The sequence below is a fragment of the Olea europaea genome, chromosome 10, assembly GCF_002742605.1.
Source record: "Olea europaea var. sylvestris chromosome 10, O_europaea_v1, whole genome shotgun sequence".
Classification (NCBI taxonomy): domain Eukaryota; kingdom Viridiplantae; phylum Streptophyta; class Magnoliopsida; order Lamiales; family Oleaceae; genus Olea; species Olea europaea.
Genome location: NC_036246.1, coordinates 20657033 through 20729121, shown reverse-complemented (window position 1 = coordinate 20729121; position 72089 = coordinate 20657033). Strand labels below are relative to the sequence as shown.

Sequence of the window (72089 nt, the reverse complement as noted above, 5' to 3'; positions counted from 1 at the left end):
GAAGAATTCATTTCCTCAAATTTTAAGTAACATCAATAAAGTGTGCCATCAAATGTTCGCTAAAATACTACACCGCAAGTGCATGGGTCACGCACAAGCAATAGAATAGACTTTTTGAGTCTGAGTCGATTCCTCGAAGAGTGTTTATTCCAATTACACGAGAGTTGATTCAAATAACGGTTTGCTCACTCATGACCTCAAATAGATCATATGTTTCCCGAATACTCTTCTTCTTGATTGAGCCATTAGATGATGAATCTACATTTGAACGACAAGAAGGAGTCAACCCGACATAAAAATAATTCACTTGTTGCCCCATTGTGATTCCATGATTTGGACATTTTTGAAGCATATCCTTGAACCTCTCCCAAGCCTCATGAAAGTTTTCAAATTCGAATTGTTGGAATGTGGTATTGTTGAGCGTGGAAGTTTCGATACCACTTGTTGATCCCAAACTAGATTGTAAAGAATGAAATTTAATGACAATATTGAAGTAAACAAGATCACACCACAAAAATAAGAGTTAAAGTAACGAAGAACAAAAAGGATTAACGCAGAGGAATGATGTTTATTGAACTGAATAATATGAAAAATACAACACAATCTAGCAATTGGCTTCTATTTGTCACTCACTCCAAACTGACTATAGGAACCTCGTATTTATAAGTCAACCCTATAAGAGTTCTAAAATGCAAGAAAATATATTATAATTAGGCGAATCAATTTCAACAGAATTTTGTTTCTTTATTCAACTTAGTTTTCTTGAAGCCCTATGTTAATATTCTCCTAGTCCAAGTCGAATACGCCTCTTCAAAAGACTCCTATTTGAGTCATACTCCCAACAATCTCCATCTTAACTCAAATTCTAGTGTAACGAACGAAACTCCTAGATTTCAAATCTGTTTGCAACGAAATAAATTGGCCGAATCTCCTCAACACAATAACCACTCCATATAAACCAAACACTCGTCCTCTGCCCGACGTCCACAACCGACACCCGAACCTAAACCCAGGGTTCCCAATTCCACCAAGGAATTAATGTTGATCACACAGGGTCGAAGCACACCCTGTAACAAGAACCAAACCAGATGCTTGATTAGAAAGCCCCTTGCTGGAATTGTTGCCTTCAACATCCCCAAAAGCATCACAGACATTATTGACCCCACCGTACCTACGCTCGATGAATCCAACCTCAGCAACTAAACATAGTGTACCCGCTGAAATTGATGGCAAAGTGGAATCGCCAACGCTCTTCCTAGTAGTGTTCTGAACTGACTTAGAGCCCAAAACAAAAGGTATTGTACCAAACTGAACTTCCACCACAGTATTAAACTTGTTCAAATGTCTCATCTTAACTATATCTGCAATCCCCTGCAAAATGTACAACTGAGATCTTCTCCGTCCCTCCAGTACAACTCGGACTCCACTTTCTCCAGAGAATTTATACCCTTTTAAATCTTGGGCACTCAACGGATGAGATTCCTTTTTAGATCTGGAACATGTCAAACCAGATCAAGTGTCCTGACCGTCCCATCTTGCAACCGCAATCTGACTCGACCAATTCCAACAATACGACAAGACTAGTTATTTCTCATTACAACTCCACCTTGCTGAGCAGCCTTATATGTTTGAAATAAATTTCTATCGAAACACATATGACACGAACATGCTGAATCCACTCTTTGTTAGGCCTAGATTCCACATCAGATACCATGATCAATATCACATCTTCGTCATCTGAAAAATCCTCAACTACATTGATTTCGTCTGAAATCAAAGGTTGCGCTCCACGATTTGCAGCTAAATCACCTCTGGCCTACAACATATCGTAATCCTTCCGAATATGTCCCTTTCTTTTGCAGTAGTAACAATACACATTGCTAAAGTTGACTTTCAATCTGCCTCTTCGTCGACCACCTTGAGATACAAGAACTTCCTCATCCCTTGAGGTAGCTCCAACCAAATGCTTCATCTTCTCCTTTGAGTGCAAAGCATCATAGACATCGTCTACAGTTAAAATATCTCGACTATACAAGATGGTATCACAAAATGACGCATAAGACCCACGCAGCGAACACAACAGGATCAAGGCAAGATCCTTTTCATTGTACTTAACCTCCAACGTCTCCAAAGCTGCAACTATTTCATTGAACACGGTAATATGGTCTTCCAATGACTCTCCTTCCGCCATATGATGGGAATACAGCTTCTGCTTAAAAGCCAGTTTACTTGTAAGACTCTTAGTCATATACAACTGCTCCAACCTCAACCACAAAGTAGTCGTCGTTTTCTTCTTCAAGATATCCTGTAGAATGTTGTTGGACAAATGAAGATGAATCAATGACGTAGCCTTCCGATCCTTCGATTGTTTCTCCTTTGTTGTCCATCTAGCTGACATCCACTCTAAACTCAAAAACGCATCTTCCAAATCCAACTGCGCCAAAATAGCCCTCATCTTTACTTGTCATAAAGAAAACCTTGTACTACGATCTAATTACGGAATATTGAACTTCAATCCAGCCATCCCAAAAGAATCTCAACCAATCTATAGAAAATCAGTAGTCTAGCTTTGATACCACTTGTTGGGCGCAGAAGCTTCGATACCACTTGTTGATCCCAAATCGAATTGTAAAGAATGAGATTTAATAGCAATATTGAAGTAAACAAGATCACACAACGAAAACAAGATTTAAAGTAAAGACGAACAAAAAGGATTAACGCAGAGGAATGATGTTTATTGAATTGAACAATATGGAGAATACAAGACAATCTAGCAATTGACTTCTATTTGTTACTCACTTCAGACTGACCAGAGAAGCCTCGTATTTATAGGCCAACCCTAGAAGAATCCTAAAAGGCAAGAAAACATATTACAATTAGGAGACTCAATTTCAATAAAATTTTATTTTTATTCAACTTAGTTTCCTTGAAGCTCTAGGTTAATATTCTCCTAGTCCAAGTCGAATACGTCTCTTCAAAAGACTCCTATTTGAGTCATACTCCTAACAATTATGTCGTGCCTGAGTTTGGCTACTCGGGCGGATGGAAAGAATTTGGTTGTGAATTTTTGAACAAGTTCCAGCCAACTATTTATACTTCCAGGCGGTAGAGTCTCAAGTCATTCCCTTGCCTTATCCTTCAAAGTGTGAACAAATAACCTCATCTGGATCGCCTCCACATTCACGCCTTCATATTTAAAATTTCCAACATTCTCAATTAATCGTGCAACACGTGAGTGAGGGCTCTCATCAATTCTTACATAGAATGGAATGGTGTTGGACGAAGTTGAAAGTTTGAATGTCCATATGGAGGGTAGACAATACATGATTCATTCTCTACTATGGGTGGGTTCATGAAGTCCCCAAATAACATATCTTCCTCATTTACAATGGGCTCTCAAGCCCTACCTACTTGATTACCAAAATTCGATGGAATGCCACGTCGTTAGATTCCAAATTACCCCCTTGGTGTGCCATCTCAATCAGTTGTTGCCTTTTTAATTCTCTTTGTTCCCATCGCCTCCTTCAAAAAGTTCTTTCAATATCCGAATCAAGTTTGAAAAGACCAAAACTTCTCTAACGAAGCATGCACTACCGAAGACGTAGAGAAACCAAAATTAAGAAGTCAATTTCGCGATAAAAATTTAAAAACTACACAAAAGAACAAAAATAAAATTGTGAAAATTTTAATTAACAAAAGATTGTAATTGAATTAAAACACTCCTCGACAATGGCACCAAAAATTTGTTTGCTAAAAATTGCACTGCAAGTACACGGGTCGTGCACAAGTAATAGAGTGGACTTTTTAAGTTCGAGTCGATCCCTCAAAGAGTGTTTATTCTAATTACACAGGATTTGATACAAGTAACAGTCACGACACACGCAATTAATATCTTTGAATTTAAAGATTAAAAGAAAATGATTCTAAGCATTCAAGTAAAATACCCAATTGCAATTATGATAAGAGTTGGATTTTGGTTAGGTTGGGATTCATGATTTCACTTGCCTATCGCTAAATTAATTTCTCGCAACAATTCAATAGAACATTGCTCACTTTTCTTATTAAACCCGATTTTCCTATTTTAGTTAATTACATTTCTCAAGTGAAACTAACCATAATCAATTGGTTTAACCTATTATATTTCTATGTTGATTAAACACAATCAAAAGCATTAAATATCAATGAAAATAACTCAAAGGTTACCTAAGAGTAGGAGTTTATATCTATTTCCACAAGAACCTAGGATTTCTACCACCTTAGTCTAAAATGCTAATCAATTAGTTTAACCTACTATAATTCTATGTCGATTAAACACAATCGAAAGCGGTAAATATCAATGAAAATAACTTAAAGGGTTACCTAAGGTTAGAAGTATATCTCTATCTCCATAAGAACTTAGGTTTCTACCACTTCAGTCTAAAGTGTACAAGAATTTCTCAATAATCACACAAATCACTTAACTTTATTACCTAGTGGCCACAATAATGATAGCGCACTCAAAACAATGATAAAAACACAAGAACATAAGCATTAAATAGTGAATAAATTTTTTTATATAGTTTAGCCAAGTTTCCTCATTCATTCTAACACTAAAATGTTTAGTCCACTGTATTTAAAAGACACAAAATGGAGAGATTAAAGAAATACATCACAAAGTTAAGAAAAGATAATGAGAAATGCAAGACAAATGCAATAAACCTGTCCCTTGACCGAATCCTTGAAGCTTGCTTAGTGTTGGTCTTGATTCCTTCAAGATTTTTCTCTTTTTGTGTAGTATCTCCTCTCTTTTTTTCTTGCCCTCCTTTTCTCTTTATGCTAGGGTTTCAAGTGAGTGAAGAATGGGAGAAAAATGGTTTAATTTTGCATTTTAAATGGCCTAAAAATTGTGTTTTGTAATTGCAAAATGACCATAACTACAAAAACATAGCTAAACACTTTGAAAGTGGCGCTGTAGCGCCACAGTGGACAGAGTCGGCGTCGCGGCGCTGCTACAGTGGCATTGCGATGCCACTTCTCTTTTTTTCATAATCTGCAACTCAGGCCCTCCCATATTTGCACGCTAGGTCCCTCAACTTTGAACTTGTACATTTTAGTCCTCAAAGTTTGAATTTTCTTTCAATCCACCCTCCAAAATTTGCAACATTCAGTCCCTAAACTTTCGACACTTGTACACTTTGGTCCTTGGATTCATTTTTTGTGCACTTTTGATCATCTTTTCCTTCCTTTAGCCATTTCTCCCCTAATTTGAAATTTTGGCCTACACTTACCACAATTACACATTTATGAATAGGAATTCGCTCAATTTCATCGATAAATAGTCCATTAAAGTGCTTAATAAGTGATATGACCCAGGAGTCGAGCCCGACGAAGGCAAGTGCGAGACAAGACTCGAGCTCAACGAAGACAAGTGCGAGACGAGACCCGTTGATAGTCGATGGTGGACCGATGACGCGATCAAGGGCAAAGCAGGTGAAACAAGCGATGGGATTACTCGTTCAAGAAACTATTGATGGAACCATGTTCGAAACTCAAAATGGAGCAACTTTCATATTCGAGTCGAAGGCGAATCAACTTGGATCAATTTAATAATGAAAGCCGAAATCGGAGAGAAGTTCCAAGCCTATGAGGTCGCATAGGCCAAAGTGGCTCGCGGTCGCATGGAGGCTTACCGAAACTCAAAGGAGGTAACTTGCTTGAAATATGCGACAGCATAGAAATGAGCGTCGCGGTTGCATAGGCCAAATTTTTGGCGAATTTTCTATTTTTGGTATTTTTCCATATTTTGTTAGTTTTTGATTCTTTTCCATATTTTGGGGATTATGCTCAACTTTTGCACGATTTTTACCTAGTTTTTAGGTTTAGTATAAATAGGAGTTTTCATTCAATTGTAAAAAAACCTTTGACATATTTGTATTGAATTAAAGTGAGGCGTATTGTCTTCTATTCATCGTTCTTCATTGAACAATTTCAAACTTATCAAGTGTTAACTTGTGACGTTCAAACAATCGGATTTAATTCTTGGATTGCGTGATCAAGGGGTCTTTCAAGCGTCGTTCTTGTTGGGTTTTTTGGTTCGACTTTCTTTTGGATTAATCCTAAACTCTTGGATTAATTTGGCTTTCTTGGGTTCGTCAATTTCGTTGTGGGTTTCGTAGTCAACGTTGTTACAGGGTTCGCATCAGAGCAAGGTTCCAAATTAATTGAAGGTTATATCTTTTCGTTACTTGTTAAGTCTTTTCTTGTTTTCTTCATTCTTTCCAATTTCTATTGTCATTCTTGTGTCGTTAAATTATCGTTAATTTCAATTCATTGAGTTGTTGGTAGTTTTATTGTATTTCTTTACAAGAGTAGTCCAAAAAAAATTTGATATTATTATTTCTTGTTTTTTTTACTACCAACACAAAAACAACTCTTGAATTGTGTGATTTGGCTATTCCATTGTGTCAATTCTTCACTTTACTATTGAGTCTATTCACATATTCTTGTAAAAAAAAAAATCTTTTATTCCACCTAAGTTCAATTCCTTGAGTCTCGTGGTTCTCGGTTATTATTCGGTTTGTTGAATTCCCAGTAAAATATTTGATTTAGTTCACTTGGTTCTTTGAAATGCTTGGAGGGAGACTTTGAGTGAAAAAAGGTCAAGTGTTGAGTTTAGTATTCGGAAAAAGCCATATTGAGTGTTTCCGAGTGATATATTTGTGAGGTATATAAATTTGTGTGACATGATGTCGGAAAGAGAAGATTCTAACTCAAGCCAAAATGGTAATGACAACAGTGCATCGGAGGACATGAAACAGAGGTTTGAACGGGTACTTGGTGATGTTAGGGAGAAGGTGGATATGCAAGGGGAATGGATGACGCAAACAGGTACCACAATCGCTAATCTTAGCCAGGGACAAGTGGAGATGTCTAATGCTAGGGGGCCGGGTAGGCGTGAATCTAGGAGAGGAATGCGAAATGAGTATCATACTGATGATGATGATTTTTATGAAAATGACATTGATATGGGTCGAGCGAGGCATAGGGGCGATAGGATGGAAAGACGGGGTAGAGATAACTTGGGAAATGAAGTAGATGGTAAGTTGGGGAGTATTAAAATGACTATTCTGCAATTTAAGAGGAGAAGCGATTCGAAAGCATATTTAGAGGGGAAAGGAAGGTTGTGATGATTTTTGAGTGCTATAATTATTCGAAGGAGAAAAAGGTAAAATTGGCAGTGCTTGAATTTGCGGATTACGCGATATCTTGGTAGGATCAAGTACTTACATCACGGCGTAGGGGTCGGGAAAGGCCAATTAGTACTTGGGATGAGTTGAAGACGTTGATGAGGAGGAGATTTGTTCCGAGTCACTATTATAGAGAAATCCATCAAAAATTGCAAGGTTTGTATCAAGGGTCGAAAAGCGTAGAGAATTATCACAAGGAGATGAAAATTCTTATGATTCGGGCTAATGTGGAGGAAGATCAGGAAGCTACCATGACATGGTTCTTGAATGGGTTAAATCGGGATATTGCAAACGTTGTAGAGTTGCAACACTATGTAGAAATCGAGGACATGTTAAATGTAGCAATGAAGGTCAAGAGGCAATTGAAGAGGAAGGGGACGTCTAGGCAATCGTTGGGCACATCGAATTCTAATTCAACATGGAAATCGAAGTGGGATGACAACAACAAAAATAGGGCTGCACCTAGAGGTAAAAATGATTGGCAAAAGGGTAAGGATGAAAACGCTAGCAAACCAATATCAAAACTGGAGCACAACCGTCGTGCAATCGGGACATCAAATGTTTTAGGTGTTTGGGAACGGGGCATATTGCTTCTCAATGCCCAAACAAACGAGCAATGGTGTTGCAGGATAATGGGGAGATAGTGAGCGATAGCGATGATGAGTTTGATAACATGTCAGCGTTGGAAGATGTTAATGAAGAAGAAAAAGTTGAAGGGCCAGTTGGGGATCTACTAGTCACGAGACGAGCTCTTACTACTTACGTCAAAGCAGATAACTTGGAGTTGCAACGGGAGAACATTTTCCACACTCGATGCTACGTCAACAATACGGTATGTAATGTTATAATTGATGGTGGTAGTTGCACTAATGTAGCTAGTGTAACTCTTGTAGAAAAGTTGGGTTTAACACTGTTGAGACACCCGAGACCTTATAAATTGCAATGGTTGAATGAGAGTGGCGAGGTGAGGGTGAATCGAAGAGTGTTAATTAATTTGTCAATTGGGAGTTATAAGGATGAGTTAGTGTGTGATATGGGGTCAATGCAAGCGGGACATATTTTATTGGGGCGACCATGACAATACGATAGAAAGGCTATGCATGATGGGTACAAAAATCGATATAGTTTCATTAAAGATGGAAGGACCATTACTCTTGTGCCATTAGCATCGGCGCAAGTCTATAAGGACCAATTAAAATTGAGAAGTGAGGAAGAGAGAAGAGCCAAGGAGTCAGAAAAAATGAGAGAAAGTGGTGAGTTAGAGAAAAAGAGAGAAAATGTTGAGATAGCCACTAGAGAGAAAAAGAGAGAGCAATCACACAAGAGAAAAGAAAGAAAGTGTTTCGAGAGAAGAGAGAAAACACGAGCGAGTTTCTTTGCAAAAGAGAGTGATTTGAGGAGGGTGGTAGTTGAGAGAAAAGAGATGATCTTGTTCGTTTATAAGGAATTACTCTTCAATTTTGAGGAAACTAACCCACCCTCCCTAGTTTGGCTAAGTCTTTGTTGCAGGAATTCGACGATGTATTTTCGAAGGATGCACAAAGTGGATTGCCGCCTATTCTAGGCATTGAACATCAAATTGACTTCATACCCGGAGCTGTCATTCCAAATCGACCAGCTTATTGAAGCAATCCCGAGGAAACTAAAGAGCTTCAAAAACAAGTGGAGGAGTTGATGAGCAAAGGATACGTGAGAGAAAACATGAGTCCTTGTGCGGTACCGACTTTGCTTGTGCCAAAAAAGGATGGAATATGGCGAATGTGCGTGGATTGTAGGACTATCAACAATATAACGGTAAAGTATCGTCACCCTATACCTAGATTAGATGACATGCTTGATGAATTACATGATACTTGCATATTTTCTAAAATTGAATTAAAAAGCGGGCATCATCAAATTCGTATGTGAGAGGGTGGTGAATGGAAAACGGCTTTTAAAACTAAATATGATTTATATGAATGGTTGGTTATGTCGTTTGGACTCACAAATGCACCTAGCACTTTTATGCGCTTAATGAATCATGTTTTACGTGCCTTTATAGGAAAATTTGTTGTAGTTTATTTTGACGACATCTTAATCTATAGCAGAGACCTAGGAGAGCATTTGGAACATTTAAAATGTGTGCTAATTGTTTTAAGGAAAGAACAACTCTATGCTAATCTTAAGAAATGCACGTTTTGTATAGATAGAGTTATATTTTTTGGATTCGTGGTTAGTGCTAATAAGATAGAAGTAGACGATGAAAAGATAAAAGCTATTAGAAATTGGCCGACACCTAAAAGCATCACGGAAGTTAGGAGTTTTCATGGTTTGGCTAGTTTTTATAGGCATTTTGTGAAAGATTTTAGCACTATCACCACACCACTCACGGAAGTAGTTAAAAAACAGTGTAGGTTTTCATTGGGGTGATAAATAGAAACTTACATTTAATACTATTAAAGGTAGATTGTGTGAAGCACCTGTTTTGACATTACCTAACTTTGACAAAACATTCGAGATTGAGTGTGATGCATCAAGAATAGGGATTGGAGCAGTTTTAATGCAGGATTGGAGGTATATTGCATATTTCAGCGAGAAATTGAGTGGAGTTGCTTTAAATTATCCTACATATGACAAAGAACTTTATGCACTTGTTCGAGCTTTGAAGACTTGGCAACATTATCTATGGTCGAAGGAGTTCGTAATACACACCGATCATGAGTCACTAAAACACTTGCGAGAACAAGGTAAATTAAACAAGAGGCATGCGCGGTGGATGGAATTCATTGAGACGTTTCCATACATCATTCGGTATAAGCTAGGTAAGGAAAATGTGGTGGCGGATGCGTTCGCGCGAAGGTATGCATTGCTAACAACTCTTGATTATAAGTTACTTGTGTTTGAACATATTAAGGAATTGTATGAAAAAGATGTTGATTTTTCGAATATTTATTTGTCATGCATTAAAGGGGCGGTTGATAGGTTCTTTAGGCATGAGGGGTATTTATTTCGAGAAAATAGGTTATGTATTCTTAATTGTTCTATTCGGGAGTTGTTAGTAAGGAAGGCACATAGTGGTGGATTGATGGGACACTTTGCGGTTCAAAAGACTTTAGATGTATTGAAAGAGTATTTTTATTGGCTTAAGATGAAAAGTGATGTCGAGCGAATTTGTAGTCGATGCATAGGTTGTAAAAGGGCTAAGTTTAAGGTTTTACCTCAAGGCTTGTACACACCTTTACCTACACCTAGTGAGCCTTGGGTTGATATCTTGATGGAATTTGTTTTGGGTTTACCTAGGACTAACAGAGGTCGGGATTCTATTTTTGTGGTTGTAGATAGGTTCAGCAAAATGACACATTTTAACCATGTCACAAAACGGACGATGCCACGAACATTGCTGACTTATTTTTTAAAGAGATTGTGCGTTTACATGGGGTTCCTAGAAGCATTGTGTCGGATCGGGATGTCAAATTTTTATGTCACTTTTGGAGAGTTTTGTCGGGGTAAGTTAGGCACTAAGTTACTATTTTCCACAACTTGTCACCCACAAACAGATGGGCAAACCGAGGTAGTGAATAGGACCATGACACAATTGTTGCGCACAGTAATCAATAAAAATTTGAAAAGTTGAGAGGAGTGCCTACCATTTGTTGAATTTGCATACAATCGAGCTGTTCACTCTACTACGTCATATTCTCCATTTGAAATTGTATATGATTTTAATACCCTAACTCCTTTGGATTTAATTCCTTTACCTGTCAATGAACGTGGTAGTTTAGATGGCAAAAAGGAGGCGGAATTGGTTAAGTCACTCCATGAAAAGGTAAAAGCGCAAATTAAAAACAAAAGTAAGTTGGTTACGTCGCAAGCGAACAAAGGTAGGAAGCGCGTGACATTCGAGCCAAGAGATTGGGTTTGGGTGCACTTTAGGAAGGATCGGTTTTCGGAGCAAAGGAAGTCCAAGTTGCAACCGAGGGGCGATGGTCCATTTCAAATTATTGAAAAGATAAATGATAATGCATACAAGTTGGACCTTCTAGGTGAGTATAATGTTTCAGCTACTTTTAATGTATCTGATCTCTTTCTATTTGATGTAGGTTCAAATACGAGGACGAATCCTTTTGAGGGAGGGGATGATATGACCCAGGAGTCGAGCCTGACGAAATCAAGCGCGAGACGAGACTTGAGCCTAGGGCTGGACATGGTCCGATTCAGTTCGGTTCTAACGAGAATCGAACCAATCCGAAATTTTCGGGTATTTAGTAAGTGGAACCATTGTGTTCAAATTTAATTACAGAACCGTTTGGGTTCGGTTCCATTCGGTTCGGTTTGGTTCCGTATTATAATTAAATTTTTTAATATATATAAGGTTACGTTAATTTAATTAATGATATGTTCAATATTAGCTCTTACAAAATAACGTAGTTCAATCTTATGTGTTGAACTCTCTTTGCTAAATTATTTATAAATTTGATTATTAAAATTACAGAAAGAAAAAAGTAGCGAGCTCAAAATAATTAAGAGAGATGTTGCAGAGCTTTAATTCGATTTTCTTTGGTAGAAACGACACTACAGTAGAATAACAGATTTGGATAAAATTGAGGTCAATTTGATTGAGTTGATTTTGAACTGAAAATTAGAAATAGGAAAATCATATTTTGTGGTTTGAACTAAATTAAGTAATGAACAAATTTATTTGGAAAAAATAAAATAACTTTACTTATTTAAAATAAATTAATTAAAAAAATTACGGAGATTCGGTTCTTCGGGCTTGGCATAGAACTAAGAATCGAACCATACCTGTCGGTTCTTAATTCAAATACCCGTTCGAGTATTTAACTTGAGAAGAACAGTCGGGTTTGGTTATGTTCGGGAGTTTTGTCCAGCCCTACTCGAGCTCGATAAAGGCAAGTGCGAGACGAGACTCGTTGATAGACAATGACAGACCGATGACGCGATCAAGGGCAAAGTAAGTGAAACAAGTGATGTGATTACTCATTCAAGAAACCATTGACGGAACCATGTTCGGAACTCAAAATGGAGCAACTTTCATGTTCGGGTCGAAGGCCGAATCAATTTGGATCAATTTAATAACGAAGGTCGAAATCAGAGAGAAGTTCCAAGCCTATGCGGTCGCATAGGCCAAAGTGGCTCGCGGTCGCATGGAGGCTTACCGAAACTCAAAAGAGGCAACTTGCTTGAACTATGCGACCGTATAGAAATGAGCGTCGCGGTCGCATAGGCCAAAATTTTGGCGAATTTTCCATTTTTGGTATTTTTCATATTTTGTTAGTTTTTTATTCTTTTCCATATTTTGGGGATTATGCTCGACTTTTGGACGATTTTTACCTATTTTTTAGGTTTAGTATAAATAGGAGTTTTCATTCAATTGTAAATTTTTTTTTTTACATATTTGATATTGAATTAAAGTGAGGTGTATTGTCTTCTCTTCATCGTTCTTCATTGAACAATTTCGAATTTATCAAGTGTTAACTTGTGGCGTTCAAACAACCGGATTTAATTCTTGGATTGCGTGATCAAGGGGTCTTTCAAGCGTCGTTCTTGTTGGATTTTTTGGTTCGACTTTCTTTTGGATTAATCCTAAACTCTTGGATTAATTTGATTTTCTTGGGTTCGTCAATCTCGTTGTGGATTTCGCAGTCAACGTTGCTACGGGTTTCGTATCAATAAGTGTGTAAAAACACACTTATCATCAAACACATGAAGTGTTTGACCAATGCTTTATTTACGATACCTGGAAAAACATAAATGGTCAAAATAAATTCTTTTTTTTTTAATCAAGCATTCAAAAATGAAAATTCTATTTTCTTAAGTTCCAATCCAGGTATCGTCAACGAAGTGTGTTTGGCAGCATGCTTCATTGTTGATACTTGGATTGAAACTTGAGAATGGATTCTTCATTTTCGAATTCTTGATTTGAAAAAAGTACACCTAATAAGTTGTTTTGTGTACAATATCAACTCTACATACTCGAAAGTAGCTGATCTCAATCCCAGATAAAAAGATGAGGGTTTTAAATAAAAACATTTCAAATGAATTAACCCTTATTTATTAGTGTTTACATGAAAATCTAATTTAAACAAACTAAAATTGAAAAGAATTCAAAATCTATTAAAACTTTAAACGTAGTTTTCGAGTCCTAACTCCTAAACGAACTCGAATGGTCAAAATTTATCGTACATCAGAGCAAAGCAGTAAGTTCTATTCGTCTCTTCATTCCTTTTATGAAATGGTATTACAGGCCCAAAGGCGAGCCCAACTGCCACACTTGTGCTATTTCCTTTTCAATTCAAGGGAAAATTGTAGTAGTGGTTCCTAATATTTTCGATTTTTGCAAACTTTACTCTAATCCTCATTTTGTGCCACTCACAATTCTGAATCTTTCAAAAATATGCATCTGAAGTCCATATAGATGGAATCCATCCATTGACCGTTAGTTGACCAAGAAGAGTGGGCTTTGACCAATTTCGACTAAATTGAAGGGGGTGAAATGGTACTTTACATTTTCTCCCATTAAATAAGTTAAAAAATAAAAAAAATAAACCATAAATAAAAAAATAAAAGAAAGATAATGGGGCATCATCATCTTTCCCCACCCCCACCACTCCAAATTGCAGCAGGGTCAGTGGTGCTGACCGTCGTCCGCCGTCCACTGGCCACCACCACCCCCACTACCACCTTCTTCCTTCGACTCCATCCCACCACACCCCCACTCTCGCCTCCACCTTCACCTCCACCTCCACCCTATTAAAATTCACGACCACCAACACCGATCTCCTCACCAATGTCGGTATTTTCAAAAAAATAAATAAATTCGTGCCCTACCTCATGAACATCTAATCGTGGCACTGTGGAGATGGAACATATTAACAGTGGCCCATCGGGATAGCACCAAATTTATGCCCTCGTGTAGCTAAGTAGCAGCCTCTGTCGTCAGCTCCAAATTCTTATTGTTGTCCACTATAACTCTGTGATCTGATTTTCCACTTCTCTGCTTTGCCAATAAGCCCAAAACCCTACTCCTATCTCAGATCTAGAAAATTTTGTATTGGGTTAATTATTTCAGTGGCTTTGGTTAACGTTGTTGATGATGTGTGGGTGACCTAAACTTTTGGGTGACGTAGTGATGGTGGCCGGCCTTCGGGTGGCAATGTCGACTGTCGGTGTGGGTGGGAATGGGGAAGAGTAGAGTGGGCGGAAGAAGGATTAATTTTCATTTTTTTTGGTTTTTTCAATTTTATTTTTAACTTTTTTAATGTGAGATAATTACAAAATTGTCATTTTATCCTTTTGAATTTGGTCAAAATTGATCATGTTTTGACTTCCTTGGTCAACTAACGGTCAAATAGATGGATTCTATCTATCTAGACTTTAGATGCATATTTTTGAAAGGTTTGGGATTTTGAGTGGCACAAAATGAATGTTGTAGTAAAGTCTGTAAAAATTGAAAAGGTTAGTGACCGTTGCTGTAATTTTCCTATTTTTTCAATGCAATTCTTCTTTTATCTATTCAATCATCTATTCTACATCGTGATGTATAACAATTAACCCTTTATTTATTAAACTACTTGTACGAGGGTCTTTCCATTTTATGTTCAAAAATTGTTGCAATTAAAATAAATATGACTATTGAGTTGATCGCGATCGAAGAAAAACCCGTTTATACAAAATCTTTTTACATTGAACTGAGAATATTTGTTTTTACAATTTTCCAAACAGAAACTCTGCGAGCAGTCAATTTTCCCATAAATCGGGATATGCAAGTAGATTATAAATATCAGATGGCCTAAATAATCTGATTTCAGACCCAACCAGTCAAGTCCCTTTTAACATTAAAAATTTATTAGCAATTTCTCTTAATTCTCTCTTTCTCTGTTCTCACTGCTTGTCATCTACGAGATCAAGGCAATACTTAAACGGTCTCCCAAGTTTTCCGTACTTTGTGTTCATTAGCAATTGATCGACAGAAAATGCTAGGAATACGTAATTTTTTTATACATAGCGGTATCCACCCTCTCACATACGTGACGCCCGCTCAAATAAAATATTCAACTGGGCACACCATGCCATGTGAAAGGATGGATACCATTGTACATAAAAAATTATGTACAAGAATCTTTATCCTCAATTGGCATAGATATAATCCATAAAATTGTAAAATCTTCAGTTCGGTTCACAGATTTACTGGTTATCGACATTTGTGGCTGTAGGTTGTCCATCTTGTCGACAAATTTCCATATTATGGGATGTTTGAGCCACATTATTTTGATAATAATGCATTCTTGAATAGTGCATTGATGGAAAATGTGTTGTTCAAAAATAAGGAAAATTTTTTGATTTGTGTAATATTATTTTATTGAATAATGTGTAGTTAAAATGATGTCAAATCACTGTTTAAGAATACATTTTTTTGGAATAATGTGGCTCAAACACCCCCCTAAAGTTTGAGCACATCAATGAAATTAATTATCTTCATGCATCTAAGGAAAAATGTCAAGTAGAGACCAGTGACACCTCTAACTATCGATCCGGAATTTATGTGTTAAACATTTCTATATATATAGGTATACCCCATACTTTTGTACCATAATAATCCCATATTTTCTGCGACATCATAGTAGGGAAAAATGAAGACTATAAAGACATCAATTTATTATAAAAGATACAACACTAATCACAAGAAAACATAAATGATAAATGTACCACAGTTTTACAGTCTTCACACAATCGACATACATATTATACATTACAATCTATGCTACGAACTGTTGTGGTGTATTTAACCAATGTCCGCTGCCTGCTGTAGGAATTACAGATATGCCGTCCTAAAACCAAAACCGAGGAAACCTCCATCAGTTTTGAACAATGTAAGGAATTAAAGCGGCACAAAAATAACAGTGACCTTTCTTCTACATGTCACTAGTGTTCACAGATACGACCGGACAGTATAATATGAAGGAATTTAGCTTATTCTTATGTCATATACAATACTATCACCACAAGTAAGACGAAGCAGATAGACCCATTGTCTTTTTCCAAGTGGAGCTCCGATAAATTTTATAATATTAACATTACCAAGCAACAAGCAGCTCCATGGTATACGTATCAACAGTAAAACTTTAACGTCTTCTGGGTATATATTAGATTTAAATCTCGTTTACGAGATATTAGCTATGTGGCATACAAAACATAACATTTTTTGGAAAGAAGATGCATATAAGCAAATATTAGGACTTTCTTAAGCCAACGACAAAAATCACTAATTATTCCAACTTTCATATATAAAAAATGAAGCAAAAAAAAATGTAAACTAAACGTTGTAGGTGAGACATTTTCAAACATGTTTGTAAATTAATAGATGGGTGATAATTCATAAGTAGATGAAAAGATAAGCAATAAATATGAAACATATCTAAATTTTATGGCATGACGCGAGAAAGAAATATATCTACACCCCCCAGGGCCCAACTAAATGGAAGTATAACATCAAGGCTACATGCGTCACTAGAGAATATAAACAATTTAGGTATTTTTGTTATTAATTTGGGTATTTTTATAAATAACAAAAATACCTCAGCTTTCAGCAGGTGCCTCAACATGAGAGCTCCCTTCCTCACCAAATTGCAAATCTTCAATCTGGTCTGGAGCAATCCAAGATATCGGAATGGCAGCAACTATCATGAAAATTGTTCCAATCAAGCCTAACTATAATCTGACTATCTAAGAAATGTAATATGGCAGAGAATATATAAAGAAATACATTAACATGAAGAACTAATACAAAAGAAATATGGATCTATTTGGAAATCTTATCCAGTCAGCATCAAAGATTAAACCTGGCATTGCAGCTTCGCCCGTGTCGGGTGAAGCAGAAGAACGGGCAAGACGTTTTCGAACATAATTTTTCTCCGATGGTACAGGAGTCCGAAAGGAGAACTGTGACATTGTTACGCCTATGTATTCGGGATGCTCACTTAGGTACCTTGAAAGAACGTAGGAAAACACTCAAAATAAGTAAAAGCAAAAGATTGTGAAGTCTAAAATATAGAACCTTCCGAATAAAAAACCTAAGCAGCTTCTAATAACAATCAACAGATGAATTGTACCTCTCAACTTCCCTCGTTGTTCGCAACCACTTGCCTGATGATGGAGGAACATAATACCTGTTAGGAAAAATGACACCACCCAATTGAAGTCAAAATGACATTTCCGTAGCTCAAAGCTTTGTCTAAATGCGCTAGAAAAAATATGGATTGCCAAACATACACGTCGGAAAATTTTGTGCCTCCTTCAGCTCTGAGTCGTAAAATTCGTTGCCAGCCTGGAGGAGGTTTAGGAATACTGGGCTTGTCTATTGCCCAACGCCAACTGCCATCATCTTTCACGAGATCTGGTTCAACATCACATGTTATCTCAGGACGCCATTCATGAGCCATTTTACAAACAAAAGGTTGTTCCACTATTGTTTCTCGTATCTGCTCATACTTCTCCTTTGTGGGGATGAACCTCCATTTTAAGCAATTGGCACACTGAACGGTAAAATTTGTTATTGAATCCGAAAGCCTTTTAGATGCCTTCGGAGAAGATGTGGGACGGGTGACAGATTTGGTTTCAGGAGCAACATTTGATAAGCTTCCTTCCATTTTTAAAAGAACTGTCAATATGAGAAGAGACGAAATCATTGGAAAAATAGAACACAATAATAACAAAAGAAGAAATATTGATTGCAACACAGTTAATGGAATTTATATTTCAAACAAGATGAAAATCTTTAGGTTATATTTAGAGAATGCTTTCTCTTTTCTAGAGCAAGTTTGAATACAAAACCACAGAAATAAAGTCGAGTCAAAACCGGTATCCATCTCAACAAAAATATGACAAAATAGGAACACAGAATACCATATCTCAAAAAACAAAAGACACAAAACTGCTAGATCATGTCAATTAATATAACAAAAATACATATTTGATAGACCTCAAGCAACAATTAACTATAGAAATCTAGAAAAAGCATATTTATTTTTCTTTATTGAGAACGAATAACTAATAGTTCCCAGCGTTATAGATGTAATCCATATCTTCTAAACGGCATTATCAATATAATAATTCAACATATGAGGGCGTAACTATTAAATTAAATATAAATAAATAAATAAATAAATTCACAACATTAGTCATCTTTCATTAATGTTGGAATGTTATATTGCATAAAATACTTCACATGAATGATCTCTGATCCTTGTATACACGTGCACTGCGCTTAAAGGCCTGAGACATTTATTTATTATTTTTTTTCTTTTTAATTATTTGTTGGGGCCTGGGGGTGTTTTAAACTGGTGTGTATGCATGCATTCATAGAGTGTTAAAAATGTCAGTCATGTATAAATGTTAGACATGGAAAGGGTATGTTTCCTGTAAGGGCAGCCTGGGTTGGGAGTTCTGGGCGAATATTTTTTAAAGTGCTCATTTTTGGTGATTTTTAAAAAAGTCTAACCCATACTTGGGAGTTTATTATTCAGCTGTTCTAGAAGTTTTTTAAAAGAATAAAATTACATATATGCCTATATGTAAAAAATGTTGGTATATGAAAAAACAATATGAAGAAAATGTGTCACCCCTCGCAATTCACTGTAGCTTATATAATTTACTCAATCATTTCAGTTTTGATGGACTCACCTTGGAATAATTATTGTTACTTTTATAAGCTATTACGTGCCAATTATTTTCTATTGGATTATAAGATGAAGAAAAAGGAATATAATTGTGAAGCTAATTATTACGAGTAGGTTCGTTTAAGCTCTTTCTACTAAATACTTCTTAAGAGCTGACATCCATCAGCTTTGAACAAAATGCAATTTGCAAGATAACTATTTGAACACATTTCTCTGCCTTTTGACCCGTATTCATAGCATGCTTCCGAAATGGTGCCACGAAAATTAATAAAATATCCATAACTTTGTAGGATTCTCAAGAAGAAAAGTCCAAACATTAAGCAACTCATCATCATCTTCAACCCCAATCTCAACTAAATGCATCAACAATTCATTGTCATTCGAAGATTGCTTTGCGCACTACAATATCATTTTATCTATATGATGTGTTGCCCTGAAATCCAAAGAAATTTAGCAACTTGCTCTTCAATTGTGGCTCTTCAAATTGCACGAAGTCTGCCATTCCTTACTAAAATACTACAAAAGTTAATAAATGATGTGAGACTCAATTGAACCAAATGTGGACAACTTGATCCCACAACAAGTTGCATTACTTCATCTCGTACTCACTCACAATAATACGCATTGCGCAAATGATTCAATTCAAACTTGAACTAGTTCGTGCAGTAGGCTGCTGTGTTAATTTAAGTCCAAGTAGTAGAAGAAACATCATATGGATATGATGTACACACATGGAAATATACATGATAAGATCATCATCATGAAAACGGTGACGGTCAGCCTTCTAACATTACAAAATTGTAGACATAAAAGACAAAACAAAAAATCTAAACAATTAGCAACAAAAATCACATACAATTATAGCCATTAATAAATCACATTAATTAGTCTAGAAAGCAATGAGGCTTTTATAGTAACAATGAATATACCTCTAGTGAGTACAAAGATGCTCATTTAATTAGCTCGGATTGGTGTGCTTTAAATTGAACTTTTAAAATGTATTCATAAAGATAAAAAGGGAAAAAAAAAATGCATTCATAAGGATAAAAAGGGGAAAAAAAAAAGATGACATTCATGGAACCCACCAAACAATCTTAAAATTCTAATAAGGATCTAGAGATAATCAAACAAGTATAAGAGGAGAGAATACCTGATGGAAGATCTGAAGAGTGGATGCGTTCTGAAGCGTTTGAGAGAGAGTTATTTGAAGAGGATTTCTTTTCTTCTTGTCCAAGCGTAATTCCTTTTTAGGGTAGATTTGGAAATAGTTGTTTTTTGACTGTAAAATTGGAAGAAAATTTGAAAAGCCCAAAAATCACCAATTTGTTGAGTCGAGAATCACAACCCAAATCACACTACACTGATCCAGAGCCCCAATAAACTAACAATCAATGGTTTTCTCAACATCTCGTAAACAGTTTCACCAAGATGCAATCAAAATCAGTGGAGAAAATCTGGCAAGCAGGCCCTAAGTGTTTATTCTTCGCTGGTTCATAATATTTAAAGGGGAAAAGCCCTCAAAAAATGTTGATTTCTTAAAAAAAGAATAAAAAAAAAACGTGACTACTAATTTCTGATCTTAGATTACAAATCAGTTGCGACAAAACCAAAGAATAAACGAGAATGCTATGTAGCTTGAAAGAAATGCAAAAAATTACAGAAAGCCCAGACTCCTTACAGGATCAGAAAGCAAAAACTCAATATAAAAGAAAATAATTTTTTTATTTTAAAGAAAAATCATTCGCCTGAAAAAAATGAATCACCAGTTAAGAATCTAACAGTAACGCAGAAAGACGATATCAAAATAAGCGATGAATGAGAACAAAACATTTACCTTGGTACGCAGCGGTGGCGCGGCCACGGCACGGCTGCGGCGGAGGCAGACTGGGAGTGAGAGCTAGATGTAAGACTTCTGATTTTAGGGAAAATTGATGTATATGACTCGATTATACAAAAGGTACGAATTTTGACTTTAGTTAAATTGCAGGTATAGTCCTTAACCTTTTCTATTTGGTGCAGAATCATTCCTGACCTTATTTCGTAGCAAAATCATCCTCCCCCGCCATTAAACTAGGGAGTAGGGATGGAATACTTTACCACGGCCCTAGCATCAAGGAATTAGGATGGAAATGGGGAACATGGTTTTCACCCAAAATTCGTCTCGACTCTTACATTTTATTTTTATGATACTAAATATTAATCGTATTTAAAAATATAAAAAATTGATAACTAAATAAGGATACGAGATAATAAATACGGATATATTATTCAATGCCCACCTTTTAAAAATCCCTAGTGAGTTGAGAAATAGGGATGACTAAATATATTTACACTGTATTTTCTTACAAATGCATCACATTTTAATTGTATGAAATGTTCATAACATTTATAGTTATTGTCACACCAAGAGGAAATAAAAAGACTAATTTACCCTCGCGTATTTAGTAAGCAAAAAAAATCATAATTATAGTAAAATACTTCTTCATTGTTTTAAAGCACGATAACAAGATATTGTCTGAATATCAACATTAAGGACAAGATTTGTGAATTGATGAAAGGCTAATGATAAGAATGTGACCCAAAAAAAAAAAGTTCAAAACATAAATATAACAATCAATAAAGAGTAGGGGCAACAATACAATTAAAATGTGTTGTATTTATTAAAAAATGTTGTGCGAATATAGCTAGCCAATAGCAATAATTGTCTTAGCTCGTTAAATTTCCATTAAGTTTATATGTGCAAACTATGTCAATAGTCATTGTTGACCTCAAAATGATGATCAGCAAATTTTCCTCATCTAACTAGATTTTCCTTTTCTGTAACCCTCTTCTAAATGACTCTTTGGGAGTTTTATATCAACTTGTTTTTATTTATCCAAACATGTCTATTTATAGATTTTATTCAGACTTTGGCGGTAAATGAGTGTTTTTTAGTAATGACATAAGGCGATTGATCACTTCCTAACTAATACTATTATTAGTTCACCTTTCGTTTACCAGTTTATATGTCCTTTATGAAATCATGCTTTATTCCTTTGTTCAGATGCAAAATAACGTGATGGAATCAGTTCGTCACTTTTAGTTGCGGTTCTTGCACTTATGAATGTTCATTTCAGCTTCTTAAGTTTGTCTACGATTACATGGTTCGCATAGTCAGGACATGAGTTCAACAATATTTCTTTATCAATTTTCTATTATTCAACAACTATTGTAAAGACCACAATGGACAAAACATGAATAATGTTAAAAGAGAATAAATAACTAAAGAAATAAAAAGGAAAGAAATGGACAAAGAGACTTCTACAGTATGTAAATATTGTTGGATCAACTCTAAAAATTAGTGTGTAAATTATTTCTCCTTAGTATAATAGGTTAAAGTGAATGTGATGGAACAAAATATAAAATATTAAAGCCCAGTTCGATTCACACTCTTTGATCACGAAAATGAAAAATATGATCGTTGTCCATTATATCAAGTTATTATATTTGACTTTTTTATCTCTTGTGTAGGTCCCGTAACAACTATATTTTTCATTCTCATTCTTACAAAAATGAATACCAAACGGGACCTAGATATATAAATTATTTGTAAAGTGTGTTAAAGTTGGAATACCCAACATGTAGTGAATTGCCGTAAAAAGGGTTGATCTAGTCTACCTATGAATTTGTACTTGCACCATAAACTAAGTCCATTCATATTTAACTTTTGTTTGAAAAGGAAACTGATGTTTACAACAATAAAAAGAGGAGAACAATTATCCCTTTTTTACCCGAGCGAGATCAAGCACCTCTATGACTCGTTCTTGTGATCTCGATCCCATCAAAACCAACGATTGAAAATAAATACTAAAAGTCGAGAAAATTTGAAAACATAAATATATTAACTCAACACTCAATTAAGAACAAATACACGAGGTTGAATAAAGATCATAACTTGAAGACAATAGCATTCGACCTCTAGTTAGAAGTACATACTATTAGACAAGATAAAAAAAAAATTTCAAACCACTATTCCGCTAATGAACAAACTATCTCATCTGAAACAATTCTCGGACAATCTCAACAGTTGGTACAAAGCCTTCGGGTTTAACCTCACGTCAAAACCAAGAAGGAAAAACAAAACTGAGAATCTCTTTGCAATTGAAATCTCTCCAGGTTTCAAAAAAATGTCAAAGATGGCAACTGCCCTTCTTCGCCTTCCTATTCTTTATTTGAGGGATAGATTCTTGATTTGCATCAATTATTGGCCTCTCTAAAGAACTTGACTCCAGCGAGTTTTGATGACCATAGAAATGAAACAACTCTATACGTAAGCGTCGAAGTTCTGTGGCTTGCAACTAAACTGATTATGAATTGGGACAATTTTTCCATTGCACAAAAAACTTGTAGTATCCCCTTGCCGGGATTGTAACAAATTGATGATCAACTATAGATGCTAATAAACTTGTAGCAATCTTTGAAGCATCATAAGTCTTGTTACGTGGAATGAAATGATATACGACCACTATATTTAAATCATGCTGTCGAAGAGTCTTGGGCAACCCAAGAACAAAGTCCTATGTTGCCAAGGTTTGTCTGGAATGGACACAGGAATATAAAGTCCTGCTGGTTGTTTGGTTCCTTCGTTTATCTCACAAGTCCGACAACGGTTCACCACCTCATGTAAATCTCTTCACATCTAAGGCCAATAGAATCGATCATCAACAACGTCATAAGTTTGATCATATCCAAAATGTCTTGCTAAGCCCTGCTGAGAAGTTCTGTGATTACAAACTCGTGAAAAGATCCACTAGAGATTAACCACTGATACTCAAATAGTTATTCATATAAAATCTCCCCAACATGCCTCCAATGTTTTATTTTATAACAAGGCATCCGCATGTTCATTTAAGTATCACTACACTTTAACTTGTAAGATCAGTTACCTACTTCAAATAAGAAAATGTCACACATGATGGTCTATTCGTAATGACGATATTCATATATCATTATTACTTGCGATTATGGATGATTTAAGATTCAGTCATATGTAATTTGTATCTCATAATCACAACTTTTTTTAATTAAAAAATTATTAGAATTTGAATCTATGAATTCTACTATTTAATTTAATTGAGTATTAATTAAATAATAGATATGCCATAAAATTATATCAATTATATACTAAAAGTGTTTATTTTCAAATTTTATTGAATCTAGGACATAATATTTACAAACTCTCACTTGCACCAGATCCAATCACTTATGTATTTAATATCATAAGAATTTACATGATAATCATATCTATATTGTGACAACTCTTTGTCAATGGATCTGCAATATTTTCAACTATGGGAATTTGTTTTTCTTTACGTCATTTCTTTGTATTATCTTTCTAATGAGATGATACCACCTTAACACATGTTTGGACCATTGATGACACATTAATTCCTTCATTTGCACAATAAATCCATTGTTATCACAATGCAGAAGTTTTTGATCAACAAATTTAGGAGTTACTCCAAGTTCATTAATGAGCTTTTTGATCCAGTCCACAACCTTTGTTACTTCTAAAGCAATAGTGTAAAAGGCTTCCCTTATTAAATCAAGGATTGTTTTCTATTTGGAATCTTTTCAACATGCCGTTTAAGAGTAAATCAATATCTTCATCAAGATTTCTATCATTCTAGTCTGACTAAAAGTTAGCATCAATGTATCTATGAACTCTCAATTCATTTTCTCCATATAATACTTTTCAATATTTTACCCATGTAGATTGGGATAAATTAAGCAATCTTCTAAATCTATCTCTATAGATCAAGTTACTTCTCTCGTATCTTTCATGGATATATTATTTGACGATAATGATTTCAATGATTGAAACTTAGTGATGTCATTTCCTATTAATATATTATCTACATATATATTAAGAAAATGACAACGTTTCCACTATTTTCTTGTAAGCAAACAATTTTTTTTCATTTTTGATAAAATCAGACATTTTGAGTTTTTTATCAGATCGAAGATTTCAGCTCCAAGAGGTTAGCTTCAATCCATATAAGAACCGATCAAGCTTGCATACCTTGCAAGCATATTTGGATTCATAACTTTCGAGTTGTGTCATGTACACTTTCTCTTGCAAATTCCTGTTAAGAAATATAGTTTTGACATCATTTTGTCATAACTCATAGTCATGGTATGTAGCTATTGTAAGCAAAATTTGAATTGACTTTAGCATGGCTATGTGCTAGAATGTTTCATCAAATTTAAATCCTTGTCTTTGTTTATAACATTTTGCTATTATCCTTGCTTTGTATGTATGTATATTTTCATCTATGTCAACCTTTTTAATGTAAACACATTTACAACCTATGGTTCCATCCAATCAGGTTGAATTTGATGGCTTCTTACCATCTGTTTAAGTCAACGCTTGACTTTGTTTCTGCATAACTAGTGCGTTAATCATCTTTTATTGGTAATCATAGATTCATACCTTCTAGGAGGTCGAACGATCCTACAAGATTTACACGAAGCTAATGTGTCTTCAAAATTCTCTACTTTCTGATCATTAAATATGTCTTTTAACATATGCGGGGTCAGACTCATGCTTATCTAATTGGTCAACTTATCTGTGGATTTTTGAACTCCTTCAAGATCTATTCTGTTCATTGTCCTATCCTAGAATAAACAATTTTTTCTAGAAATATGACATGTCTTGAGATGAACACCTTTTTCTCAAGGGGATTATAGAATTAGTATTCAAATATCTATTTTGGACATCATACAAATATGTATTTATCAGATTTAGACTCAAATTTATTCGATTTAATGCGATTCACATAAGCGTCACAATCCCAAGTTTTAATATGACATAAGTTTGACCTTCTGCCTTTCCATAACTTATATGGAGTTTTGTCAATCAACTTAGATGGGACACGATTTAGTGTATAGCAGGTTGGAATTAGTACATGACCCTAAAACAATTTTTTGAGGTTTGCATGGTTGATCATTAATCGCAATCTATCTAATAGTGTACTATTCTTTGATATGATCTTAATGTGAGAATCTCTTCACTTATTTGTTTTTATTGCAAAAGGAAATGACATGTTAAGAGAGATTGTGAGAAGTTGCAGAGCAAAGGTAATGTGAGAATATCTTTACTTATTTATTTTTATTGCAAGAAGAAATGACACATTAAGAGATATTACGAGAAGTTGCAGAGCAAAGGTAATTCAACTATAAATTATGGAAAGCAATCAGACACTTTAGACGAGACAAACATAGCTGAAAACTATTTGACTGATAGAGATCTTTTGGTGATTTTTGACGTGGAATCCAAACCTCACTAGTGATTTTGGATACACCTTGTGCTTTCCATATGTATCTTAATCGGGATATGTTTGAAACATATGAAATGCGGATGCAAGATATCGTTGTCATGTGTAACAATGAATCTTGTATGGTAAATGATATTGGGAGAGTCAAATTGAAGCTGGTAGATGGAACATGTAGAACACTTGATCACGTTCAACACATTCCAATTTTAAAGAAGAATCTCATTTCATTGAGTACTCTTGATTTCACGTGGTACACATTCTCTGGAGCAGGTGAAGTCATGAAGGTCCGAAAGAGTGTCTGTATTGTATTGGAAGGGCGAAAAATGTCCATGTTATAAACCTTATAACGTCAAACATAATTGGTGAAGAAAAGTCAGCACAAGTTTAGTACCGTGGTGAATATTTAGCTTGGTACAGTACCTTTGGAATTTCGCCTTAGGTCCATATTGAAAAATACTACTCAATCGAATTTGGAGAATATGGGTAATTTTGCTTTGCCACCATTGTTTTTTGGTTTCATCATATTCAACTGCTAGGGATAGATTCATTGGAGATAGGTATGAAGGTGCTGATTTAGTTACGCATGCTTTTGGGGATACTGAAGGTGTCGAGACTAACAAGGGGCATTCGGTGAAAGCATTGAGAGTTGATTATGCTACGGGATGTGCTTCGACCCTATTTGGTAAAAATTTTTGGGAATCCTATATTTGGATTCATGTATCCATGTTGGATACCGTGGAAGAGAAAGTATTTTGTATGATTGGAGAAGTTTGGTTCGAGTTGAAGGGTTCAATTGTGTCGTTACAGTCAAACTTATTTTTCCAGGTGATGTTGTACCAAAATTTGATTCACGATGCAGATTTGTTGTAGTTTGATCAAAATTCTCGTGGGTATTAGGGTTTTAGTTGAAACGGTCTTGAAGAAATCAAAGTTATGAATCGGGAAGAAAAATCGCTGCTCGAGCAGTAGACAACTTTTGGAGCAAGGAGTTGTCATCCACCAGTTGCTAAACTCTAGCTCGAGTAACAAGATGGTCTCTCGCCTGGCGCTAGATGCCATTCAAGCAACAGTACCATCTGAGATTCTCCTTTTGTTGGTTTCAGGCATATTTTAACATAATTTCCATTTTTTAGGTTATTTTTAAAGTTTTGACATGTCTCCTATAAATAGTAAATTCTTCATTTAATTTACTAGAATTGTTGAGATTGCCATAGCAATATTACTTTCTCCATTAGTTGTTGAATAAAATACTTGATTCCTTTGCTAATCTATTTCTTGCTTTTAGTATTGTTTTTTGTGTGTGATCATATATTTCATATTGTATCATATTGCCTGCCCATTTCTTAACATAATCAATGGGAAAATATTTTCCTTGATCCGTTCCTTCATCTCCTTCCAGGTGAAAACTAATGAACGTCGAATATGGCATAATTGTTCCTCCACACTTCCCTACCAAGCTTGTGCATGCCTCTTTAATTTCGTTTGGACATAACGAACGTTTAGATCTTCGAATACAGTAAACCATTAGAAGTAATTCTTTATGATTGTTAACCAATCTTTAAATAGCATTGGGCTCTAGCTTTCCATAAAAATATGGCACATCCACCTTCATCCTATTAATTAGCTCATCAAGAGATAGATAATCAATCCCTACCATGGTATTGGGGAAAATCTTCTCTGTTTCATTATATTAATGCCCATGATTATCAAACTCCCTAGATTCTCGATCCTCCAATTCCTCTTCTTCATCCCTTATAATGTTGTCCAACACCTCCTCATATACTGAACCACCCCTAGAAGTGGTAAAAGTGCCGAGTAGCTCGTCGGCTCATCAGAATTCAACCCATGGATGGCTCGAGCGTGAGCACAAGATGAGTGGGAGGCTCAAATGGTGAGTTGAACGTTTGGTCACTTTTTTCAAAGTTTGTGATAGTTGAAATTGTCACAAAACTTTGAAAGTGACTGTCCCAACAGTCTCTTAATTTTTTTATTTTTATTTTTATAATTCTATGAATACTTCACAACTTCAATCCATTTTTCACACACTATATACTCTCTTCTACATTCTCTCTACAATCAAATTAATGTCATTCAATTTAAATTTCAATTCATTTTATATATTCTACAATCAACATCTTTATATATTTATGTTTATACAATTCAAATCTCAATTCTATTCTCCACATTATACATAATTAAATTCATACATTTCATCTTCAATCTATTTACATTCTCTACTATAATTTTATTTCATCTTTACACTCGTGGAGGAATGATAAAGTCCATTGTCAATGTTGAGTCACTAAGCATAGTGGACAATGAACATTTCACACAGTTCGAGAACTGATATCTTCAACCAAGGTACATTACGATAAGTAAAAATACTCTTCATTTTGATACCCTAGAGTATGTCGTTAAAAACAAGAAACAATTCATTTGTAATTTACATAAATATAGTGGTGTTATATGTGAAGGTATTAATAAAAAAAGGTCATAAATGCAATTGCAAGCCAGATTGACCCACATTGGGTTATGCATAAAAAATAATTGCTTTTAAGATAATTGAGTATCCTCATAACACTAACGACATATTTAATGCTTTTATGCAAATTATTAAAGAATATAATTGTGAAAGTAAAATTCACTCTTTTACATTTGATAATACTAGTGTTAATAAGCCTGTTATTGATAAACTATACATGGTTCTTAATCTTGATTTTTGTAGTTTTCTATTTCATATTCATGTGTGTTACATTTTTTATCTAATTATGCAAGATGGTATGTTACATACTAAAGATCAAATGGAAAGAATTAGGGATGCAGTAATACACATCACCATATTACAAAGTAGAAAATCAGCATTCGAGGATTATTGTACAAAATTTGTTATGAATTTCAAAAAATTTGTAACCAACATAGGATATAGGTGAAACTCAACTTACTTATTATTAATATGTAAAGAATATGAAGCATCAATAACTGAATTTTTTAACTCTAGTCATACAAGTGATAACGATGAGTTTATTTTAGGTTATACTAATTGAGAATTAGCTTTTAAAGTTAAAAGATTTTTGACAAGTTTTTATAATTCTACAACCATCTTAGTTGCATTATAGTATCCCACTAGTTCTAAAGTTCTTGAATGTCCTTTTGTCATTGCAAGAATTTGTAAGAAATAAAGAAATGATCTCGATTTTATTGTAATATTGTATTCTATAGAACTAAAATTTAGAAAATATTAAGGAGACTTATGTTTTTTTTTTTTTTGGTATGCATAATGGAGCACAAATACAATTTGAAATGAACTAAATATATCGCTAGACAAATGACAAATAATTTAAATTTTGATGCACTTATCACTTATTCTAATTTAGAAAACATGTTAACTTCCATGTATAAATTGTGGATAAGTCTTGGTGTATATAAAATATGTACATAGGGATGTTCACTCCCTCACATGGGATGGGGCCCACCTCACTTGGGTCCCACCCCATGTGAGAGGTGTGAACACCCCTATGTACCCAAATTATGTACACTACGCACGACCTATAAATTATATCCATAGCGATTGGGTGCAAAAGTTAGCCGGGCACTCTACAAACCCAACCCTTTTGCTAATCTTCATGAAGATGATGCATAAATAGTGAATCTATTTAAAAGCATTAGGGATGAAAGATTTTATACAAGTTTTTCTAGCATGTCTTCTACATGTAATCAGACATCGGACGCATGTCCAATTGGAATGCCAACTGAATTACATTGATATTTCAATCATTAAATACTTAGGAATGTAGAACGTATTGAAGCAATAGAATTTGATTTACTTGATTTTTGGTGACAAAAGGAATGAAGATATCCAATTGATTTTGTTATTGCAAAAGATATACTAACACCTCCCGTTAACACTGTAACTTTGGAATTTTTCTATTGTAGGCAAACAAACTTTGCAAGAGGTCAAGGGGTTGATTCGAAGAAGACATTTCGAAAACATTAATGTGTGTAAATGATTGGCAAGACATTCATTTTGGAATCCAAAATAAGTATGCTGAACTTGTATGTAGTTAGTTAAATGATATTTAATTTCATCATATCCATACTTTGTTATTTTCTTAATAATATTACATTTAAAAAAATTGTACACATAACTAGTTATTCGTGTACAATTTTAACTCTATCAATTCAAAAAAATTAAGTAGCCGGTCCAAATTTAGAGAAAAAGATGAGGATTTTAAAATAAATGGTGAACTCGTAGGCCAAGTCGAGCTTGGTCCTTGAACGATGATCAGAGCATAGGCTCACTTCGTTGAAGATGAGCAGAGCTCGTGGTCAAATGTGTCGAGCCGAGCCCCATCTCTAACCATGCCACATCTTATTGGGAGACCTTAGTTCTTCTCGAACTTCATGTTCATTCATAACATTCAATCAACAAGTAAGTTGCACCAAAATTGTACTGATTTTACTAGTTTTGTTTGTTTGAAATTTGATTATTTGGAATATTTTATGAATTACCACTATGAGTTACAGGCATGGAATGCTAAGTTCCTTGAGGAGGGAAACCGTGTTCTAATACCAAAATTGGTGCAAAGCCTTATAGTTTAACCTCACGTCACAGCCAAGAGGGAAAACAAAACATGGAATCTCTCTGCAATTGGAATCTTTCCAGATTTCAAAAAAAAAAAAAAGAAGGGTCCAAGATGGCAATTGTCCTTTGCCTTCTCCTCCTTCCTATTCTCAATTTAAGGGGCGCATCAACGGTAGTATTGAATTATTAATATCATATAATTTTGTATCAAAAAAACTAATAACAATTTATTGTCCTCTTTTTCTAATGCATAAAATAATAGAGGGTAAGATACCCAATAAAATAAATGTTTAAACAGTTATAGATCACAAAAACCTCACCATCAAATAGTTGGCGTTATGTCAAACAAAAGAAAATTGATTCTTGATCTCTTCATCCACATCGACAGGTTTACATGTATTACAAACCAACTCTAGAGTTGTTTGTTCACACTTAGTCACCCTCTTAGTCAGGTTGTAGTAGAAAGCTTCTCCTAAAACTTGTATTGGGCATCTCGATCCTCTCTTCTGCTAGAATTTTGACCTCTCAGTGAAAGGTTCAAATAAGAAAAAGCTTCTTGCCTAGGTTCTCTGTGAAGTCAATCCCATGATCTTTTAATATGTTTATAGGATATATACTTAATTACTCAATGAATTGCCAATCACATTTTTCACTGTTAGTATAAGTTCAAAAAATAATTGGTTAGTTACAATGTGTAGTGGAACGTGTTTTCCAATGTAGCACACCATTGAGGAAACATACATTTACTTTTCTGATGCTTCCCCAGAAAATATTTTAATAGTTTTACTTCTTGTAGCATAATCCATTAATTCAATCAAATAAAGCATTTAAGATGGTAATAACTATACAATCATTAAAAACCCTACTAAAGCACTCTTTTGCCAGGTCAATCAATTCCTTAACACTCTATCAGTCATGCACCAAACTTCTACCTATCTTAGATCTACTCGATTATTGATGTAACAGGTGAAGCTGCTAGTAGAATAACATGTGCAAAAAGAAATCATAAATAAATAAACTATTTAACAATTTAAATGCTTTCTTATTATTCTTTTTACCGCTTTATTCATTTGAAGATGGTCTCTTTTTGCCAGATTGATAACACGCATGGATAGAATTTGATTTTACTGCTATATTCTCCATGCTCATTCACGTCGGTATGTGTGGAAATTACTTCTAAGACAATTGAAAGATTTGTGTCAACATCTTCAACATACATATCTTATCTTCATTGTGGCTTCAGTAAGTTTTTTATACCTTATAGAAAATGAGATTTGAAACCACTTTGCCTAGCCAATATTTCTAAGACTGGTGAGGCGCGCATGGACCCTATCTTCTCCAATGATGAAATCTTGCAACAGCCCTATTGCCACCCTCCCTCTGGCCTCACACCACCCAACATGGCCCCACGGCCCAAAAAAGCCCCAACTCACAGTGGCACTAGTGACAAACTCTAGCATCGTCGCCCATTCCAATGGGACCTACACTTGTACTTTAACATTTGATCAAAGAATTTGGTGGTATATTTTTTTAAAGTGTCGATAGTGAAACAGTACTTTGTTGTTGATTTAGTTGGAAGTATTAAAATGATATTTTAGGTATTACATTATTGCTAAAAGAGCCACAAGATACAAAAAATGTTTTTAATCGTACTTTAAGCATTACTACTATTATTTATGCTAATATGTCAGAAAAAAGTGATTTAAGGTGGTATGTATTATTCAAAAACTTTAAAAAAGAGCGATATGTATAATATTTTAGAAGAGAGGAAGTCTTTTGTGTGTATCCTTTTGTTGCTGGTCTTTAACCCTTCCTCTACCATATTAGCTTTAGGCTCCACTGGATGACTCCCAATCTTGTCATATTTTTTACCATCCTTTTCAATCCTTAAACGCATAATCAATTCTTCGAAATTCATCTTTTTTGCTTTTGTGCTTAAGCTAATAGGAAGCGTTTCAATAATTGTCATTGTTTAAAATGACTCTCTAAATGACATGTTGCCATTTTGGATATCGTGGAAGATAACTTGCAACTTTATTACAATTTTGGAGTCTACCATCCTGTAATTTAAGAATTTACCAACAATGAATATCTTCGAACTAACGTCCTCCATTTTGTATTTTTCTCAAGTGATTCATATAGGGCCTTGTTGCGAAATAGATCTTCAATTCGTGAAATCCGTGCTCAGTATAACAATCCCAACCTTATCAAACACACCCAACCAATGGCTCCAATCTACAACTATTTTTACTTTGGTTGCTCAACTCAGTGTATTCACGAAGAACTCAATAGGGTGGCTGCAATATGTAACCAAAAAGAGAGGAAGACAAGTTTCAACTCGAAGGAAGAAAAACACAAGAAAGTCGGCTGCATCCTTTTTATAATTGCGCACACAAATGGCTAACAAAGATAAAAGGAGAATACGGCTGCCCTCTTTCTTCTCACTACCACACACTATCACACCACTCACAGAGCAAAATGAGTATGCAACAGATCTCAACCCACTATGCATGCAAACACATTACACAAAGTAATAAGATCACTTTAATTCATGTAATTACCCACATCAAACGTATTGAAAGTGTAACATATCAACATTGCAATAAAACTAAGTAATCACACACGTACATAAAGAATTACACACAAATGTGCATACAGTAGCCTCGCTAGAGTCACCACTCGACCCTATGATGACATTCACCTCACCTCTCTCATTAACTTTCCTTTTATTATCATTTTTAGGACAATTTATTTTACTATATCCAAAATTTACCACAATTAAAACACATCTTACTTTTCACACTTACCTTAGACCTACAATTCCATCAATACCAAATAATGACCATAAGCAAAGTATAGACAAAATTCACACAGAATGATCAAAATAAACATTCCTAAGATCACATGCAATTCTAATAATGTAAAAAAGATTGGCAACAAATTCACAAAGAATTTAAGGCAAATAATTCCTAGGTCTTGTAATAGCCAATGGTTACCCCTTCACGGTAACTCCAAACCTTACGTCACCCCACACGATAACTTCTAATGCGAAAAATAAATAATTACCCTACACAATGGTTTTAACTGTAATAATAAAAGTCAAAAAACACAATACTGAGCGGACCACGTCTAAAGGTCCGTAAATATCAAGATATGCGAATTCACCACTTTAGAATTGTCACTATTTGCCTTAAACCTTCCAGTAATCGCAATAACACAAACGACACCTGAACGTCCAAGGGAAAAATCGTCCAACTTTCACTATATTGCCCAAAACTGAAATTCGACAATACCGCAAGGTCCGTATCACCACCATCAACATTCTATCTTTTGAAGTTGTTGCCTGAAACCACCGAACGCGTCCTCACGCCCTTTGCCGACATCCCCCACATCGTCGACCATTTGCCACTCCACCTGCTTTGTCTCTACCTGTACAGTCTACTGGTGGTGTCCGTTTATCCAAACTCCTTTTGGTTTAGCTAGAAAATGCAAAAAAAATCCAGCTAGTTTTGGAAAAATCTGGACAACTTTCTGCTTCGATTTTTGTATCGATTTTAGGCCACTTCTAGCCAATTTTTCACCCCAGAAAACATAGATTTCTCAACAACATAAGTTCCGATACCATTTGTTTCAGAAATCTCTTGAGAAATCTTGATTTCGGGCTCAAAACATAACCAAACGAACACCAATCTACCAGCTCGACCCAACAACCCTTAATACCTTTTGTTGCTTCAAGTTCCCTCAAACCTCACAAAGAGGAATTGATGGTGGTGGTACTTACAGGAGTAGAAAAAAGAATAAGCAACAATAGTCGAAAACTCTTCTCCCTTTCTCCCCCAAGCCGGTTGCCTCCCTTTCTTCCTTTCTCTCATTTTCTCTCTTACACACAACGCATGCACACCATCTAAAATGGTTACAGTGATAGAGGATATATAGATTGGATATTAGGTCACCTAATTGGGCCAACAATAAGGTAAATGGGCTGCTTGAAAAACCAAAGAAACTTAATAACAATTGGGCCAAGACTCACACATCCATCAACAGCAAATCCTAGGTCATCCAAAAGTATCAGTCATATTTGAGTTCGAGCCAAGTCTATGGTTTCAATATATTATTCGTCAACTATTTTAAATCATCATCCAAATTTATTGGATATTAAAACCCAATAGGGCCTACACAGATTTAATTTGCATTATATACACCACGTAGCGAAAAGAACAGTTAATATTTATAAATGAACTGAAGGAGAAAAATATATATTTCTTCCATAGATAAAAAGAGTACATGCATAGGTTTGAATACAAAAAACTACATGAAAATAGCTAACTCATCAAACTTTGTTAGCAATATTTATCTTTGGATCTCTCAATCTTTCTGTTCTAATTTATTCACGTATTTTAACAATTTCCCCCAAGTTGGAGCATAAATATTGATTGTACCCAACTTGCATACATGTGATTATAAAGAACTTTTTCCAAGAGCCTTTTGTGAATTTATCAACTACATGTGTCTGAGACATCTTGAACCTTGTAACTATCTGACCAAGTTTAATCTTATCTGGAACTACATGGCAGTTCATCTCAATTTGTTTGGTCCTTTCATGAAAAACTGGATCAGCTATGTGTAAGACTGCTTTGTTGTCATAGAACATGTTTTTCGTTGTGTTGATCAGTACCCCGACTTCTATGAATAAAAGTCTGACCGAAGTCTATTTACATGTTACTACTGCCATGGCTCGATATTTCACCTTCGCATAAGACCTTGAAACAGTAGTTTGTTTCTTTTATTTTCCAGGAAACCAGTGAACCACCGATGTAAATGCAATACCCTATTACCAACCTTCTTGTAGTTGGACATCCATCCCAGTCAGCATCATCGTATACAGTTAATTCAAAATTATTTTGAGATGGAAATAGCAAACCTTGTTCGAGCTAGCCTTTCAGATACTTGAATACTTTTATTGCTACTTTAAGGTAAGGTTTTCTAGGCTGTCCCATGAATTGACTCGATAAATAAACTGAATATTGAATATCTAGCCTAGATATCGTGAGATATATAGGCTTCCTGACAACTTTCTGTATATTGATGGACTCTTGAGTAACTCTTTCGGAGGTTTCAACTTTAGATTTTGTTCCAATGGAATAGCAACTATTGCAACTCCTTGCGTTCTTGATTCATCAAGGAAATCCATTGTATATTTTCTCTTCGAAATACATTTTCCCGACTTTTATTGTGCTACTTCGATCCCAAAAGATCTATTTGCTCAAATCTTTAAGCTTGGAGTGTTGGCTGAGAAAGTGTTTTAGTGCTTTGATATCTCATCTATTATTTCCAATTATTATCATGTCATTTACATAAATTAAAACTGCAGTAAATGGCTGATCCTCGGGCTTAACAAACACTATTAATCAACATTCAATTGTATAAACCCTACTTTGTAAATAGCACTTGAAAATTTACGGTACCAAATTCTAGAAGCTTATTTTAAGTCATAAAGTGATTTGTTTAGTCGACAAAATAGCTGTCGGTTCTTTTCTGTCAACTTAAAATAGACGGTGGTCTCATATAAACCTCTTTAAAGAGGTCTCCACAAAAAAAAAAAACACACACACACACACACATTTTGTACATTAAGCTGATAGAATGTTTGGTTCTTTGCGACAGCAATTTTAAAAAAGGCATCATACAGTGACAAGTTTTGCAACAGGTGAAAAGATTTAGGTATAATCAAGGCCTTTAACCTATGTCTATCCCTTGGCTATTAAATGGACTTTGTACCTCGTTCAATATAAAGTACAAATCGCAAGTGCACGGATCTCGTTGAAGTAATAATGTAGACTTTTTGAATTCGAGTTTTCGATCCCTCAATGAATGTTTACTTTCGATTATACAACTTTCTCAAGTGAAATTAAATCTAAATGATTGGTTTAACCTACTATAACTAAACGTCGATTAAAATCAAACAATCAATTGATCACCCAAGGCTAGGGATGTAAATGGATTGGATCTACCCATGTTCAATCCGATCTGATAAGAATAATTTATGGATTCTATCCGATAATTTAACGGATATTTAATTGTTAAATTCATATCCAATTTGCTATATTATCAATATCCGATCTGAAATTGAAAAAAATTAGGAAGATAAAAACAACGTTGAAATTAACTTATTCTTTAGGCCATATTTTAGACCAATAAAGCCAAAATTATTAAAAATTCAAGCAATGGCATGTCCCCTATTTATAACTTATCCCTTTAGCATTTTGTTTTATTTTTTATTTTTTATATTTTTTTTGTGGGAACCGATATGGGATAGCTTATGACTTTTTGAAAAGCAAAGGAAAACTCCCTACAAGCACTTAATGGTACATAAATGGATAGATTTTCTCTTCTTCTTTTTTTCCATTTTTTATGTTTTGAATTTGATGGCTTTTCTCATTCTAACCCTACAAGAACCTAAGGTATTTACTCCTTGGTCTAAAATGTACAATATTATCTCGAATGATGTACAAATCACTTAACATAAACATGCCCAATTCATGAATAGCATGAAAATCAATACCAAATAACATCAAAATAAGTATATTAACATCAAAGAGCAAGTATTGAAACTAATCAAGGTAGGTTAAGTTTCCATCATATATCACAACACAAATATGTAGACCACATTATACAAATGATAAAAAGGAGAATATTGTATTCTATACAGAAGCTTCCCCCATTTTCACTTTAAAACCTAGAAAAACTCTCCCATAATTAGCAACAAAGGACCCTGATTTTCGAAAATTGAACAAAACAAACCCTAAAATTTAAGATGACGCCTAGGCGCTGTAAGGTGGCGCCTTTCTACCCAAAAAATCAATTGCTGGCTAGTTTCATTTTACATCTAAGTCTTCCAAATAATCACATGATAGGTCCCTCAAATTTGCTCTTGTACAATTTGATCATCAAATTTTGATTTTCATTTCAATCGCCCTCCATAAATTGTATCTGAGGTCCTTCATCTTTTGAACTTGTTTACTTTGGTTATCAAAGTCATTTTTTTGTTTGCTTTTGGTTCTTTTTCTCTCCCTTCATTTTGTTCTCTTTCCTTCATATGATTTTTACCTATAAAAGCATAAATTACACGATTGTAAGTAGAAATCTACTCATTTAATCAATAATTATTTTAGTTTAAATATTAAATAAGTGTGCAAAAACCCACTTATTATGCCTCTCAATGCTTCCCTTAAAGTTGTACATTATTCTATCCACCATTTACTTCCGATGGCCTTCTAGCTAGTAGGTATAGACACATATGTCTAAGTATTGTTAGCTTCCAATGCTTGAATTTCTTGCCATGTTACCTCTTCTACTTAGGTTACCTACGGCTTGGTCATAGCTTTCAACTTCTATTAGATGAATATTTGAGATGATAACTTATCATATGAAGGATAATGAGCAAGAGGATATTGTGTACCATGTTTGCAACCTGGTTTCGAAGTTGATGGATTAGGTGAGGCTGCAATATAGTGGGATGAGGGCAATGAAAATCTTCAAGCATGATAGAAGGCTAGCAAATTCTAGTTGACCGTTAGAGGATGACTGGTTGGATAGGTAATTGTAGGGTCTCTGGTAAAGTGGTAATAGGAATAGGTGATGTCGTGAAAATCCCTCGAGAAATCTTGATTCCGAGCACAGAAAACAACCAAACGAACACCACCTGACCTACGCTCAACCCAAAACTCCCACACTCGGTTTCCACAAGTTTCACTCCACAAAGGAGACTCTAATTGTGGTGGTATGCAATATTACAAAAGGGGAAAAAAAGGAAGACATACAAAAGGGGAGAAGAAGGAAGACACCAATAACTCAAACAAAGCTCTCAATTGCAATGAACCGACTGCCTCTCTATCTTTTTTTCTCTATTGCACTACACACACAAAACGGCTGGGATGAGATGGATATATAATAGATTCTTTTAGGTTAACAAATGGGCCAAAGGGTAATTGGGCCAACAATCCAAACCACAAATAACCAAGTAATTAGACTATTAATAAAGTGGAAATTACATAATACCAGACATTAAAAATTCTACATTCCAAAATCAGACGTAAAGTTTTACTATTCAAAAATCAGAAAACCCTAATTTTTTCACTTATTCTCTCTCTCTCTTCATTTTTCTCTCTAATAAATCAATTAATCCCAAATAATTCATTCTCTCTCTCGTTTCCCCATTTTTATTTTTTCTCCGGCGACCGATCAATCACTTCAGCGACACCGTGACGACGAAGTCATCACAGTGGAGTGAGTGTCACCTCCAGCAGCCTTTCCTCAGTTTCCATTCTTCTCTCGTTCTCCACCATCATTCGTTCGGGAACCACCCTCATTGGCGGCGACAAGGCAACAGTCGTTCGTTGAGTCTTCCTCATCCGGTTGCTAATGTAGATGGCGAGGTACTGCGAGCAGCAAGACAGTAACGGCGAGTGCTGTTGTACAAATCTGTAGCAGTGCCTCTGCTGGTGGTGGTGGCTAGTAGTGTCAGATCTACTACTGGTGGTGATTGATGGTTCATCTGACAGTGAGGTGCGATGGTGGGTGTCAAATCTGGGGTAGTGGCCGGTGGTGATTTGTGATATTATCCTAATTAATAATTCAAAAATTAAACTTTCAGATTTGTGACTTCGATTCCAGATTTGTGATTTTGATTTCTTGCTTTCTGTAATTCATTTATTTCTTTATCGCGATGCATTTGTGTTGGGTTGGGGGTGAGTTTGCATTTTGTTGCAGGGCTATGTTGATTGTGGTTGTGGCAGGGTTATGGTTCACGCAGTGGTGAGTGAAGGTGCTAGCGGTGGTCACAGGTGATTTTGAGGTGGATTTTGTGGTAGTTTTTTGAGGTGGTTTGGTAGTGGTGACGGTGGTGGTCACGTGTGCAGTGTCACATGTGTTGGTGCTGCAGTGATCCGTTAAGGTTGTTGCAAAGTCCAAGTCTGGTTGTATGATGACATTATTTTGGTTGATTTTTGTGTTTGTGTGTTGTGTGGTTGTCGTGGTTGGCAATGTGGTGGTATTTTTTGATGACGATGGTGGCAACGGTCTGTGACCAACCATCTATTTATTCATGACCAACTAATTAATTGTAACCTAAATATTCGATAATTTGTGATTGAAAATAATTTGTGATCAATTAATTTGAAAATTTATGACATACAAATAAACCGTGACTTGATTTGTGACCGATGAAATTAATCGTGACCAATTAATTTGATAATTTGCAATGAATAAATGAGCCGTTACCAGTAAAAGTTGATTCCGTGACCAATGAATAATCTGTGATCTATAAAAAAAAAATATTCGCGACCCAAAAATAATATGCGACCTATGAAATTTTTTATTTGTGATCGAAAAAATGTTGTAACCAATAAATTGATAAGTTGTGATTAAAAATTAATCGTGACCAATTAATCTAATAATTTGAAACGAATATATGAGTTGTGGCCAATTGAAGTTTTGATTTTGTGACTAATGAATAATTTGTGACCTATAAAAAAATTTATTCGTGATCGAAAAATAATATGTGACCTATAAAATTTTTGATTTGTGACCAAAAAATAAGTTGTTACTAGTAAATTGATAAATTGTGACTAGAAATTAATCTGTGACTAATTAATTTTTTGATTTGTGACCGATAAACAAACTGTGACCTTCAAAATTTTCGAATTGTGATCGTAAAATAATTTGTGACATATAATTTTTGATTTGTGACGAAAAAATAATAAATTAGTAATTAAATTGTTAATTCGTGACCAAATTGTATAAATCCGTGACCTAAATATATTAAATTAATAAAATAATTAAATCATAAATAAATTTAAATAAAAAGATCTGATTTTTGAATTTTGAAACTTATTTCTTAATTTTGAAATATATCATACTTAATTTCTCACTTATGAAATTTTCCCATTAATATATCACCACCAATGCAAAGCAACAACTTGGACCATCCAAAAGTGTTGGTTCTTTACGAGTTAAGCCAAGTTTATGGTTCGAAAAAATTTCAGTCAACTGTTTTAAATTTTCGCCCGAATTTATTGGATATCAAAATCTAACAAATCTCCACCTTAATACCCAATCAATCTGCAAGTAATCAAAACATAAAGTTAATAATTGCATAATCAAGATAACTAAAAAAATTTGATTCACAGACCTTATCTTATCGTATGTTTCCAACCTAAAACACATGCCTATTTTGTGTACTCACCTGGGCTAAGGTCAAGAACACTCAAGTAAAAGTAGATATTTACGATAATTAATCAAGAGCAAATGAACATTCAATGACAATATAATATAGGATAACACAAATAGGTCTTTAAAAAAAATCACGTTCATATAGAACAACAGATTAACATCAAGTTAATCAAACAAATGGTCAACACATGTGCAATAGATGCATAAATGACTTCCACAAAAAGATTTATCCACACTTATCCTATCACATTCTGTGTTGCTCATACCTTAAAAACACATATCTCCTCTCATCGCCCACTATGCTCACTAGATGACCACTTAACTTATGTCTAACTAGTAAATCACAATAGATTCAAGTCCACGGGATAATCCTTTATTACCACATCACTTCTCCCAACCTACATGGATAATGGATCTTCATCTAACAAAAGTAATAGAAATGCATTTCTCACACTCCACTTGTTCAGGGTCTCTTCACAAATAAATGATTCCAATATTTAATCACCTCTACACTCGTGATCCAAATGGTATACTTCACAACCCCAAGCATATTACCAATGCTCCTTCAGGCATCTATATTCCACATCATCAATAGACATCCTCACACTTAGTGCATCACAAACCCCCCCATGGCAAATCAATACCTTTAGCGACAACAAAGGTTAGGGCTTAATTTAAATTGACCCACACTCCACAAGGTTACTCTAACACCAAAACTCAATAAATCACAAAGAATTGGTGAAGGTGGCACTCACAAAGAAAATAAAAGAAAGAGTTTGAGTACTTTAAAACACTCACAAAATAGGCTCACAAAGAGGAAGAAGATAACCCACATATAGCTACCCCATACAATCTCACAAACCACACAAAGCTCACAAAAATAAAGGAGAAAATGACTGCCACATCTTTCTTCTCACTAATACACTCTCTCACCACTCACAGAGCAAAATGAGTACTCCACAAATCTCAATCCACCATGCATGCAAACACATTACACAAAATAATAAGATCACTCTAATTCATGTAATTACATACATCAAACAAATTGAAAGTATAATATATCAACATAATGAAATTAAGTAATCACACATATGTAGAAAGGATTACACACAAATGCATATGCAGTAATTAAATTTACTCTTAATAAACATCACTAAGGTCATCACTCGACCCTATAGCCAAATTCGCCTCACCTTTCTTATTATCTTTTATTTTATTAACATTCCTAGGACAATTTATTTCACTATGTCCAAATGTACCACAGTTAAAGCATATCTTATTTTTCGCACTTGCCTAAATACCTACACATGCCACCAATACTAAATAATGACACAAGTAAAAGTACCAACATAATTCATAGAGAATAGTCAAACAAATTTTTCTAAAGTCACATATAATTCTAACAGTATAGGAAAGATTGGTAACAAATTTACAAAGAATTTGAAGCAAATAATTAACAAGTAATTTCTAGGTCTAGCAACATGCAACGTTTACCCCTTCATAGGGTAACCCTAAGTCTAACGTCACCCCATATGATAACTTCTAATGTGGAAACATAATTATTATTCTACACAATAGTTTTAACTGTAATAATAAAAGATAAAGAACAGGATATTGAGTGGACCACATCTGAAGGTCTGTAAATACTGAAAGCTTCTAGTAGCCGCGACAACACAAAACGGCACCCAAATATCCAAGGGCAAAATCGTCCAACTTTCATCGTATAGCTCAAAACTAAAATTCGACAACACGTAGAGTCCGTCTTATTGTCGACAACATTCTGCCTATTGAAGCCATCATCGGAATCAGATGGACGTACCCTCACGCGTGACATCAGCATACCCATGAAACAATGTCACCATACACGTGCCTCTCGCTGTACAGCCTACCAGTGGTATCTGTTTCTCCAATCGATCTCTGGTTTGGCTGAAAATCAAATTTACAAGTTTGGCAGTTTTGCAAGAAAATTGGATAGCTTTCTGCTTCGATTTCCAAATCAATTTTGGCCCACTTTCAGCCTTTTTTTTCTATCCCCAACAGATTCCTCAACAACACAGACTCTGATACCATTTGTCGCAGAAATCCTTCGAGAAATCTTGATTTCAGGCTCAGAAAACAATCAAACGAACACCACCCGACCTTGGCTCGACCAAAACTCCGACACTCGATTTCCACAAGTTTCACTCCACAAAGAAGACTCTAATGGTGATGGTATGCAATATCAAAAAGGTGGAGAAGAAGATACCAATAACTCTAGCAAAGCTCTCAATTGCAATGAACCGGCTGCTTTTCTATCTTTTCTTCTCTCTATTGCACTACGCACACACAAAATGGGTTGGAAGAGATGGCTATATAATGGATTAATTTAGGTTAACAAATGGGCCAAAGGATAATTTGGCTAACAATCCAATCCACAAATAACCAAGTAATAGGGCTATTAACACATCACTACCAATACAAAGCCACAACTTGGGTCATCCAAAAGTGTTGGTCATTTTCTAGTCAAGCCAAATTTATGGTGTCAATAAATTATCCGTTAATTATTTTAAATCATCACACAAATTTATTGGGTATCGAAACCCAACAGGTGATGTGAACAACTCATCATGTTAGGAATCATTTGGTGAAGCTATTTCTGGAATTGGTAAAATTGGAGTATTGTCTTCGGTGGAAGAAAAAATGGTGCCATATGCAAAATGTTTTTTGTGAACAATGACATGACAACTGGTAAAAATCTTATTATTTTCTAGATTCATCACTTGTATGCTTTTTGACCAAGAGGATAACCCAAAAAAGGCATTTCTTAGCTTTAGAGTCAAGTTTGTGAGCAGGAACCATGGTGATTTTTCAAAATATTGGATATTTTGACAAGCAATCAGATGAATACAAAATAGCAAAACAAGACAAACAAATTAAGAAAAAGAGAAGGAAAGCATATTTACAGTTGTCATCTAAGTCATAACAAAAACAAGTAAAAACCTATAAATGAGTATAGGAAGGGATGCATTTGTAAAGTAGTTCATAAGGTGTCCTTTTGGCAAGAAGAGGAGTGGGCAAACTATCAATTAGATATAATGGTGTCCTCCCAAAAATGCAAATGTAAACTTGCTTTAAATCTTAAAGGTCTAGCGGTAGTTAAAATGTGCCTTATTTTCGTTCAACTACGCCATTTTTTTGGAGTTATAATGTAACTATGTTCAATCAAAATCCCATGTTCATGAAGGAATGGAAGCATGCAAGTAAATTTCTTGTCGTTTTCTATTCTAATTCTTTTGATTTTGGTATTGAATTGATTATAAACAAAGGAACAAAAAAGATTTGATAATACTGTTCACGAAATATTGATTTTGATTTAAACCTGCAAGTACGGTTTGTAACAAGTAATAAAGTGGAAGATTGAGTTTGAATGTCATCCCACAGATGGCCTTAGGTGAGAACATAATCCATTTTCCTTTCACCCATGTTTGATGCAAATGTTCGGAGCTAGGAGTGTTTATTTCATTGTTGAAATTTGCATAAAAACTACCTGACTAAGCCTTCATAGATTGGGGGTGGTCGCTCTACTACTTTTTCCCATCCACAAACTTGGACCAAAGTAACTAGCTCAAACCTGGAAAAATCATCTAACTTAACTGGTCTCCATGGAAGTAACGTTCAATAGCTAATTATGTTTGAGTACCGGGCTGCAGTATCCGAAGTTAGAAATTTATGTACACCCCCTTTGGGCTCTCTAGTCTACGTAGTACCTAATGTGGAACCGATCTTCTTCTTTCCTTTTGATGTTCATTTAGGCGGCATCCTGCAAAAGTGCAAATTTTGCATATTAGACCACAAAATATAAACGGATAACGAAGAGACATGAAAAAGCATATGCAAGGCACAACCCCCCAAACTTGGTTCAAGGTGCATGTGTACAGTGTTGGCATGCTGAATGAATAATTTATGTCTCAAAATAGAGTTCATGCCACGAAAATGTAATCACTAGCAAAACTTGGCTCAAAATGCGCTTTGTTTAATTTGGACCCATGACCAACCAATCGGACATAGTCGAGAAAAGTTGAAATCTTTCCTAGCGATCTCCAAGCATATGAAAGTATTCATAAGATTCTAGCTCATATCCGAAATTCAAGTCAATTGGGCTTCGGTTAAGTTGGGAAATTAAGGGGTGAAGTGGGTGACGTGAGATAGCCATGACTTAGCTGTTGTTGGGCCTACTTGTGTCCAATGTGAGTGTTAGGTGTTTTCCAACTCAATTTCTATAAGATTTTGTCACAACACGCATTCAAATCAAATATCATGCACATCAAATGCAAGATTCACAAAAATGCATAAAACGTTTCACTTAGACATTTCATCAAACATGTTGTGTGCATAATGTTTTCCTTCTATTTTGATGTTGCATATGTATAACTTCAAAACCATTTATCACAATATACTCAAAAGCCAACATACCATAACATATCCATACTCCAACACATATCCAAGAGAAATCAAGATTTTTCTCTTGCATAATTGAAAAATTAGGGCTCGAAATGTTACCTTGCAGTGTATAAATTGGAGTGCAAATAGGAGATAATCAATGCCAAGTCTATGGGGATAGATTCTTGAAGATTTGAATCCCGATTGTGTGCTTTGATTATGGATTGTGTGTGTGTACTATGAAAGGAAGGTATGCGTGTGATTTGTGTCTGAGGCCGTGTGTTATGTTTGTATCGTGTGTGTGCGTGAATTGTGTTTGTGTTGTGTGTGTTGTGTGTTTTATTGGAAAACAATTTTTTTTTCTTTACTCTATACGACCACATAGAGCAATGGCATGCAGTCGCATAGAATACTTGGTTAGAGCCAATTTATACCCTGAACCATGACTTGCGATCACATTGCATTGTGGTCTATATGGTCACATAGATCACGTGCAGTGCCGATTCTTTTTCTTGCCCCCACATTAAATTAAGTATAACAACTGATAGCATGTGGACCAAAGTTGTAAAACACACTTGAATCTTCCACAAACTTGACTTTGATCAAACTTCCGTTGAATTTCATTTTTCGGCTTATAACTTGACCCAGCCTTACACCACTTCCAAACTTTTCAAAAACACATTTTAAACTATATAAGTCTGTGAAGGCCATGAATTTAGTTTCAGGTCCCATTTTATGATTAAAATTACACCTTAACCCCGAAAAATTTAGAGAAGCCCTAATAGCCTTGGCACTGCACACCATTGAGAATGGAGTTTCTCTCGTTAGAGTCCTGCTGGAGGTTCGAATGGTCCATAACACTTGTGGCAACTCATCAACCCATGTTCCTTTAGATGTGTCAAGCTTTCACTTTAGAGTATGTTTGATAGTTTTGTTCACAGCCTCGACTTATCCATTGACTTGGGAATGATATGGTATGGAAAAATACTTCTTGATTCCCATCTCCTCACATAAATCCTTGACCTTTTTGTTATCAAATTGCCTTCCGTTATATGAGACAATTAAATGGGGATTTCTAAACTGGTAGATGATATTCTTCCACAGGAACTTGAAAGTGTTTGCTTCCGTGATTTTTGTCAGTGGCTCGACTTCAACCCATTTGGTGAAGTAATCAATAGCAACAATAACAAACTCGCACTTTCTCTACCCTTGGGTGGGGGCCGATCAGGTCCATGTCCTACTTTATAAAGGACCAAGGGCTAGATCTTGCCATTAGTTCTTAAGAGGGGTACATTTGGATAAAGAAGTAGCATTGGCACTTGTCACATTTTTGCACGAATTGTATAGAGTCCTTCTTTAGGATAGCCCAATAATAACCCCGCCTCAACATTTTCAGAGCCAACATACGTCCTCCCCAATGGTTGCGACACACTCGTCATGTATTTCATGAAGTATATAAGTGGTTTTTTCCCCTCCAACGCATCGAATGAGGGCAGAGAAAAAACCTTTCTTGTAAAGCACATCATCCAAGAATACAAAATGAGCTAATCTCCTCCTAAGCTTGTAGGTCTCTTCTTTATTGTCAGAGAGGGTCTTTAAAACAGGCTATGATAGGTTGCATCCAAGTGTGGGTTTCTTCTACCTACATCACTTCTTTTGTAGTAATGGAAGGCTTTAGGAGGTGCTCAATCGGTACCACCATCAGTAGTTTTAAGTCATTGCTACTAGCCAGTTTAGATAAGGCATGGGCATTCTCAACATGCAGGACTTGGGCTAGCTTGAATTTTTCAAAGAACGAGAACAAGTCCGTTACCAATTTCAAATCAGCATACATGCCTTGTCCCTGGCTATAAAGTTGTCATTAACTTAGTTAAAAATCAATTGAAAGTCGCTACTAATAAGAAACTTCTTTACTTGTATCTCTTTGGTTTACTTAAGTCCAGCAAACAGTGCTTCGTATTCAGCTATCTTGTTCGTGGCTTTAAACCTGAACCTCACTACTAAATTTAGTTTATATCCTTCCGGGCTTATTAGGACCACCCCAGCTCTTGAGCCCATTTCTCTAGCTGAACCATCAACAAACAGGCTCCAAGTGGGAGCCTCGGTAGGTTCCATCACCTCTTCCATTTCTAGAATGTTGGCATATTCAACCGCAAGGTATGCTAGGGCCTGACCCTTGATAATAACTCTTGTTTTGAAGTGAATGTCAAATTCACTAAGCTCAACTATCCATTTCAACAACCTTCTCGAGGTATTTAGTGTCTAGAGCACTTGTATAAGTGAGAAGTTGGTCAGCACATGTATTTTAAGGGCCTGGAAGTAAGGCCTCAATTTTCTGGAATGTGTGATCAAGGATAGGGCGAATTTCTTCATGTCAGGGTAGCGGGTCTCAAGCTCTAGGAAAGCTTTGCTGATGTAATAGACAGGAAGTTGGGTAGTGCCGTCTTCTCTAATCACTAACGACCTCATTGGAGACTGCCAAGTAAAGCTGTAGAATTTCTTTAAGCCTGGGCTTCGAGCAGAGGGGACCTACCCTAGGTGTTTTTTAATATCTGGAAGGCATCTTCATACTTCTTCATCCATTGAAGCTTTTTTCCTCCCTTTAAAACCTTAAAGAAAGGATGACATTTGTCGATGGCCTATGAAATAAAACAATTTAAGGTGTCACATAACCTGTTAGGCTTTGCACCTCTTATAGCTTGGGGGGGACCTCATCTCCATCAAAGCTCGAATTTTTTTGGGGTTTGCCTCTATGCCTCTTTAGTTGACTATGTACCATAGGAACTTATTGGAGGCAACATCAAACGTGCATTTAAAGGAGGTTCAGCCTCATCCTATACCTTCATAGGATTTGAAAAGTCTCGTTTAGGTGCACTACATAGTCATTTGCCTTCAAGCTTTTAACGAACATGTCATCTACAAAGACCTCCATTGTTTTACTGGTGACACTGGCAAACATTTTGCTGACAAGCCTTTAATAGGTAGCCCCGACAATTTTTAGCCCAGGGCATCATCATATAACAATAAAGACCCCTATCAATGATTAAAGTTATGTTTTCTTCGTCTGCCAGTACATAGGAATTTAATTATAGCCTAAGTAAACATTCATGTAGCTTAGCAATTCATGTCCAATTTGGAGTCTACCAATTGGTCTATCTGGAGAAGGGAGAAACTACCATTAGGTGAAGCCTTATTGAGATGGAAAAAATCAATGCATACCCTCCATTTTCCATTATACTTCTTCATCAAGACTGGGTTAGAGACCAACTTTCGGTACATGACCTCTTTGATGAAGTCATTCTCAATCAATTTCTCAACTTCCTCTTTTAGAACTATCTTTCTGTGTTAAGGGCCCTCATCTTTAACTATGTAGGTCAACCACATGATCAATATTCAAATGGTAGCAGCTAATCCTAGGGTTAATACCCACCATATCCTCATGCCTCCAAGCAAATAAGTCAAGGTTCTTCCATAAGAAGTCCTTGAGTTCTCCATTAATTTTCGGGAATAAGCCTTTTCCCACTGCAACAACTTGTTGGAATCCAAAATATTCGGTTGGAAACTTTCTAGCTTTTCTACCGGTGCTATTTAGGGCTCGGGCTCGATGACACGGGGTCCAACTCATCAAGTATGAACATTTTCTCAAGGGCATCCACCATCTCGACATCTTCCTGTTTGGGAGCTTGCCCATCCAAGACATCAAACATGTTATATACAATTTATTACATTGGCATCCTTAGGTTTTGCCTTTCTGATTAAGTTTAAATAACACTTTCGAGCTCCTCTTTGGTCATCCTTAACCATTGTTATCCCCTGTTCAGTTAAGAATTTCATGCACAGGTGGTAGATAAAGGTAATGGCTCCCAAGTCCTTTAGAGTAGGTCTTCCTAATACCCCGTGATAAGTTAATCTACTGTCTATTATCATAAATTCCATGAAGTTCAAACTCGTCTGGGATAGCTCCTCCATTTTCTTTGCAAGAGTTATTTTTTCCCCCAGAATGATGTTGTCTTCGGTGAAACCATACAGGGGGCGGTGACAGGAGTGAGCTCATGATCCACAAACATTTTGTCAAAAGTAGCTCCAAAAAGAATGTTGGCGGAGCTTCCATTATCGACTAGCGTCCGCTTTAGATAGTTTCGAGCCACCATAGCCCTTATTACAAGGGCGTCGTAATGAAGGAAGTAGATATCCTTTGTGTCTTCCTAAGTAAATATATTTGGTGGTACTTAACTTCTTCTGGAATTACTATCCACTATGTAGTTGGTCAGTGGAGGGCCCTTGGCCTCTTTGACATAGTGCCTTTAAGAATTTCGAGTTTCACCTCCAAAGTAGGGGCTTCCAAAGACTGTGTCAATTTCATGGACGGGACTTCTTCGGCATTAGCTTGGTAGTTGCTATGCTGTCGATGTTATCTCAATCTTTCTCCTTCACGCTCTTTCCTTCTACGAGGATATATTTCGATGTTGAGGTGTGGCCCCCTCATCCCTAGTAGGCTGATCTTGCTTTGACAGAGGCCTATTCTCATTGTAGGCTAATCTTGCTTTGATGGAGGCCTATTCCTTTGAGGGGAGTTATTTTTTCAATCATTCCCAGGACTCACCCACCTAGGGTGTCGAGCGATATCCCTGCAATCTACCATGTCATGGTTATAAGAATGATGGTGTGTATAATATTCGATGGGGGTCGACCTACCTCTAGGTCTTCGCCCTTGGCCTCTTCCTCTTCGAGAAAAGCCTATTGTGTTGGTCCTATTTGTTGCGCATTGGTTTCGGGAGTTACATTTTCATAGGCCAACATAGACATCGCGTTTAAAGTAGCTGTAGCAAATGCCTATCCTGAGTCGGGAGCAATTTCATTACCAGCTGGTTCCACTAGTAATCCATCAGGTGAGAGGCGGGTCCTCTTCCACATTGCCTTTGTTGAGGTTGAAGACCTCTACTGGCTCTATTTCTGTGGTTAATTAACTCTTCATTGATGATCTCCCAACTCATCATTTCCAGTAATGTATCATAGGTGGCCAAGTCTTGGTTTTGTACATCTCTTCAAATTCATGTTTAGACCTCCTAGCAATGCCAATAGGGCATCACGATTAGTGACTTGCACATAGCATGTTATCTCATCGGTGAATTGAGATAAAAAGCTCTTCAAACTTTTTGAGATTGTTTCATGTCATAGAGGCTTTGAATGGGAGCATCTTACTCTTTACTTACAACAAACCTTTTTAAAAATGTAGTTTTGACCTCTGGCCAGCTCCTAATACTCTCAAGAGTTAGCCTGCTGTACTAAATTTATGTTGATCTACTCGAAGTCAGGTGGAAGGCTCTACATTTCACAGTTGGGGAGGCACCTCGTAAGCTTATGTAAGCTTTATAGTTGTTCAAATGTTTAGTTGGGTCGCTTTTCCCATCATACTTTGGTATTTTCGGCATCACATGGTAGATCAGCACTGGAGTGTTACTCAATATTTGTGACGAAGGTAAATTTTCATCATCATCATTAAGGCCACATGATCGCTGGGTTCATTTGGATCATCGTTGTCATTAGCTTGATACCTTGGTGGTGAATTGGATGTGTCCGCTCGATTCATAGTCATCTCATCCCTCCTTCGTGCCGATTCCTAGGCTGTCCAATACAGGAGCATGTTCTTGCCTTTCCTCCAGTTGCTAAGTCGTAGAATGTGGGGGTGTGGCCTATTTTGAGGCTCTAAGGTTGGTGAGGCTACTTGTGCCTCTACTTTGGGAGGCTAATTCTTTCAAATACACTACTGGACCTTCTAGGCCTGCTTTTCGATGGAAAATTGGCTTTCGTGCCAAATGGGGCCTTGGTGGGTTGAAGGCATAGTTGGAGAAAACATCAACTCATACTTCTCTTTTCCATTTTACTAATTTCCCTAGGGTGTCTTAAAGATGGTGCCATGTGGTTTTGTACCTCGTCCTCTTGTTCTTGAGGTACATGGAGAGGGATTTGATGACCTCCTTGGCCCTACATTTGTATCAGTTGTTCTTACATTGCTAAGTTTGGTTGGTGATATTTCTCATATTGGCTGCCATGGTGGTTATTTCACTCGTAAGTTGAGCAGTCATTCACATCCCACCGTTCCTGTGATGATGGTGTGGTCGGTGTTGAGCCACTAGAGCAACTGCCTCCAGGGCTTCATTGGTATTTTCTCTCACTCTCCTGAGAGGAATGTCACAGTCAGAAACTCATTTTTGTTAATCCAAAGTACTCAATTTTTTTTCCAATTTTTGGGGCTTCCTTTTATTCTTTTTGCAAGAAAAAATCATTTTTAAAGAAGGATGTCCAAGTTTTTATAGCAAGCTTTTTGCACGAGGATGCTCGTGGTTGTAGTGTGGCCTTCCTACATATGGCGTCAATCTATTGATCTCGATTTTTGTTAACAACATATACTAGGCCTACTCGCGAACACTTGAGCTAATTCCAACACATAAGGAGGGCTACTATTTGTCAATACTCCAAAAATGTGGATATAGAAGAAGCTCAATTACGCGAGGTAAATGTTTTAGTGTCCCAATGGTAGATTTAAACGATTGTTTAATGACAACCAATCATAAACAACTTAATCAAAGAAAAGTAATGTAAACTCGTTGCTAGGTAAATGTAAAATCGGTAAGAGAGTAAGCAATGAGGGGCTTTAAGTATTTAAAGTTGCATTAGCCTTCAAATGTTACATGGAGGGGGTATTTATAGTATAACAAAAGAAATCGTGGCCCTTGGATGAAAGTACACATGACATCATCTCTTTAGTCGAAGCATCTAATTCTAGGCATCAATTTGGATTCACTAGCTTGTGGTGCATTTAATGCTTACACAGAGCAGTCACTTTATTAACAAACTTGATATTTATACTTATTACAAATATTCCATCAATCATTCCAAAAAGATTTCATACACAAGTTCAGGATCATCTTTATATGGTTCGTTATTTGCGGTAGCGGGCTTCGGACTTTATGGGGCTTTCTCACCTCAACGCCTTCGCTTAGTAGAAGAGACGTGAATGAGCATCAGATTAATCTCCTAGCCCTCATCGCTTGTGTGGAAGGCTTCATTGGAGGTGGTTCCAATACTTGAATGGTCGACTAATTGACCAAGAAGCCTCGATGGTCGGCCATGTGGACAAGAGGGGTTCGGTGACATAGAGCCACGTGTGTGTGTATCGAACTATGGAACCCAATCGGACTTGTACCAATCGGTTCCAGTCTGGTATGGTCTGGCTCTTTGCATTGAAATTTTGTAAGCCAAGTGTTCACTAATCAAAAATTCAAAAGATGTTTCCAGCTATTATTAAATGAGATCACATAAGTGGTTGAAGCCACATATTTATCAACATTATCAAAAATATAATTCTACACACCTTTAAATAAGCATGCCGTTAATGAAGAATTCCAATTTAAGTCTACTTTGAAGTTGCAATTTCTCACTAAAATTGCTTTCAAAATAAATTTTCCAAGTGAAAATGAAACTTGGAGTATAAATTCAAGGCAATAAGTTAACAATTAATGTTTAAATCCCAAATTGGAATAAAATCAACAATCTACCATAACAAAGTTAAACTTAAGAACTCTTCAAAGTCTTTTCGAAGTATATGCATCAATCCTTTTAAAGAGCCAGTCTGCCCCTGAGTTGATTCTAATCACAAAATTTAAAGTTTAAATATTGAACAAAAAACTTTATAAGTGAGAAATTACATATAAAATATAATTTTGACTATACTTACAATTAGATCATCAGTCAAGTTCCACAGCCATTGAATCATCCTTTTTTGTGAGTATGTTTCTTAACAAGCTCTACATTACATTAACGATTACAAAAAATCAATTAAAAGAAGCATAAACAAAATTAAATATATAATATAATAAGCTGGGAAAAAAATATATTCTAATTACCAATTTCAAATTGGATTAATTCTTCATGAAACTCTAACTCTTCAATGCCCACTCTATATAATCAGTCTCCCAAAAGTGTAGAATATAGCTAGTTTTGTGGACAAATTAACGCTCGATTGTTTAGGTGTTAAAGAACTCCTAAATTAATCAAGAACACGCCCTCCAATGCTAAACGCTGACTCCGAAGCTATCGTAGATATTGGAATTACAAGTACACCCCTTCCAGTCTTAAACAAAACTGCATATCTTGAACAATTTAACTTCCACCAAGTCAAAATATCAAAACTTGGACTGGTAGAATCTTAAGTGGGTTCCATTAGGTATCTTTGAATCTTTTCTTTTCCCAGTAGATCATTATTGTTACTTTTTAATTTTTTGTACCCAAAATCAAAATTATTGGACTCATCCCAATCATCATCTGCAGAAACATCCATTAAAATGTCGTTAAAGATACAAATACCACCATATTCATCATTGGATGTACCATTCCATTCCTTATACTAGTAGACAACTCATATAATAAATTCTTGATTTCATCTTTTGTCATTTCAAGCAAGAAACCAATATAATAACCAACAAACCCCAACTTGTACCGAGGATCGAGCACAATAGCTATTATCAATATTTTGATCATTTTCTCGACACTGCACTAATACTTATCAAATTTACTCCTCGTGTTTTTTGACATATACTTAATAAAGGATCTTGCCTATCCCTCAACGTTTTCAACAATTGTTGAATATTACAAACTTCTTGAAAGTAAAAATTTGAGGTGACACTCAAAGATGCACTAAACATTAAAGTGATTTCATAGAAGATTTTCAAAAATTTAACAAACTTCCTGCTTTTATCCCAATCATCGCTTGTGTGTGGACATTCTCTTTCCTTCCCATTCTTAGGCTCATCAAAATATTTGCAATAAAAACCATCTTCCTTTGTCATATGATCCAATGCTTTTTCAAACTTAATGCACTATCAAGCATCAAGTATGTTTCATTCCACCTAGCAGGTACGTCTAACATAACCAATTTTTTGCATTCAATTTTCTCCGTTTCCACACAAATCTTGAATTTTGCTAATCTTGAAGGTAATGATCGAAAATACTTCGCATCATTCCTAATACTTGCTACTGCCATGTGAAACTTTCTCAACCTATCATTTATAATTAAATTCACTATATGTGCACAAACACTTTACATGCATAAGCGAACCCCCGAAGACCATCCCATCAACATTTTAGTTCTTTAATACCTTTTCATATAGATAATAGCCCCATCATTTGCACTTGCATTATCAATACTAATTGTGGACACATTCTCTATTCCCCAGTCAAGCAAACATGTTTCAATAAGTTTACCAATTGTTTCCCCTCTATGGTTAGTTTCACCGAAAAATTCAATATCCTCTTATGCAATACCTAATTTTTGTTACTAAAATGGGTAGTGATAACCATGTAACTAATGTTTTGTATTGATGTCCAGCAAGACAGTAAGGCACACCCTTTGCTTATTAGACATAAGTTCCTTCTTCTCACTATAAAGTTTCAATATATCCCTAATTATTGTTCTAGGAGATGGAATATCAAATTTAGGGCAAGCATATTCATGAAATTTCTAAACTAGACACCATGAGCAAAGCTAAGAGGCAATATATCCACAATAATCATTTTCACCATTGCCCTCCTACATGCTTCTTCGTTAAACACCACAGTAGCAACATTGCAGCTACCACCGTTACCACCATCATATCATTTAATTGTGTAGTTAGTGTAAGTGTTATGCTCTAAGTCCAATCAACTTTGAACATAAATACTTTTGATATATAGGGCATTTGAGCCACATTATTCTAAAAAAATACATTTTTAAATAATGATTTGACATCAGTTCAACCACACATTTTTCAATAAAATAATATTACACGCAGATCAAAAACTTTTCCTTATTTTTTAACCACACATTTCCCATCAATACAATATTCAAGAATGCATTTTTACCAAAATAATGTGGCTCAAACACCCCCATAATTAATGCAATTTAATGGCGTATCTATTATTTAATTAATAGACAATTAAATAAATAATATAGTCCGTAAATTCAAATCTTCGTAATTTCTTAATTACAAGGAGTTGTGATTGTGGGATATAAATTACATATGATTGAATCTTAAATCGTCCGTAGTCATAAGTAATAACGAGATACGAATATCGTTATTACGGATAAACCATCACGTGTGACATTTCTTACTTGTGAAGTAAGTAGCTGATCTTACAAGTTAAAGTGTGTGAGACTTAAATGAACACGTGGATATTTTGTTATAGAACAAAACATTGGAGACCTATCGAGAGATTTCACATGGATAATTATCTAAGTGTCAGTGGTTAATCTCTAATGTTCGGTAGTGGGATTGGTCCTTTAAACTTGAGGTCATCATAGTATCTTATATGAGGACAGTCATGCTTTGACGGTATTGGTTGTTGCTCTGCCAATGGCCGCTAATACGGCATCGTTTGGATATGTTAAAAATCGTATGAAGGTTGTGAATGATCAATAGAGGATTCATCACTCTTAAATAGTAGGAGATTATGATCTGCTTTTCATTCAATTAAGTCGATAACGAAATCTTTGGCCAAGGTGTACTCATAAGTCGAAAAAGAATTTTCTATTTATATTGACTTAATGGTGAAGTGAAAGATATGATCAATATTTGGGATTGACACACTTTCATATCTCGTAATTTATCGGATCATATTAACGAAGGGATTATAGTTTCACGGTAAACGAACGAGTTTGATTTTGTCATACCACATGACATTCTTCGTCACATGTATTGTCCTGATACTATGCTAGATGTCAATTTGGGACGACGAGTGTGAATTGATGATAAATTAAAAGGGTGTTTTAATTTATCATTTTTGATTAGATCAAAATAATATTTAATGTCGTTAGGCACCGTGATCGGGAACCTAATAGGTCGCACACAAAAGAGAATTGAAAAATTTCAATTTTTCAATTAATTAATTTGACAATCGTTGGATAAATTAATTAATTTGGTTGGTTATTTATACGCCCGAATTAATTAATTTGATTAATTAATTCACGGACCGGATTTAATTAAATGAATTAATTAAATATTTGACTGGACCAAGCCAGGCCCGTTTGGACTTATATAAATACATGGCTGGAGTTTTCAATCCAAATAGTTTGCTCATAATTTCTTGCTAGCACAAGAGGAGAAAACTCTGGTAGCTGCAATATGTTCTCTGTGTGAATTACCGTTAGAGGTTGGACAATTGGAGAGCTGTGATTGACAGATCAAGGTCATTGGAACGCAAGTAAAGCAAAAGAGTTTGCAGATGTAGAAAATGTATGATTTTTATCACAATTTCTATCTAAATACAAAGACGACTCTTGGTGAGAATCGAAAATTGTTTTATTTTCATTGTGCATATTAAGTAGATTTCCAACAGTTAGTATCTTTTATCTTCCATCCATTTTGGTACTCTTATATATTTGACAATTTCTAAAGTGTTTCCACAAGCCACAAGTACCAAGCTCATTGGAATTACAAGCATAAAACTTTTCATATTAATTATATTTTGCCTTCCCCCCTTGTATCCTAGTAAAATGTGACCATACTTCTGATCTCATATTCGGATTTTTAGATCTTCGACCATCTCGATATTCATCTACAACATACAAATAACATAAAATAAAAAATCATGGCATTACAACATTCAATACTAACTTAAATGAATAGATAAACATATTTAAGTAAATGAGAATGAGGAAAACAACGAAGGTCAAATACCACAACAAAAATCAAATGTTTTTTAAAAATATATTTCAGAAATTTAGCTGATGTAGGGCTTAATTTAACATTTTTCAAAGCCAACATTCTATTTCCGTATTCTCGTACGTAGTAAAAAATTTACAACTTAAATACATTAGTTCTATTTACTATAAACTGAGATGATGGGGGCAAAACCTTTTTACCCTTGCAGTTAGCTAAATTTCTTTATGTAAATATACACTGTTTCTTGTAACTTGATAATCTCTAGTAAATATATGAATAAACCCGACCAATGCAGTAAGGCTAATTTACATACTTTCAAGCTAAACAAAAAACTAGCCTATTGCAGATCTGTCTAAGTTAGATATCCCAAAACGAGTGGTAACAAACAATACTTTCTCAATCTACATATAGTCTGCTAATCTTGATTTACAAAGCCCCCTTCAATTAGAAAATAGGAGTATTAAGAAGTGATATTTTTGCAAGCGCCTTTCAACTAAAGAAAAAAAATGTTGCACTAAGAATGCATGATAACAATTATTTTTTATCAATATAGAATAATGTACTTACATCTCTAGCAACAGAGCTGATCATATGAGCATAAACAATTATTTTTTATCAATGTGGAATTTGAATAGAGATACTTAAATATAATGAAGGTGCATATAACTTAGTCTAGAACATATATAGAATAATTGGAAAATTTTGAAAAAAACTAATATTAAATGATGTTAAGTTATATAAATTGGAAAATAATTCATAATACAATGTATATCAACAACTTATATATAAATCTACAAACTTCAAATCCAGAAGTACAAAATATATAATTTCAATGCCAGCAAGCAAATCAAAGCCACAAACAAAACATCGACCATGTAATAAAAGTGAAAAATAAAATAATAGTTTTGCACCTTTAATCCAATAATTGGAGAGATCCAACAAGCCAACAACCAATAATTAACTCCATTCCAGACCAATAAGAAATAAAAAGACATGTAAATAACAAATTGTAAAAATTGCAAATTAAGTAGTACGAGGTATTATCAAAAAAATACAAATTTAACTGATTATCTTCAATAATTTTGACGACCCGCTGACTCTAAAGAAACAAGAAATTTGATTTTTCCTAAAAAATGAGGAGCAGTAGAATTTTTTCTAGGGTTTGCATCTTGGTATAAAATTCTATAGTATTTAAAAAATTATTTAAGTATAGATTTCAATTACTCATGGATTGAGAAGGAAAGAATGAATGAATTAAAATAAAGAATCAAAGAAATTGATTAATTGAACAGAAAAGGAAATTGGATGAGTGAAAAGGAAAGAAAAAGTGATTATTGTTATTAAAAAAAAAATCATAAACTATTAATTTTTTATATTTTATCAAAAAAAATTGAAAATAAAAGGAAAAAACTTATTAGAACCAAATTAACATTTGGCTCTTACAAAGGCAAGAGAACCGGACCGAAATCGAATGATATGTCCCAAAGACGACCGACCGATTCTAATAGGTTCCTGTCTGATTCTGGGAAAAAATGTCCACCCTATGGCCAACTATGGACGTTCCTCCAAGCCATCTCCTCAATGGGTGGCTAAACAAAAGGTAAAGACAAAAAACGAGGAGGACTTTTTATTGATGATAGAATTCTGGCGAATTGGAAGTGCCTGTTTCCATTTTTTCGCATTTATGATAGAATTTTGGTTGACTTTAATTCTTTAATGTAATTAGTAGTTGCAAACGTTTTCATTTGATGCATATAATTATGGTGGATATTTTTGGAATGATTTTGGTGTATATTTTTATTGCATAGAAATATTGATTGTAAGTTATACATGTTAGTTTGTTGTTAGTGTCGATTATGGATATTTTGGAGAATGTCATACATGTTTTTATTAAAATTAGTCATCAAAATCATCAATATTTTCTTACCATTTTATTTTGTCCCTCTTCATCATTATGTTTTTTAATTAGTAGCTACAAATATTGATCAATATTTATCTAACGAATCGTAGATTGTTCAAGTTTACTTCTACATGTATAATGCATAAAGTGATCAGATATGACTTAAGGAGACTAAGTATCAAGATGTTTAGATTTTAATATGGATGAATATTCTATATTTAGAATCGAAGTTTCACAAGTCTCATATTCTTTTGTTTTCTCTTAAAAACCCAGCTTCAAATATAGATCAAATTTTGTTACAAAATTAAATTTTGTTATATGCAATTGATATTTGGAACAATATTTCAAAATTTTTAGGATAAATCGAAGTTAGTTTTACAAGTTTATTGGAAAAAATTTGACAACCTTAAAGTATTGTGGGCAATCAAAAATGTCTTTAAAGTATAGTGAACAATAAGAAACATCTTCCAAAGTATAGTAAACAATCAAAAATGTCTTCCCAAGAATGAAAAGCAATCAAAGACACCTTTCTTACAATTTGCTTGACGATGTTTGTATGGCACGTGTGCATTCCGTCTGCCATATCAATTACGGTAGAGTTATGAAGTGGATATTATGACAATAAGTAACATACAACATTTTGATAAGTTTGGTTGCCAAAGCTTGACATCTTAAATTTTAATGATTATTCGAAGACACAAATATAAATATAGTGATTATTTGGACTATTAACTCTCTTTCACTGTGTATGTAATATATATATATATATTTATTTATTTTTATTATTTTTATTTTTTAAATTCAACCAACAACAAGTCCCCCATACCTACTCAATGCTGCTATTGTTAATACCACCACTGCGTGCTTCCACATATGTTGTGTGATCAACGACATGGTCGTCTACCTTCATTATAAACCACAATGCTCCAAAACAAATCCAACCCCAAAACCACCACAAACTCCCAAACTAACCATCACCTTCACCATAAACCACAAAAATTCCAAAACTAAAATACAAATTCCACAAAATTTGACACCAAATACAAATCTAGCGTCAATAGCTTCTAGTAGCACGAATGTTGTAGGAAGAAGACACGACAAATGGTAGGGTGTTTAGATTTGAAAGTGATAAACTTATGGTACCTGGAGGGGGTCAAAATGATTAAACCTATATATGAGATTTGATTTCACCTAAGTGGGAATCAACATGGTGATGGTGCAGTGGTAGTGAAAATTTAATCAATAGAGCATCGGAAGGAAAGGTTGGAGGTAGTGGTGGGGGGTGTAATTAATATAGAGATAGTGCACGTACAGGAAGGATTGGATCATGAATTAAGAATTTCTTCAACCAAGTTAAAAAAAACCTTTCCCATTCTCTTTTTGATACATTACCTGTATGTAAACCATTATGAACAAGTAACATTATCTTAAAGTTAAATCTAACTTAAAAATTATGTTACAATTGCCTGATATTTCATTTTTGTAGGTAGGACTACAATGTAGGGTCAAACTACCTGAGATGGTAGGGATTGAATAATTGTTCGTGTTGGCTTTTGAAGGATTCTATCCTTAATAGATGAAGATTTTATGTGTCAAGAATTGTCGATTTTTTGATGACTTGGTCAGCCTCTAATGTTATTTAGAGATATTTGTACCTATTATTGTTGATTATAGTGGAATATTATTTGGAGAGGGATGGTGGAAGTAAGCTTACTAACCATGTTTAATATTGTGTTGTCATTTTTGTGCATTTTTTATTTGATTATTGACCTATTTGTAGCTTCTTATTAGGTGTGTACAAAAAGAAGAAATCGTTAATTTTGCTATGTTGTTGCTATATACGTCTTAGATATTGACCTAATTTTTCCAACACTTACTACAATCGACAAAAGAATAAACAATGAAAATCTAACTGCTAAAGTGCACTGCGTTGTTGAGCCTTAACATGTTGCACGGTGTTCTTCAAATATGAATGCGATTTTTTGAGTTTTTGGCTTGAATTCATGAAAGAAAATAATTACTTTTTTTTGTGAGAGAAAACATGGCCAAAGACAAAACAAGTGACGGGATGAAAAGTTAGTGACACGAAGCTGATTTCCATGATAGAGAAATGAATGACATAGGGGTGGGCTAATTTTGCCCTTTTGAAAGTAGAACATGTTAATAATATGGTAAAGTTTAGAGCGGAATAAATAATATCCATTCACTAGAACTAGGTTTATACCTGTTCTAATAGTTTTACATTTTGCACTGTTTATTAAATTAGGGACCAACTTGCTACTATCTTATGAGCTCAAAAAGCTGGAGCAATTTTTTCGAAAGAAAATGAAAAAGGTTCATTCACACGCATTCACACGAGTGTGTCTACGCCACTAGCAAATGCAACCTCTTTCGTTACCGTGCCATCCAAATTATTGAGTTAAATGTTTTATTAGTCATTGAACTTATATTTTCGTCATATTTTTACTCACTGAACTTTAAAATACCTTTGAGTGGCCAGTAAACTTTAACACATTGCGCTCCATCACTAATTGCTCATTTTTCATAAGTCGCTTAACTTTAAAATGCTTTTAAGTGGTCACTAAACTTTAATATATTGTACTCCATCACTCAAACACCATGTTTCATTAGTTATTGAACTCATACATCTGTCATGTTTTACTCATTGAACTTTAAAATACTTTCGGGTGATTACTAACCATCATAATGTTTTCGAGTAAAGTTAATTTTTTGTGAGATTTGATCTAAATAAAAAAAAAATATCGAATAAATAATAAGACTCTAAATCTAATTCGAAAATTATTGATATTAGTTAAGAAAATATAATTTCTCTACTCATCAAAATTATGTTCAAGGGGATAGAAGAATTATATATTCTAATTGACATAAATCTTAATTTAGATTATGATCTTTCTTCAAATTGAGAAACTAGAATAGAGAAATTACTTATTTATTTTGATTGACATCGTAGACCCAAATCAAGAAAATAAAAATTTATAGCTCAAACAGATAGTGAAATTTTTGATTTAGAGACAAAATATTAATCAAGACTAACAACATATTATTTTCGGAGTTGTAAAAAGATAATTCAAGGAATGAGTTTCGTCATCTTTATGTATGGTATTTTATAATTTATAATTTTTGAATATTTAGATTCAATAAGCAAAGTTCAATGATCATTAGCAAGCATTTTAAAGTTTAGCAAATAAAACGTGACGAATCTATAAGTTCAGTGACTAATGGAACATCATGAGTGAGTAATGAAGTGCAACATACTAAATTTTAGTTACCATTTGAAAGCATTTTAAAAATTTAATGACGAATGAAACATGATAAGCCTATGTTTGAGATACATTTTTCAATAATACATTTTTGTCTAAATTCATTTTCAATCATATATTCTCTTAATAAAATAATTTTACACATAAGTTTAATTATTTTTTATTATAAAAAGAGAGAAAAAGATAAGATAATACAGAAAAATCAATAGACGTGTATGTTTTATTAAGAACCAAAATTCTATATTTATAGAGAAGAATTAGGGATATATTGATAATAGAAATTAGAGTTGCTGGGGTATAATTTTCATTCACCAATAATCATATTATTTACAACACTCCTCATTGAATAACATATTAAAAAATATTTGCCTCGTTAAAATGTGGTCAAGAAATCTCATTGAGACAAAACTTGAGTCAAGAAAAAAATATAGATGTTCCCCCTAATTTTAATAAATAAAAATTCTTGTATCAAGCCATCAATATCTCATCAGTGTCTTCAATATTATAGTTTTTGGTGGAGTGTTTCAATGTTATCTTGTATAGTCTACAAATAACATCATCTCATACGAGATATTTATCAATCTTTGATGACTGTAATAATATGATTATTCAAGAATAGCTCTTGTTGATCTCTTTATAGGTCTCATCTATACCAGAGTATTATTTTGAGGGCAAACGTCTTTTAGGTCATGGACATTCACTTCACAAAGAATATATCTCTTTAAAACCTTATAAGGAAAAATTTTGCAGAAAAAATCCTAATAAAGGAAAAAACATACATTTGTTCTATTGAATATGCTATAAAAGTAGTCTCATTAAAAACCTTATCAGAAAAATTCAATGAGACAAAACTTTGATCAAAGAAAAATGAGTGCAATACGTATCTACTCGCACTCATGATAATACCACTTGAATTATGCTTCGAGCATATTAAATCCTTCAGGGAAAACACTAATGGTCATGTCAAATGAGTTGACTATAACGCATTTCAAATTTCATTTATCGTCAAGATAACTTGATATGAACTCATGATTTTATTCACCACGATTTTTGCAAAACTCATTATGTTGAGAGTACTGCAATATATATTATGACTTCATTTTCTTTTTACATAAGTATATAACTTTAAATTTTTGAATTGCAGGTTCAGAAACTTTAGATTTCTCTGATAAATTCAATTTAGGACTGCATTCCTTTTATTTGACCAATCATTACTTTGATCAATATTTTATGACAAATTTATTTAGATTTATCATTGTATGATGCGGTACATTATGTGTAAAAGTGTTGCAAACAACATTTTCCTTTTTCAATTCGATTAAATTCTATAATGAATAACTTATTAAGATACTCAATTTTCAACACATTAGGTACTTGAACCTCTTCTGGAGTATCACATTTTGTTATGTCTATATACTTTACAAAGTACACATCTCCTAAAATGGATCATTTTTGCTAATTACTCCATTTTCTTTTAGAGATTTTTTTTTAAAATCTTAGAATCGAATGCATTCATGCTTCAAGCATGTCATAGATATATCAAATATGATGTTTATGAATTGTCCTATTAGGACATCAATTTGAGTCAAAACATTTAAAACTGGTATAAGAGATATTATTGATCTCATTGATCATTAAATGCATCTCTAAGTGGATTATCTTTCAAACTTCTGGTTTGAATAGCCGTTTACAAGGATCTAGATAATATAATGATGCATTTGTTTATTATTTCCAACTTTTTAATTCCTCCCATAACACTAAAAGAGTTGTTATATCAAATTAACAATCGTCAAACCGCTATATAAAAATCACCCATCGGGACCTGAGATATTATGTAAGGGCTCTAAATAATTATTTATTTTCAACATTCTTTACTTTCAATTGTAGTACTTTATGGTAGATCAATTGTAGATATATTGCACTATCAAAATATTTAGATTGAAAAATTAGACTCTGACTATAAGTTGAATGTAGTGGGAAAAACTTTAATGTTGGCTTAATGCTAATAGTAGGGCTACAAGTAAAAATCGTCAAACCGAAAAATCAAATCGAAACCGCATTTTAGAAACTGTTGGTTTGGTGTCACGTGAACCCGGTCAATGAAATGGTTTTAAACCAAATCAAAATCAGTTTGGTTTGGGCTTGAGAATTTTAATTACGATTTAAAACCAAATCGGATCGACGAAAAAATATATAAAAATAAAAAAATGAAAAAATGACATTTTTTGAAAATTCATCCAAATATGTAAAATTCAATAGATTTGTCATTTGTAGGTATTTTTGCTAATTTCTAATTTTCTAATACAGATATATTATTATTATCCAATAATCCTAATTTATATCTAATAATCTCAAGCTAACCTAATATATCAAATGTCATTTTCCTCTTCAGAATTTAGATGAACTCTAGCCAGCACCCAACACAGTCTTGATCCACCAACACCACACACTTCTTTTTCAGATTTTTTGTACCTCTTCAAAGTTGAATTGAAATCCATTATACTAAATTGAAGACAAATAGATCCTAAACTTTAGCGATAATATTTGCTACGAATAAAGTTTCAGATCAATAATTTTTTTGGAGCAAACTAAGTTAAGAATATGAAATTAAATGCATTTCGTAGCATCATACAAACGTAAACTTGTATAATTGTTATGCTTAGATATTATAAACAATTGCTTTATTATTGTAGTTGGTTATTCTTTTTGTCTAATCAGTATCATTTTTTCAGATATGATGATCACGAGATCTTGTTGGATATCATTATGTTTTTGGGCTTTATATCTAGTTTAGTAGACTTGTATTGTAATATTATTGTATCGTCATTAGCCTAAAAGGATGAACAAAAATGAAAAAACTATGTTTTAGTTTATTATGATCTCACTTTGATTCAATTGATATTTAAATTTATAGTAGATATATATTGGCCCATATTTGAGGCATATTTTTCATATCATTACAATGAGAAAATTGACAATTGGAGAGGAGGTTAGGTCTCACACATGAAACAGCAAGTCAACAAAGGTAGCTAGACTTGTGGGATAACGATCTAAATTTTCATTTTTTTGTTCCAAAAATTTGATTCAAACAGGAACTTAGTTTGTTTTAGATTTATTGCTAGTAAAATATAAGTATATATTGAATTCAATGAATTAATGCATAAAAATAGACCGGCAAAAAAATATATTGCAAAACCCATGGTTTAAAATCGGACCAAACCATTAGGTTTATATTTGAATTTTTTTTCAAACTGTTCAAAATGATTTGGTTTAGGTTTGGGTTCTTCTCAAACCGATTTAAATAGTTTGGTTTGAAAATCTGTTAAAAACCAATAAAATCAAACCACTTACACCCATAGCTAATAGCATTCCTTAAACCAAAAAAGTGAATTACTTTATTCTCAATTAAATTAATTGGATGTATTTAATAAGTAATAATGCTAAATTATTTATCCACATATCAATTAACATTTATTAAAATTTTGACTTTTGGGCTTCTAGCAATAACATGACACATCATCTTGATTATAAAAGAAAATTATGCTCTTAAATTTGAGTAGTAATTTCACAAACTTCAGGTTGTGAATATCATACAATCATCTAGTAGATATATCATATCTATTACACATGAATAATATCTAGATGGTCAACTTGGAATGTAACGAGACCCCATATATCACCCTCATTAATTTTTAAGATTATAGGAATCTAAATCCAACTTTCAGCTAGTAATGGTCAATAATCAATTTATGATACTGAGAACAAGTATTATATGTGAATTCAATGGCTAGAAATTCTTCTAATTAATATATTGGCTTTGGAAATTTAAAAGTCTCTTTCATAATTAGTGAAAAACAAAATACTAACTTAAAATGTGTCTCCTCTATATCACTCGATATTGCCTCTTTCGGAGATTTCATAAAATTTACGTAAAATATGAAATCAAATCTTTGTTTGATAATCTTTAAGAATGATCATAATTGATTTATGTTATAGTGTCTTCTTCAAAAACATAAAAATATTATTTTTTTAGTGTATTGATTTGTATAAATTGATTCAAATAATTCAACAATATTTTTTTTTTGGAATATTTAAATATTAGAATCGTGTTTTGTTCCAAGACAATAATTGATTCTTATCCTAGTATATTAATTTAATATAAAAATATATTTATTCGAAGTAATATGTCAATATTCTTCTAAATATGAGTTACTTTAAGATCACGTTATATTTTAGGGAAGATTGCAACAACAGTCCCTAATCTTTTCATTTTTTACAGACTTTACTCTAACCTTCATTTTGTGTCAACGACGGTTCCTAAACTTTCATAAATATGCGCCTGAGTTCCATTTGGACGGAAACTATCCAAAACACTGTTAATTGATTGAAAAAAAATTAAGGAATCAACATCCAATAAAACTGTCTAAAACATTGTTCAAAAACACCTTCCAAACTGATATTAACATCTAATAAAATCGTCACAGTAGCAAATTGTTCAAGAAATTTTTTCGATCAACTGATAGTGTTTTGGACGATTTCCGTCCAGATGGATCTCAAGTGCATATTTATGAAATGTTAGGAACGTTTGTTGGCATAAAATGAAGGTTATAGTAAAGTCTGCAAAAAATGAAAAGGCTAGGGATTACTGCTATAATTTTTCCTATATTTTATTATTCCTTTTTTAGGAACAATATATCAATATTCTTTTGGAGCACCGAAATCGTAATGTCATAAACTTAGGGAGCAATAACATATTATTATTTGACATAATAAATTATACAATGATTTACTCTTCAAGAGTAAAAATATAATTTATATTAGATCGTATTTAATTATACTTTTCAGGGGCAAATAAAGTCTAACTAGAACATATGTAAATAATGATGTATTACTTCAGAAGCAACAATATTTTATAATAGATAGACATAAGAATACTAAATTCATATATTATACTACGTATTAGAAAGAATAAAAATATCATAATTAATCAAACGATGATATTTGCATTCAAAATTAATAAATTTGTTTAACGGATACGAAGGAGCTTGGACAATTACCGTTTGTTTAGAGCATTAACAAATTGTTCCAGAAGAATATAAGGTCTGGACGAGACTAATAGCAATTGAAGTACTAGACAAAAAAAAAAGGACATTTTTTGTAGGCACAGAAAGATAAAAACATGGACTTACTAATAATCAAATTGTATATATATTTTACTTTTTGACAATACATTCTTTCAAAAATCTCTATTTCAAAATTTATTTTTACCAAATAATGGGGCTCAAATAGGGGATGAATAAGTAGTAAAATGGAATTTGACCTTCTGTTTGGTGGAAATTATATTCAAATTTTTAATAGAATTTGATAAAAAGTTGTTGAAATATGTAGTTGAAGAGTTGTGAATTCTATAAAATATTGGTTAAAATTAGTTATTGACTTTGGTTTAAATTAAAATTTGGATTTTAATTTGTACAAGCTGGGGCTTGTTAAAATTAATCACTTTGAAATTTAGTGTATGTTTGAGATTTTTTTTATTTTTTTTTTTATAATTAAGAATGTATTTTAGAATACTGTATTGATGAAGAATGTGTTCCTAAAATTAATAAAAAACTGATTTTGTGTATAATAATATTTGATTAACGAATGTTTAGCTGAAAAAGAGAGAACGATATATTTTAAAAATAACAAGGACTAAAAAGAATAGAAGAATATATTTTGAAAATAGGGTTAATTTCACAAACGGTCACTTAACTTACAGAAAAATTACAAAACGGTCATTGAAATTTAAAACTTTCAGTAACGGTCACTTCAGTATTGGGACGCTTTCAAAAACGGTTACTGAAGTTTAAAAAGTTTCTGAAACAGTTACTGAAATTGAAAAAATATTTTTTTAGTTTTTTTGGTTACATTTGCGACAATTTTTCGGCTATTTCCAATTATCGATACCATCGAATTTTGATTTCGTTGGAAAGCCCACAACATCCTCTTCAATTACCACTCAAAATCTCTCCATAACACCAAGAAATTCGACCGAAAAATCACCGCAAAAGTCGCCCCAAAAAATCTGAAAATCTGCCCAGATTTTCAGATTTTTGGGCGACTTTTACGGCAATTTTCCAGTGACTTTCGACCACCAAGACCGTCGGATTTTGATACCGTTGGAAAGCTCACAATGTCCTCTTCAATTATCATCCAAAATCTCCCCCAAATTCCAAAGGGTTCGGCCGGACTAAACCTGCAAAGTCGAAATCCCAAAAAGGCGAAAATTTGGGATGCCAACTTTGTGAGTTTATTCCGACCGAATTTTTTGGAGTTTTGGGGAGATTTTGGATGCTAATTAAAGAGAACATTGTGAGCTTTTTAACGGTATCAAAATTTGGCTATTTTGATGGTTGGAAGTTGTCAAAAAATCGTCGCAAAAGTCCACCAAAAATTTGAAAATTTGGATAGATTTTTGCCTTTTCGGATAGCCAAATTTGTGGGTTTATTCCGGCCGAATCCTTTGGAATTTGGGGGAAATTTTTTGTTGTAATTGAAGAGGATATTGTAGGCTTTCCAACGATATCAAAATCCGGTGGTATCGATGGTCGAAAGTGGTCGAAAAATTGCCGCAAAAGTAGCTCAAAAATTTTTAAACTTCAATGACTATTTTTGAAAGCGTCTCAATACTTAAGTGATGGTTATTGAAATTTTTAAACATCAATGACCGTTTTGTAATTTTTCTATAAGTTCAGTAACCGTTTGTGAAATTAACCCTTTGAAAATAACGTAGAATTAAATATCCAAGACTCCCCAAATCACTACTCCCCAGTCTCCAATCTTTCATTTCCCATTCGCCATTTGTCGTTCTTTGAAATTTCGAACAGTGGGTGCACTGATCTCATCTTCCAGGACGGGTGACCTGAGAACAAATACCGAACCCTAATTGGAGCCTGAAAGAACCATGTGGAGAAGACTATTTTTCAAACTCCGGACTTCCGCCCCGATCCGATCCACCCCCAGAAACACCCAGCGTACTTCCTCTCCCGTTCAAGCACCGGTTCGTCAGTCCTTTCCCATCATCTGTCGCCAATTTAGTGCTGAATCTGGTATTTCTCTGCCCAATACCCTAATTTCCTTTGGGTATATATATAATGATTTATAAATTATTTCTAGGGGATGTATTTGTACTTATATTATGTCAGTTATTTTTGTGAAATTTGTTAATAGGCAATGTGACTGCAAAGAAAAGAGTGGAGGATGTAATGCCCATTGCTACAGGTCATGAGCGTGAAGAGCTTGCAGCTGAGCTTGAAGTAAATTATCACAATTATTCATTAATATTTTTTATTCTCGGGGTTTTTGTACTGTAATAAAGAAAATATTTTTGATTCCTTCATTCATATTTGTTAAGTTTTGTTGAATTATTTTGATTAGGGAAAGGACCTTCTGGAAATTAACCATCCGGCTGGTCCATTTGGATCGAAGGTCAGCATGATTTCTATACTTTTTATAATAATTTTGCCTGGATAGTTTATTTGTTTCAGATGATTTCACCATTAGTTTGTTGGAATTAACATCTGGTAGTGATGAGCTGATGTGCCCAGTGGAAATATGAGCATGAAAATTTGTGAATATGATTAATTTGAAATGTGAGCATTAAGTAAAATAAGACACTGTGTTGCAGACTAGTTGTAAAATAAGACACTGTGTTGCAGACTAGTTCTCAAATGGAAAAAATGTGTTCCTTTTGGGAATTTTCAGTTTTGTGCTCAGTTACCACGAGTTATCAAAACCTCATGTCTGCACAAATTAAACTGGAGAGAGAAAAAGTAACAAAGTCGAGGGGAGAAAGAGAGAGCATACAGTTTAATAAGTACTGCAAACTGTTTCAGACAGCTTACGAGTTTCACAATATTCATGTTTTCATTAGATATCAATATATGATAAGTTTTAGTTGATGAGGGCATTTCCATTCTTGTGAAACTTAAATTTAGTCTGCTTTTGGTGCTAACCCTGAAATATATCCTTGTTAGTTGTTATGGCCCTATATATACATACCTATATATATACACACATACACATATATACATGTGTGTGTGTATTTGTGTGTGTATATATATATATGTGTGTGTGTGTGTGTGTGTGTGTGTGTGTGTGTGTATAGGGAAAGGAAATCAGAAAATAGTTGAAAAATATCAGAATTAAGAATAGAAATATTTGAAAAGAGAAATTTTATTGACAATTGAACCATTATAGAATTTGAAAACAATTGAACGATTACAAAATTTGAAAAATTACAAAGTAAAACTTCTATTGCCAAACACGCTCTGCTTTGAAATGAACTCTTGAAGTCTTCTTATACTTGAAATCCGGACTTGAAATTTCTTACATTTGCCAGAAAGAATCTTGAATAGTTGAGTGGGAGACATCATAATGAAGAATTTTGAAGTATGATACCCACTTTTGAATAATTGAACCATCTTTTTGACTAATTTTAAAAAAAGAAATATTCATTCTTTAATAAAATTATCTTTTTCTTGGAATAGAGGCATTCTCTTGAGAAAAAGCTGATTATCAAAATCTTCCAAAATATTATCTTTGTCCTTCATTCCCTGACCAGCTTTTTGAAAAAAAGGCTAATCCTCAAAAAAACTTATGATAGTAATTTCGGTGTAGTGATGGCAATTAGAAGGATGACCTATTTTCTAGTATCCTCAATTGTACAAGTCTTATCAAACTTGACTAATTTATATATACCATTATGCTGCTTTGTCAAATTGATATTATATTGATAAAAACAAATATAAAAAGATATAACATGTTCAACTGAACAAATTTGAAAATCTATATATTATCATAAATTAAAGTGTGTGGGGTTACAACTTTTGTGATAATATCAAAGGAAAAAAAACACAAAAAACATTGTTCATTGTAATAATCAATGTTGTGTACCAATAGCGGCCATTATATTTAAGATTTGTAGTGTTTATTTTGGATATTAACTTTGTCAGCTTGAATGTTATCTGTATTTTATTGAACTTGAAATTATAAAAAAAATAAAAAATTAAACGGGTCAAGAAATGAGGCAAAAAAACTGCCCGCCCTGCCCCGGCCCACGCCCCGTCGAAGGCGGGACGGGGTACGGAGCGGGGCGTGGGGCGGGGCCTCTGCCTGCCCTGAACCCACGCCGTTGCCATCACTATTCCGGTGTCGAGTGGAATCTCGATGGACTTATTGAATATCAAATTATCAATTTTATGGGACAAATGACTGCGTTACAAAACTTATCTTGCAAAAGGTACATCTAGAAAAGATGCTACCGATAATATTGTTCTTGGATTCACTGGACAGTTTGATCAATGGTGGGATAATTATCTTTCTCAAACTGAGAAGAATATTATCTTTTCAGCTGTTAAACGTGATGAAAATAATAATATTATTCATGATTCAAATGGAAATGAGATTAGGGATAGTTTTATCGTTATTGGTTTAACTATTATCAAACATTTTATTGGTACTCCATAAATTATTGTTCAAATGCAAAATGATATTTTGATAAATTTAAGATGTCCAAAACTACAAGATTTTCGATGGTACAAAGATATGTTTTTATCTCAAATCATGGTCAGAGAAGATTGTCAACAATCTTTTTGAAAAGAAAAATTTATTTTAGATCTTCCAAAACTCTTTGCAGAAAGAGTCAAAAATTCTATTTTTAAAGAATTTGATGACTTTCAAACACTCACTTATGGTGATATTATTAATTTCATCAATAGTGA

At 34.2% G+C, this 72089-nt stretch overlaps 1 protein-coding gene and 1 pseudogene across 2 annotated transcripts; one reads left to right on the top strand and one right to left on the bottom strand.

The window, feature by feature from the left end:
* Window positions 1-15847: 15847 nt before the first annotated feature.
* Window positions 15848-20837, bottom strand: LOC111401462 (methyl-CpG-binding domain-containing protein 2-like). Of its 2 annotated transcripts, none has more exons than XM_023029201.1 (7): window positions 20736-20837; window positions 20052-20180; window positions 17496-17883; window positions 17336-17392; window positions 17066-17211; window positions 16802-16903; window positions 15848-16054 (listed from the first exon to the last, which is right to left on the bottom strand). In XM_023029201.1, the coding sequence occupies exons 3-6, from the start codon at window positions 17870-17872 to the stop codon at window positions 16803-16805; spliced, it is 681 nt and encodes a 226-aa protein (XP_022884969.1). In that variant the 5' UTR covers window positions 17873-17883; window positions 20052-20180; window positions 20736-20837; the 3' UTR covers window positions 15848-16054; window position 16802. The 2 variants fall into 2 exon arrangements, with proteins under 2 accessions (XP_022884969.1, XP_022884968.1); XM_023029200.1 differs by having other exon boundaries at window positions 20052-20646; window positions 20736-20830.
* A 48290-nt stretch (window positions 20838-69127) lies between these two features.
* Window positions 69128-72089, top strand: part of LOC111401461 — a 13167-nt pseudogene continuing 10205 nt past the window's right edge.

What these genes read in the sequence shown, in the direction of transcription:
- LOC111401462 (XM_023029201.1), bottom strand. Translation starts at nt 17,872, where the DNA reads ATGGAAGGAAGCTTATCAAATGTTGCTCCTGAAACCAAATCTGTCACC. An exon ending in GGCACAAAATTTTCCGACGT is followed by an intron (nt 17,393 to 17,495) that starts GTATGTTTGGCA and finishes TTTTCCTAACAG; the next exon opens with GTATTATGTTCCTCCATCAT. An exon ending in ACAACGAGGGAAGTTGAGAG is followed by an intron (nt 17,212 to 17,335) that starts GTACAATTCATC and finishes CGTTCTTTCAAG; the next exon opens with GTACCTAAGTGAGCATCCCG.